This window comes from Glycine soja, chromosome 9 (genome assembly GCF_004193775.1).
Source record: "Glycine soja cultivar W05 chromosome 9, ASM419377v2, whole genome shotgun sequence".
NCBI classification, from domain to species: Eukaryota; Viridiplantae; Streptophyta; class Magnoliopsida; order Fabales; family Fabaceae; genus Glycine; species Glycine soja.
Window position 1 is genome coordinate 11,068,718 of NC_041010.1, and position 72,089 is coordinate 11,140,806.

Here is a 72,089-nt window from a genome sequence, read left to right on the forward strand (position 1 = left end):
CTTCGACGTCTGCCGTGAAGCGGACACGCAAAGCCTCACGCCTACGATCGTTGTCCACTAGACCACCTGGTGTTGAGAGACCAGTGGTGCATGTTGATCCTGCTACAGGGAAGGCCGACGGTCCCCACAAGAAGAAATTAAGAACATATTTGGGGATTGTGGCACGTGATAAGGTGGACATCACCTACGAGAACTGGAAGGAGGTCCCTACTGCTCAGAAGGACCTGATTTGGGAGGATATTCAGGTATTTCTCTTTTCTTATTTGATTGTGTGTAATTAATAGCCAAAAAATTTCATTATTGTAACAAATAAACTTTGTTTTATGTTGTCAGGCGAAATTTGATATCCCAGAGGCTTCTGACAGTAGGACGAAAAGGAAGTTACTACAGACCGTGTGGGAGAGATGGAGGCAGTTTAAATCAGACCTCACGAGGAAATGGGCCCTTGCAGCCGATCAGGACGGTGTCGAGGACACTGTCTGTGACAAATACGGCATCAGCAAGGAAAAGTGGGCCTAGTTTTGCCAGACTCGCAGAGACCCTTCTTGGGAGGTATGTTCCTTTGCCATTTAAGTTGTTTTTCATATTAAACATGATGTTGTTATACTTCATTCTACCCATTTCAAACATTATTGTTTAATTTTTTTAGGATGTGCGCATGAAGGCACAGGCCATCCAGAAGCAGAATACTGCCCCCACGTTTTGTCTCATGGGGGTTATGATTATTTGGAGCAGAAGCTCCTGGCTGAGAAGACCAAGAAGAAGATGCAGGAAGCTGCACAGTCAGGAAGCGTTGATGGCGTCATCGACCCTCCATCCCCGGTCAGACGCCACGTGAAGTGGAAGATGGCCCGCACGAAGAAGACAGGGGAGATGACGACTGAGGCCGCAAAGGAAATCGCTGAGAAGATTGTAAGTCATGTTCAACTAACCATTACAATTATGTTTGAATATTTTGAGAATGCCATGTACCACTGTGTGTTTTCTGTGCAGGATTCGTTTGAGGAGCAGGCCACACAGGGATCGTTCGTCCCCCATGGACGTCAGGATGTTCTGGCCGCTGCTATTGGACGTCCAGAGCACCCAGGACGTGTCCGTGCTGCTGGAGCCGGTGTCACCATCAAGCAATACTTTGGATCGGCTCCACGGACGTCCCGCAACGCTTCCTCCCTACCTCCTGACGAATTACACCAGCTGACCCAGCAGATCAGGAACCAACTAGAGGAGTCCATCACAGAGAAAGTGACGAGGTAGGTCATGGCATCCTTCAGCCACCTTCAGTCGTAGATGCAATCTCAGGGACATGCAGTGCCTCCTGAGCCTCTGGTTGGTCCTGGTCCCTTCGGTCCTCGAGTGAGCACAAAGGGGAGTTGTGTTGATCCCTCAGGAAACGATCCTGAGACCGGTGACTCTGACAGGTGCGGCTTGTACATAGAAGCAGATCCACTGTTGTTCATAACACTCCTTTGTTGCCTGGCCAAGTAAAGGTGAGTGTGGAGGAGGTTAGAGATGCAGATGCTCCAGTTCCTGTACCCACTGATGAGGTTTCCTTAGTGGGACAGACACTTCACACCTTCCTTGCTTGGCCGACACATCTGGTCAAGTCTTTATCACAGCAGGTACTTATTGTCCTTACTATATGTTTCTTCTTTTCAAATTAGGCTATTTAACTTTGTTTCATGAACAGGTAGCTGTGTCTCCGCCAAAACTACCTCCGAAGCCCGATCCGGAGGTCGATGATCCGCTTTATCTGATGACATTGACCATCCCAGAGCTTTTCTTGAGGTCTTATCAGGTTAGATGGAATGCCACCGTGTTCGGGGTCGTTAATCCAGATTTCCCCCTGTACATAAAGCACGAAGACCTCTCCGAAATCGCACATGGTGGTCAATGTCTCAGCATATCAGTGTTACAGTTGTGGATTCTGTAAGTCTTTATATAAAACGCTTTTATTTACCTAAGTTATGGCTTTCAATTCATAAATATTTAACTTAACATAAACAGGCATCTCACTGAAACATGTATGCGAGCGGGGAATTCTGATATCTATGGATTCCTCGAGCCTCAGTCCATTCAGAGGTCTGGGCAATCGCAGTTTGAATCTGAAAGTTACATAAAGAAGTGGATGCAGAGTTCACAACGCGATGTGTATCTTGGAGCCTACCTAAATGGGTAAGTCACAAAATAACAAAATTTAATTAATGTTTACTAATGTACTAACCCATTTTAGGTTCCACTGCAGCGGACACTGGCAGATGGTGGTCATCCTGCCCAAGGAACACTTAGTTGTCTGGTTTTGTTCATTGCATAACAGGCCAAACAACTACCTTAAGGGGATTATTAATAGGTTAGTGTTGTTTTCAATACATTTGCATTGTAATACCTCAACGTACAACACCAATTTTTAATTGTTACTCATATGGAACTGTGCTATCAAGGGTCTTGATGATGCTCCACAGCCTAAATCAAAGGCTCCTGCTAGGCGGATTGTCGTCAAGGTACGTCATTTACATAAAACTTCTACTTATATATATTTCTTTATGTGTCTGTACACTAGTTGTTTAATTAATATCCAAATTTCATTATGTATTTAGTGTAATAGACAAAAAGGAACTACTGAGTGCGGCTACTATGTCATGCACTGGATGTCCACCATTATTTTAGGAACTTTTACAAATAATTGCGAAGCGGTAAGTTTATTTCAAAGAAAATCGATTTATTTATAATTTGTATTACATTATTAACTTAATATGATTTATTTAATCATGCAGTATTTTAACGACCCTAGACCATTGGAGCCTGAGAGATTAAAAGCATTGCGGATCCAGTGAGCATAGTTTTATCTCCGAATTAGAGATCAGGCCTAGGATTTAGGGACATTTTTTAACATTTTTGACATTTTCTATGTAACATGAACATTCAATTCATTTGTTGATAGTTCTTTATAATATATAAATCAATTATTTGATGTTTATTATCATTAAAACTGCTTGAAACCAGAATAAAATGTTTATTTGTTGTGAATTGGGCCTTCTGAAATTGCATTTGACAGGTACAATTTTGGGTTTACTGTAAAAACAGAATGTATATATAAAAAAAAAATTTGAAAACAACATCGGTTATTAACAAAAACCGATGTTAATATCATAACCAACATCGGTTATAATAGAAAACCGATGTTAAGGTTTGTATATTAACATCGGTTTTTTGTGTATAACCGATGTCAGCGTTTGTAATTTAACATCGGTTATCTGTAGAAAACCGATGTTAACTAGTGTACATTAACATTGGTTAATTATCAATAACCGATGTGAATATTTGAATATTAACATCGGTTATTTATAATTAATCGATGTTATACACAAAGAACTACACCAAATAAGTGTATGCATCATCAACGTTGACATCGGTTTTCTAGCAAAACCGATGTTAAGGGCATATATTAACATCGGTTTTTCTAGAAAATCGATGTTAAACTAACATATTTACATCGGTTTTACTGGAAAACCGATGTCAACGTTCATCATGCCTACACTTTTTTTGCTGTTGTTCATTGTGTTTAACATCGGGTATTTGGAGAACCGATGTTGTCATATGTATGTTAACATCTTAACATTCATACATTCAACATCGTCACTTTCAACATCGGTTTTAGAACCGATGTAGAATGTCCTAAATAACCGATGTTGAAAGTGTATTTTCTAGTAGTGAATCATATTGGGTTTTAGTTCCTAATCTTCTCTTGCTAGTAATGTGACATATATTTTTTATTATGTCACCTTATCAATTCGTTTTGGAGCAAGCTGGTTATCGTCGTGACTTGCACTATTAGAAAATATACTTTCAACACCGGTTATTTAGAACATTCTACATCGGTTCTAAAATCGATGTTGAAAGTGTCGATGTTGAATGTATCAATGTTAACATCGGTTTTATAAAACCGATGTTAACATATATATGACAACATCGGTTTTCTAAATACCCGATGTTAAACACAATGAACAACAACAAAAAAAGTGTACGCATGATGAACGTTGACATCGGTTTTGCAGTAAAACCGATGTTAATATGTTATATTAACATCGGCTTTCTAGAAAAACCGATGTTAATGTAATATATTAACATCAGTTTCCTACGATAACCGATGTTAATATATTCCATTAACATCGGTTTTGCTAGAAAACTGATGTCAACGTTGATGATGCATATACTTATTTGGTGTAGTTCTTTGTGTATAATATCAGTTATGTTTAAATAACCGATGTTAATATTCAAATGTTCACATCGGTTATTTATAACTAACCGATGTTAATGTACAAGAGTTGACATCGGTTATCTACAGATGACTGATGTTAAAATACAAACGCTGACATCGGTTATACACAAATAACCGATGTTAATATACAAACGTTAACATCAGTTGTCTATTACAACTGATGTTAAGGTTCATGTCGACATCGGTTTTTGTAAATAACCGATGTTTTTTATCATATTAACATCGGTTTTTGTTAATAACCGATGTTGTTTTTAAGTATTTTTTTTATATATACTTTCTGTTTTTACAGTAAACCCAAAATTGTACCTGTCAAATGCAATTTCAAGCCCAATTCACAGCAAATAAACATTTTATTCTGCTTTCAAGCAGTTTTAATGATAATAAACATCAAATAATTGATTTATCATAAAGAACAATCATCAAATGAATTCAATGTTCATATTACATAGAAAATGTCAAAAATGTTAAACCAAAGTAAACTAAGGAAAAAACCATTGTCCCTAAATCCTAGGCCTGATCTCTAACTCGGAGATAAAACTGTGCAATAGATGCTTCTGGACGATATAGATTCTTTGTATACCCTTTTAAGATCTTCATGTATCGCTCAACCGGGTACATCCATCCTAGATAAACATGACCACATCATTTGATTTCTCTGACCAGATGCACAATCAAGTGAATCATGATGTCAAAGAAAGCAGGGGGAAAATACATCTTCAACTGGCACAATATAATTGCGGCCTCATTTTCCAACTCATCAAACTTGACTGGATCAATGACTTTGCTACATATAGCATGGAAGAAAAAGCACAGGCGAGTTATCGCTAACCTGACTTTGTTTGGCAAGATGTCTCGTATAGCCACGGCTAACAATTGTTGCATCAGCACGTGACAATCGTGAGACTTTAACCCTACAAGCTTAAGCTCCTTCAACTGCACAAGATTCTTAATATTTGAAGAGTATCCTTGTGGAACCTTCACCCGACAAAGACACTGACAAAAACTTATCTTCTCCTTCTTGGACAAAGTATGGCAGGTTGGGGGCAAGTAAATTTTCTTCCCATCAGACCTTGGATGCAACTGTGATCGTATACCCATATCAGCTAGATCTTGACGGGTATTTAAGTCATCCTTCGTCTTGCCTTGAATGTTAAGGAGCGTCCCAACCACACTGTCACAAACATTTTTCTCCAGATGCATAACATCAATACAATGTCTAACGTCAAGATCACACCAATACGAAAGATCAAAGAAAATGGACCTCTTTTTCCATATGCAACTCTGACTTTTATCCTTCTTTTGGGTCTTCCCAAATACAGTATTCAGGTGTTGAACCCACTGATATACCTGCTCACCAGTCAACGGTATCGGCGCAATATCATGCTCTTGACTTCCATTAAAAGCTTTTTTCAATCATCTGTAAGGATGATTGGGTGTTAGAAAGCGGCGATGCCTACTGTAGACTGTTTTTCTCCCATGTTTAAGTTGTATGTAACTTGTGTTTTCTTCACAGATTGGGCATGCATGATGACCCTTAACACTGTAACCACTGAGATTCCCATATGCTGAAAAGTCATTAATGGTACAAAAAAGCATTGCACGCATTTCGAACGTCTCCTTGCGAAACGCATCAAACACTACAACCCCCTCGTCCCACAACTTTCTCAGATCTTCAACCAACGGACTTAGATAAACGTCAATGTCATTTCCTGGCTGTCTTGGGCCCGATATCATCATAGACAACATCATGTATTTTCGCTTCATGCACAACCAAGGAGGCAAATTGTAAATTACTAGCAGAACTGGCCATGAACTGTGTTGAGTGCTTAAGGTGCCATATGGATTCATTCCATCACTGGCTAGTCCAAGTCGAAGATTTCTTGGGTCTTTCCCGAAATCCGGATACAAACCATCAATCTTCTTCCACTGCGAGCAATCAGCCAGATGACGGACCATTCCATCAGAAATCCTTCCATTTGCATGCCATGTAAGGTCTTTTGCGTCATCCTCATTAGAAAAAAGACGCTTAAACCTTGGAATGATTGGAAGATACCACAAAACCTTCGCTGGGGGGCCCTTGTTGGAGTTTTCATCAGAACTGCTTTCCTCTTCATCCTTCACTTTGTATCGTGAAGTCCCACTGATAGGGCATTTCGACATTTCTTAGAATCCATGCCTGTACAGTATGCAATCATTGGGGCAAGCATGAATCTTCTGATACTCCATACCCATCAGACACAATATCTTTTTCGCCTTATAGTAACTTTTAGGCAACGTGTTGTCCTCTGGAAGCAGATTGTGCACTTCCTCAAGCAGTGAGGTGAAACTTTTGTCACTCCACCCATACCTGGCCTTCACATTAACCAGACTTAACACAGCAGATAACAGGGTTAAGGAATTCTTGCACCCTGCATACAAAGGCTTCTTTGAATCACTCTGCAATCCTTTATACACAGGGGCGTGTGCTTGCTGGAAAGACTCTTGTCCAAGGTCACGAATCATGTCCTCCAACCAATCTCCCATTTCTACATCAAAAGGTTCAGATTGGGACCCACTCTGCATGTCTGTGACTTCACCATGCCATATCCACGTCGTGTAATTCTTCTTAATCCCATCACACAATAGATGGTCCCGTATGTCATCGAGTACTTGTCGTCTTCCATTCAAACAGTTGATGCAAGGACAATAATTTCCTTCTTCATTCGGTCGACCTCTTTCTGAAGCAAATTGCAAGAACTGTTCGACGCCATCCTCATATTCTGGGCTCATACGACTTTCATTCATCCAACTTCGATCCATCTAAGCAATTCCATGCATGAAAATCTCACTTTTTTATTTATAGGTATGGCCCTATCCCATTTAGGAAAACTGTCTTTTATGTTAGCTTCAAACGTCAAGGTTACCATTATTTACAAAAATTTGACTAAATTTCGGCAGCATTTCGCATTGGTCTCCAAGTACACGACATGACATTGGTGAAATGAATTTCCCGATAATCAAGTATGCACTCAGAGAACAATTTGAAATGCATTGAACCGAAATTTAATCAAATTAATGAAGATAATAATAACCTTCACGAATGAATCTAACATAAAAATACCAGTCTCCCCAAACTGTCCAAATGGACAATTCAAGACTAAATACAATGACTAATGCAAACTGTCCGCAAGAGTCATTGCATTCAGTCTCAAACGGGAATCTAAGGTTCACTCAGCATGAACAACAGTTGTTTATATAGCAAATTACACTGATCACATACAAGAACATAATAAAGGTAAAATTCAATTACAGGCAAATATAGACATCAACAGTTGTTTATGTATCTAATTTAAAATGCTGGGTTTGAAGGGTGCTTATGCTTTATTATTGTAGTTGGGTATATGTCTATGTGTGGGTGTGTCTGTGGTTCCTTCAGGTTTGACACTGCACAAACTCTTGTGTCAAGGTTCCTTCAGGTTTCTTCTTTTTTCGAGGATGAGGGTGAAAGCCCCGTCGAGTCTGATGACACAAAAGTCCAAAGTTGGAGCTGTGTGTGTGTGTGTGTGTGTGTGTGTGTGTGTGTGTGTGTGTGTGTGTGTGTGTGTGTGTGTGTGTGTGTGTGAATATTGGGAACGACGAACAAGATTGCTAATCCAAAATTGATTTTCTTCACTTTTCAATGTTTTTAGGTGAACAAACAAATTATGTCACATAGAAAGTGGGAATATAATTCAGGGTCGAACACGTACAAGAGAAAGCGACTTGGTACTGCTACAAGGAAAGGATTATTACTTATTAGCACCATGACTAAGATGCCAAGCCAACCATTTATTTCACCAAAAGACACTAGAGAGCTCCATGTTTTGAATTGTGATGGGTTTGGTTGTAGGCTTGTAGCTAGCTAGCAAAGCAAAGCTAAGGTACCTTTTTCACTCTAACCACTAGTGAGAAAGGCACGACCGACCCACGACCCTTTATTTTGCTTTGAATTGTAAACATTTTGTGTCCTCACTTAGAAGCATTTATGACCCTAATTAGCGACGAAATAATAGTTATATTTTTTTAAAAGGAAATAATAGTTAGATTATTCTCTCTCTTAAAAGGTTTTCTTATCGTGATCATTGGCTTATATGGGGACCAGTAGAGAGGTGGTGCTAGGTGAAGATTGATAACTGATAGAGGGGAATCAATCAAAAAGGCCATGCCCTGGGCTAGCATTCTTTGGAATGACTGTGGTGTGAATTGGCATTATACTGACTTTGGATGCAAACAAGAGACGCTGCTGTTGCCCTTCAAAGCTCAAGTACCAAACGAATATATATGTTGTCATTTCAACGATACATCCCTAAATTTAGCTTCTTCCGCACGAAAAGAGTTAAAGAGAATGGTCACTTTCCAAATTAAGTTATTTAACTTTTATTCTTAAATTTCATCGTCTAAGATCAAATTCAAGTCTTTCCTCGTGTTAAATAGGTTTGAAAACAATATAAGTATGTGTCAAACATTGATTTTCTTTAATTTAAAAATTTAATGTCTATGTATTTAATCTCAAATTTAATGTCTATCTTAAATTTCTATGTCTGTGTGTGTGTGTGTGTGTCTGTGGTTGTGTGTATGTATGTGGGTGTGTGTGTGTGGGTGTGTGGCTGTGTGTGTGTGTGTGTGTGTGTTTGTGTGTCTGTGGGTGTGTGTGTGTGTGTGTGGTTATGTATGTGTATGTGTGTGTGCGTGTGTGTGTGTGTGGGTCTGTGGGTGTGTGTGTGTGTGTGTGTGTGTGTGTGTGTGTGTGTGTGTGTGTGTGTGTGTGTGTGTGTGTGTGTGTGTGTGTGTGTGGCTGTGTGTGTCTGTCAACAGCACAACCTGTATTTCAAAGATAGCAAAATTGAATGCAGTATAGAGGTGTTGAAACCAAATAGAAATTCAGCTACAACATTGAGCTTATGTTTGGTTCTTCTTGTATTTTATTGCAATTGCTTTGCTTTCAGTCTATGAGTATGTTTCTATGTTGTCTAGATAAGCTGAAAAACTTAAAAGCTGCTATAAAACAGTGGAGTAAGGTAGAGGGGAATATTGATGTCAAGAAGATCTTCAGCATTCAGTAGAAACTAAATGAGGGGGAGGATCTAGCCTCTCATCGAATTCTGTCTGATCAAGAGCTCAAGGACAGAAATTCCCTACAGCAGGAATTATGGAATGCTTCAAATGCATTTGAATCTCTATTGAGACAAAAATCTAGGGCCAGATGGTTGAAGGAAGGGGACTGCAGCACTGGTTATTTCCACAAAATAATAAATTTCAGGAGAGCATTCGATGCTATTCCAGACATTTTTATTGATGGGGTGTGGCTCCAGCAACCCAATACAGTGAAAAATGCAGCTGCTAATTTTTTCCATAACAGATTTACTGAACATAACTACTCTAGACCTTCCTTGGATGGGGTTTTTTTCAATTCTATCTCATGGGCAAAGGGAGCAGCTGACTGCCCCTTTCTCTGACCAAGAGATCAAGGAAGTTGTGTGGAGCTGTGGAGGTGATAAATGCCCTGGGCCAGATGGCCTTAACTTCAATTTTATCAAAGAATTTTGGGATGTGCTGAATCCAGAGTTTAGAAGATTTGTGGATGAGTTCTATGCTCATGGAAGCTTTCCTAGAGGCAGCAATGCTTCCTTTGTGGCCTTAATTCCTAAAATGAATAACCCTCAGTCTCTAAATGATTATAGACCTATATCTTTGATATGATGTACGTAGAAAGTGATAGCCAAGCTGCTGTCTAACAGATTGAGGTCTGTCATGGATGGGTTAATTGATGAATGGCAGTCAGGCTTCACTAAAGGAAGGCATATTCTTCATGGTATCTTGATCCTCAATGAGGTGGTTGAGGAAGCAAGGAGAAGTAAAAAGCCACTGATTATTTTCAAGGTGGATTTCGAAAAGGCTTATGATTCGATGTCTTGGTCTTTCTTGGATTACATGCTGTTTAGGTTGGGTTTCTGCTTAAAAAAATTCCTTGGGTGAAATGGGCTGATATTTGCTTGTCTAAGACTGATGGGGGGGTTTGGGGATAAAGGACATTTCTAAATTCAATGTAGCTTTGATGGGAAGATGGATATGGGCCTTTGCATTTGATTAGCAACAGCTTTGGGTCAAAATTATAACTTCAAAATATGGTGGTTGGTCAGAATTCCAAAATGGTAGAGATAAAAGGGGTTATTCCCATTGGTGGAAGGACATTAGAAATCTGTATCATCAGTCGGATCACAGTATTTTTAAAAACAATTTGACTTGGAAGGTTGGGTGTGGGGAAAATATTAAATTCTGGACAGATAAGTGGCTAGGGGAAGATTACACTCTTCAACAGAAATATAATCAGTTTTTCCTGATAAGTAGACAGCAAAAAGCCCTCATTTCAAATATGGGTCATTTTACTCATGATAGTGGGAGGTGGGACATGAGGTGGAGGAGGAATTTCTTTGATCATGAAAGTCATTTAGCTGTGCAGTTTATGGAGGAAATCAGCTCTGTTCCTATTCAGAGACAGGTTAAAGACACTATGTTGTGGTTGGCTGAACCTAATGGACAATACACCACTAAGTCAGCTTATAGATTACGCATGAACACCAGCTCATCAAGTTCAGATGGGAAGATCTTTAAGACAATTTGGCAGCTGAAAATCCCCCCTTGGGCAGTGGTCTTCTGTTGGAGACTTCTTAAAAATAGACTCCCCACCAAGGATAATCTCTTAAGAAGAAATGCCATTACTCAGGAAGCTAACTGTCCTTTGTGTGGATGTGTGCAGGAGGATGTGGGTTATCTTTTCTTCAACTGTAAATTGGCAAAAGGCCTGTGGTGGGAATCCATGAGCTGGATCCGGGTAGTAGGTCCCCTTCCAATTACCCCTGTTTGCCATTTTTCTCAATTCTGTGATGGCTTTGAGGCAGTTGTGAATCATAGTACAAGGTGTGGGTGGTGGATTGCCTTAACTAGCTCTATATGGCAGCATAGGAATCAATTGATTTTCCAAGGAAAACCTTTTGATCCCTATAAAGTCATGGACCATGCTATCTTTTTAGCTTGGTCATGGTTAAAGGCTAATGACAAAGACTTTAGTACTTGCTTCAACCATTGGTCTTCCAATATAACGAATTTCGTTGCCTAGATTGGTTTGGGCTTGTATGTTTTTGTTGTATTAGTTTGGATTGTTATTTTGGAGGGCAGCACTTTGGTGCCTTGTAACTTCTATCTCTGGTACCACTGGTACTAGTTTATATATTAATAATATATATTTTCTGCCTTCCAAAAAAAAATGCAAACTGTGAACCTCAAACATAGGCTAAAAACCTGAAGCATAGATAATTGTGGAGACCTGGGCAAGAAGTTGAAGCAAACTCAAAAAAAGCTGAATGACCTGGAGAATTCTGTCATAGCTCACCCCTCTGATCAGCAAGTCCAACAGCTCAAGAAAATATAGTCTGACCTATGGGAGCAGTCTTTTCTTCATGAATCAATAGTGAGACAGAAATCTAGAAGCAAGTGGATCAAAGAGGGTGATGGTAACACCTCTTATTTTCACAAAATTATAAATTTTAGCAGAAGAAGGAATGCCTTGAGGGGGCTGCACATTGAGGGCAGTTGGGTAGACAAACCTGCTGTGGTTAAGGCTGCAATCCTCCAGCATTTCCAAGGCAGATTTGCTGAACCTTCCTTGAACAGACCCAATCTAGATGGGGTTTCCTTCAATGTTTTATCCAGTAACCAGAGAGATATGATGGGGTTTCATGAAAGGTGGATCAGATGGATAAAGGGCTGCCTTTCATCAGCATCCATATCTATTCTAGTGAATGGAACCCCAACTAAAGAATTTTTATCTTTTATTGTTTGCAGAAGTGGGGAATGGACAATTTCAACAGATAGCAATGCAGAAAGCAGGACTAGTAAGTTTTTTTTCTTTCCCACTTTTGCATACATGTCATTTTCTTAAGCTAACTTTTAAATTTACAATTCACAATTTATATTTTAGTTCACTTAGGATAGGAAGTATTAGAAAACTGTAGTCGAGAGAATTTTGAGAAACTCAAGCTAAGTGTTCAAGAGACTAAATGTGTATTCTCATCAATGATAAGCTAGTAGAGAGAGGTTTATATATGAAGAGAAAATGAGTGGGTCGTTATCGCATTGTTACAATAGCAAAGCCTGAGACAGATGCAACTGTTATGACTAATACTAACATACTAATAGCAACTGACCTGCACTAACAGATAAGGTTGCCCCATACAGACCAGTATACACTAATAATCCTCCCTCAAGCCCAGGGAGGATGAGATAATTTTGCTTATTAATTCCAGAAACTGAGCTTGGCTTTTAATTTCAGAAAGAGAGTAGGAGATAGGGTGGTAGAAACTTGAAGCTTAGGAAGTAGTGTTCGAATCCATAAGATTTCTGAGGTAGCTGAAGCAAGACTGCAATATTCAACTGCAGTAGGTGGCCACAACAGTTTGCTTTTTGTGGTACTAGGACTAGGAGACTAGATTAGGCCCAAGAAAAATGCACACACTAGAGGTTGACCTGCGATCATCAGAATTGGAAGCCCAGTCAGTGTCTCAGTAACATTGAATTTGGAGAGGAGAGTGAGTAGGTGCAGGCTGTAAATGGTACAGCTTGGAGGAGATGGAACCTTGGAGATATCTAAGGACCCTCTTAAATGCTTTCTAGTATGATTCTAGGGGTTTGTACAAAACTTGACAGACTTTGTTAACAGTGTAGTCAATTTCTAATCTTTCAATGGTTGAATATTCTAAGGTGCTGATAGCTGAACAATACAGAGTAGGATCAAAAACATATTATGCACCCTGTCTTGGGAGTTTTTTTTTGTCTCCAATCATGGGAGATGAGATGCCATTAGAATTAGTCGTATTGGATTTAGCAAGAAGATTGTAAATATATTGGCTCTAAGTGACAAGTAGAGAACCATCAGAAAGATGCTTTACTTCAATGCCTAAAAAGTAATCAAGATGGTCAAGCTGTTTTAGGGCCAAGACTGATTTCAATCGAGTGATCAATTGTTGAATTAAAATAGGAGAGTTCCCTGTAAAAATAATATCATCAAAGTAGACCAAAATACTGTGCAATAACAATGATTGCTATAATTATTAATAATGTTTCTAATATTGTCACTTGCAGTTTATTTTGAACTTGTCAACAAGGATCCAACTGCATGATTAAATTTAATAAAATAACAGGTATAGCAAAAACGTAGAAAGAAAACTAGAACTGGTATTGATTCATATTTCTTTTTGGATTTGAGAAATGGATTTAAAAACATATTTTAAGAAAATGGGTTAAACCAATGTTAGAACTGGTTTTGGATTTACAAGTGGTTTTTAACCCAAAATCAATTTTAAAACTAGTATTGAAAGTGGTTTTGGATTGGAAACCATTTTTAAAATTAGTTTGGGTTCTAAACCAAGTTAAAATCTGGTTTGCCAAAAAACCTATTTTGGTTATAGGATTTTACCTATGAGTATTATCATAGTTTTTTTAAATACTTTTATATACGGCATTTGTAAGTTGAGTTTACAAGTCGAGTTTATGGAAATTTCACAAGTTTGATAGCCTCTCTAGATTTTGGTAACCTTAATGTTAAGTAACATTAATAAAGATAGTGTCTTGAGTCGTCTGCTGCCTGTGCCTTATAAACCTCGAGCCAGTAACAGTGCTTCAATCTCCTCGATGTGGAAATGGTTTGAACTTGCTACCGATAAAGGTTACTATGGCATCATATTCATCTGGTAGGCCCTCAACAATGACATCTAATTACTTGAGTTGAGATAAGATCAACAACAAACGGGGAATCAATGATGGCTTTGATGCGAAGGAGAAATTTTGAGTGAGAGATTTCCAAGTTTAGTTCTTTTATCTCAGTGTAAAGTTGTTCAATTGTGAAAATGATTGTGGATTCACTCTCGCAGATGCAGCCCAGATTCATTTTCTCAAGATCATTTGGTCCATATTCTTGATACCATACGAAAACTATAGTTCGGACTTCAGAGAAATTTGAAAGTGTATTTTAATTTATGATAAACCAGTACAGAGAGGTATAGGAAGAGAAAATGAGTGGATCACAACCATACTGTTACAATATCAAAGCCTAAAAGCAGATGAAACTGTTCTAACTAATATTAACCATGCAGCTCTTTGAAAGTGGAAGGTGTGAAGTGGAGACATGATCAGATTTTGGGAGGACAAATGACTTGGAGAGAACATATCTTTAAAGGAAAAATTCCCTACGCTGTATCAAATCTCTAACCAACAACAGCAACCTATCAGCCTCTTGGGAAGTCATAAGGAGGAAGGGTGGGAATGGAACTTTAAATGGAGGAGAAACTTATTTGATAATGAAGCTACAATGGCTGCTGAATTCCTAGAGGAAACAGTAGGGCTAGCAGTACAACAACAAGGAGCAGACTCATGGGTTTGGAAGCAAGACTCGAGTGGAATCTATTCGACCAGAACTGCATATATGTTTTTGCTGGGGGAAATAAGGGGGGAATTAGAGGATGGGAGTTTCTCGCTTCTGTGGAAACTTAAAATACCACCTAAGGCAAAGGTATTTACATGGAGGCTCATCAAAGACCGTTTACCAACGAAGATGAATTTAAGAGGAAGACAAGTGGAGATAGTTGATCCATTGTGCCCGTTCTTTAACAATTTGGATGAAGATGCAGTGCACCTTTTCTTCAATTGCAGCAAGGTACTTCCCTTGTGGTGGGAGACAGTCTCATGGGTCAAATCAGTGGGTGCTTTCCCAAAAGAACCAAAAGACCACTTCATGCATCATAGCAGATCGAATGCTACACGAACAAGGCTTTTTGTATCACTAGAGGGTAGATTTTTATTGGGGCTTTAGCAGATGTATTAGCCATAATATGGTTCCTAATTAAACTGTATTAGTTTTTTTCTAAGCAACCATATCTGTGGGATCCTATCTATGTACAAAGTACCTCTAGTACTTCATCACTATTTACATAATGAAATATTTATATATTTTTGCCGATAAAAAAAACCATGCAGACTAATAGGAAAGAACAAAATACTAAACATTTATTTAATTAAATCTAATAAAAAATTTACTTCAATCACATTATTTAACAAAATACTTGCAAGGTCTGTAACTTCATGAACTAAAGAGCAAATACAAACGAACAAAATACAAATACATCCAGTAACATCAAATGACTCAAATCCATTACTTCAAAATACAAATACCCAAAGGAACTACAACACAACATATTTTAATTATTAGCAACAAGCATATTCTCTCATCTTGGTAAGAACCACAAATAGAGATGCATATACTCACCGATTGTCAATTGTCGTCAGTGTTGGAGATATTCCTAATCAGCACTGATCACTTAGCAGCACACAGAACACAAGCAACAACGAACCTTGACAGCGACTAAAGAAGACGAACAAATCACCTGAGCAGCAAAGTAGACATCATATATACAAAGTTAACCAATTGGTTTCAAAACATGACAACAAAGACATACCTTCGATGGCTTCCCTGGGAGTCTTAAAGCCAACCACAAGTGACTTCCAAAATCGATTCCCACCCTTTCCGGGACTCTTTCCTTTCCTAGTTTTCTTCGAGCTGCGAAAGTGAGCAAATGTTAAAACGAGGAACGCCTAATGTAAAAACAAAAGGACGTACCTCAATCGATAAGTGCCAGACACGAACTCCACAAAGACGAACTCCACAATGTCGTTGCAGTCACGGAAGCGCAGCCCAGTTTGCAACAAAGACGAACTCAGACAGAAGAAGAAAGAAGAAAAACGCCCTGGGAGTCTTAAGGCGAACCACAATGGACTTCCAAAATCGATTCCCACCCTTTCCGGGACTCTTTCCTTTCCTAGTTTTCTTCGACCTGCAAAAGTGAGCAAATGTTAAAACGACGAACGCCTAATGTTAAAATGAAAGGATGTACCTCAATCGATAAGTGGCAGAGACAAACTCCACAAACACGATCTCCACAATATGGTTGCAGTCACGGAAGCGCAAGCCAGTTTGCGACAAAGACGAACTCAGGCAGAAGGAGAAAGAAGAAGAACGATAGGGTTCGAGCGCGCGGATTGTGCAATTTTAGATTTTTAATATATAATGATAACAACATCGGTTTTTTAAAAATAACCGATGTTAACATCAACTAGGTAACGTCGGTTTTCTTAAAACTGATGTTAACATCAACTCGATAACATCGGTTTTTCCGAAACCGATGTTAACAACGACATACTAACATCGGTTTTTCCAAAACTGAAGTTAACTACTCCATAGTAACATCGATTATTTAAATAAATGATGTTAATATCGAGTAGTTAACATCGGTTTCGGAAAAACCGATGTTAACTAAGTCTACTTATTTACAAAAATGCCATCGCGCTTTTGTTAACATCGGTTTTGTGAATAACCGATATTAACCGTGCGATGTTAAATCTAAAAATTGTAGTAGTGTTGTATTTTTGGGAGGCCCTTGGGCATTCCGGAGGAATCTAGATTCTTACTTGTTTATCAGAGATATTACCTTTAATTTGGTGGACACATCTCCTCAGGCCATCACTTTCTCTCTCCAAAGACGAAATCTTCTCTGGTCATGCTCTGCAGTTTACGCTTCTCCCAATCCCGCAATAAGAACGATATTCTGGGATTATCTCGTTAACCTCAAGCAGTCTATTTCCGATCCCTGGATCCTTTTTGGTGATCTTAATGAGATTCTTTATTCAACAGAGGTAACAGGGGGCAGCTTCAATGCCTCACATGCTTCCATGTTTGCTCATTCTCTTCATTCCTACCAGCTTAATTATTGACATGAACACTGTTGGAGGAATATTTACCTGGCGTCGCAATGGGCCTAATGGCAGCCAGATTAACAAAAAGTTAGATCGTTGTTTGGCCAATTCTGATTGGCACTTAACTTTTCCTCATGCTTTGGTTGAGCTTTTGCCTCCTTATAACTCGGACCATATTCCGATATTTTCCTCAGTTGCAGTAAGTCATATAGCAAGACCACTCGTCTCTTTCATTTCCAGGCTGCGTGGCTCACTCATCCAAGGTACCCTATTGTGGTTGAATCGGCCTGGGACAAACCTAGCATGAGTGTTCTAGCTAAGATGAACCATGTCAAAAAGGATTCAATCAAGTTCAATACGGAAATATTTTAGCAATATTGATGTAGCTTCACGTGGAGCTTGTAAGCCTTGGATCTTCTTCATCAATGGATTCCTTTGCTTCTTGAGGTCTGATTGCAGCGGAATTGAGAAGGAGAAAGATGAATGGAGACACTACTTCAAGTAGAGGATGAGTCTAGAAGAAACTCATCACCACAGGAAGCCATGGATAAAAGCTTGAAGGTAGAAGAAGATGAATGAAGGGAGAGGAAGAGAAGAGCACAAAATTTAGTGCCTCTAAAGAAGTATGAACTTTGAAGTTTAATTCTCAAATGATCAAAGTTGAAAACATGCACACACATGACCTCTATTTATAGCCTAAGTGTCACACAAAATTGGAGGGAAATTTGAATTTCAATTCAAATTTCTCTTGAATTTGTGGAGTGAAATTTTGGAACCAAAATTTCACTAATTATGATTAGTGAATTTCAGTTATGGTTCAGCCCACTAATCCAAGATCAATTCCAAGATTCTCCACTAAGTGTGCTTAGGTGTCATGAGGCATGTAAAGCATGAAGGACATACACAAAGTGTGACTATATGATGTGACAATGGGGTGTAGTAAGCAAATGCTCACCTCCCCCTCTAAAATTTAATTGGATTGAGCTTCTACCAATTCAATTAAATTTATTTCCCAACACACACATCAAATATTCACTTAGTGCATGTAAAATTATAAAACTACCCCTAATACAAAAACTAGTCTAGGTGCCCTAAAATACAAGGGCTGAAAAATGCTATATTTCTAGGATATCCTACCTACATTGTGGAGCCCTAAATACAAAGGCAAAAAAAATAATGAAATCCTAATCTAATATGTACAGAGATAAGTGGACCCAACCTTGGCCCATAGACTCAAAAATCTACCCTGAGGTTCATGAGAACCCTCGGGCCTTCTTCAACAGCTCTAACCCAATCCTCTTGGAGCCTCTTGCTCATGGCTCTAGTAACTGATCCCTTCCTAGGGTGGATTGCATCAAATATCTTTAAAAGGAAGAGGCAAATTGAAGCCAGAATTAATGGGGTGCCCAACTAGCTTGAATCCCATTCTTGGTCTAACTTTATCTTTCAAAGGCAATATGATTAAGTGTTGGTCCAAGAAAAACTTCTTTTGGTTCCAAAAATCGCGAGAGAAGTGGATTAAATCTGGTAGCAAAAATACCAAATATTTTCACACTCAAGCAATCATTCGAAGAAGAAAGAACAAGATTGATAGTCTGATGATTGATGGAGTGTGGTGCTTAGATGAGGATTTTCTTAAGAGAGAAGCCTTAAAATTCTTTAAAGATTTGTTCGAGAGCCCTAAGTGTTTCCCCTCTAGTCTTGTTTTGAATACTATTCCAAATATTTGCCATGAGATGCACCAAGTTCCGTTGAAGCCTTTTACTAGGTTTAAAGTAAGAAAAATGTCATTTTTTATGGATTCCTATAAAGCTTTGGGCTTAGATGGGTTTCAACTAGTGTTTTTAAAGAATTTTTGGAGCTTAGTAGGCAGTAGGCACCGACGTATAGGAGTTGGTGGACTAGGCATTACTACAAAAAAAGTTTTCTATGTCGGTTATTTGTTACTTTCCACGATGGTTTTCAATCGATATCGAAATTGCCATTGTGAAAAGTCAACATTTTCCTTTGACAACGGTTTTTACATCAGTTTGCATAATTATGGTCATGTTACTTGTTATTGTTTCTCTTGCTAATTATGGTCATTTGATAATTGTTTATTTCTTTTATAATAAACTCATCCTTGCAATTTTGTACCGTGTGGTTGATACCTATGATGATCATGAACCTTCGTTCATGGGAACAAATGAACAACAATAGACAACTGGAGGGAGATTCTTTTTGTGGGAGTTGCCAAGCCAACGTGATAATGCTAGAATTATTTTAGGAAATAGTTGTGTTTTGTTATCAACTCCTCCGTAGTGGTTCCATGATTCTTTTTGGTTTAGGCATGTCAATCTTGAATTTAGATACATGTAAAAAAGAAAATTGTTTTTTGTCATGTGAATGGTGTATAATGGTTTAAGATATACATATATATGTTTTTATTTAAGTGTTTGTGCGTTGTTTGGTGAATGTATATCGTGAAAAATTTACTCTTGTTTTCATAATCAAATTAATGGAGATTTCATTTAAAAATTGAAATTACACGTTTAAAAGTTTGTAATATTGTAGCGACGAGGCAGATCGTTACATTTGTAATATTGTAGCGACAAGGCATTCACAGGGTTAAGCATGTAGAAGAAGCAGGCTTAGTTCCTAGGTTCAAAAAGGAGTTTTTGATCGTTGGTGAGAACTATGTGGATGATAGCTTGCTCTTGAGTTTAAGGGCTCTTCAGTTTGACTTTGCATGGGAACATTGTAGCAAAAGATGTTACAGTCAAGGGTAAGGTGTCCTACTATAAAGCTGTGCTGGATTCAGTTACTCCTATTACCACTCTGCAATAAGGTTAATTTGATCTAAAGATTATTGATTTATTTATTGTGTTAATAGATTGTGGGGGTGAACAAAGACAGAGTGATGGCTGAGTTGGAAGGGCTTAGAGGATTTGTTCCATTTGTCGCAAATATCAACGGTTAACTCTTGACTTGAGTTGTATTGACATTTATGGACTTAGCATCAGGTTTAAACTTTATGCATATCAAAAGTTTCAAATTATAGGGTGGGGAACTAATTCTGTGTTATACTAATCAATAGTAGCAAATTATTGGTGTGACATTTACCAACATACCATGTAACAATTAAAAAATATCTTATATTCTCATTGAAGTTGAAATTGAGTGATGCACTTTTCTTAACAGAACTTGTATGCTTCAACAAGTTATATAAATTGGATCATTTTATGAAATAAGTGTCTATTCAACCCAATAGGATTGGTCAATTAATATGGGTCAAGGTAATATGTATAAGATCTTATGTTTGAACCTCAATATGTCCTTGTACAAAAATAAATGTAACTTTAGCATTATAATTTCTTTTATGTTGTTGTCTTGTATGATTGAGGCAGTGTTCATGTTTAATGTATATACATATTTATCATAATTTTTTCATCATTAACAACTTTCATGCCAAATGTCACAAAAGAGTTCAACCAAGTACATAGCTTATTAGTCATATACTATGTTGCATTTATGACTCATTTTCATGTCATTTCAAGATAAAAACTTGGAGTCTGCTCAGGCAAATTCTCAGAATTATGACTCTACTGCATATATTTAAGGAGTTCCCGATTAGTAAACTTACATTAGAAAGTAGACTTTCTAAGTTGGTTCTTTAAAAAATCGTCTTAGAAGGTAGACTTTCTAAGACGATTCTTCGAAAAATTGTCTCAGCAAGTAGACTTTCTAAGACAGTTTTTTAGAAAACCGTCTTAGAATCTTCATTTTTTTTAATTTTTAAAACAAAAAATATTCTAAGATGGTTTTTACGCAAACCGATGTAAAAACGGAGCTTCATAGTAGGACACCTTACCCTTGACAGTAACATCTTTTGCTACAATGTTCCCATGCAAGGTCAAACTGAAGAGCCCTTAAACTCAAGAGCAAGCTATCATCCACTTAGTTCTCACCAACGATCAAAAACTCCTTTTTGAACCCAGGAACTAAGCCTGCTTCTTCTACATGCTTAACCCTGTGAATGGGCGCCTCTTGTAGTGGCAAATGTAACGACCCGCCTCGTCGCTATAATATCACTAACTCTTAAACATGTAATTTCAATTTTTTAAATGAAATCTCCATTAATTTGATTATGAAAACAAGAGTATATTTTTTACGATATACATTCATCAAACAACGCACAAACACTTAAATAAAAACATATATATGTATATCTTAAACCATTATACACCATTCACATGACAAAAAACAATTTGGTTTTTTACATGTATCTAAATTTGAGATTTAATGCCTAAACCAAAAACAATCATTGAACTACTACGGAGGAGTTGATAACAAAACACAATTCTTTTCTAAATAATTCTTGCGTCATCACGTTGGCATGATGACTCCCACAAAAAGAATCTCCCTCCAGTCATCTATTCTTGTTCATCTGTTCCCACGAACGAAGGTTCGCGATCATCATACGTATCAACCACACGATACAAAATTGCAAGGGTGAGTTTATTATAAAAGAAACCAACAATTATCAAATGACCATAATTAGCAAGAGAAACAATAACAAGTAACATGATCACACACAATTATCCATCAATTCAATATACACTTAACAACCATTCATCAACTTTTCCATAATTCCAATCAATCATGCTCAGTATGATACATGCACCTGACCTCAACTCTCAAATGCAATGTAGTACCACTCGTCAGGAAATAGCCTGAGCGTGTCCACACGACACTCATACTCAGGAAAACTAGGTAGCAAGTGTTGAGGTCACCCTGTCGTGCATAGGAAACTCCACCCATCCCCCCCCCTCCCCGCCCTTGGTGATCAGCCCGAGTCATAAGGGAGTTCCAAACCGAGTGACATGCTCCCAAGTACAAGTATTTTCCCTCATGAAAAACTACAAGTACTTACTGAAAAAGTTTATACTATCTCCATGTAGAATGAAGTATGACACATGGATACCATCAATGCACTGATCGTGGATAATTAAAAATTCTAAGTGACCCCTTCACTCTAGAGATGCTTAAAACTCTTTAACCACTCTATTTCCCCCACTAGGGATGTCCAACTTGGTCACTGCACCTCCATATACATACACAACATACATCATCATTATGACATTATCAACATCAACATTTCATCTCAATGTCATTATCAACATCAATATCATTCGATCTCAATGTTATTCTCAACATCATCTCATCTTAATGACATTATCAACAATAACATCATCTCATATCAATATTATCATTAATAACAACTTCATCTCATATCAATATTATCATAAACACCAACATCGTGTCATATCAATTATTATCATCAATAACAACATCATAAATAATCACATTCCACATGTACATACATATAAATTTCATGCCTGAGATTCACACTCCCTAGGTCTTCAGACAACATAAGTCTAATAAAATGATAATGTCATTTATCAATAATAGATATATCACATTCCATTAGTCGAAATCATTGCCTTTCTTGAAAACCAGCATGCATAGGGACAAACATGCATTCCCATAATTGGGTTCCCTGACCCCAATTATGGTATCAAAGCCATAAATTATAATAAACTCCCCTCACCTATTGTGAGCTCTCCGTCAGCTCCTCTTTGCGTCGCTCAGAGGCCTCTTATGTTCACATTTGTCAGTCTAAACGAAAAGTTCTATATACCAAGGTTAATATCAACAATCAGGGTCAAATACCCCTATCAAAATAAAAGGGACTAGGGTGTGTGTTGGGTTCTACTACAAAAAGAAATCATTTTGAAATTTCGATCACGCCAATGTGATCGGAGTTCAACGAAGGTCACGAAAAAAACATCAATTTTATAAAAAGGTAAATTTTACAACATCTCATTTTCAAGGGTTTTTCAAAGGACATGTAAAAACATCCTATTATGTACCCAAAACACAAGAGACACTGAGAGAAGCTCAAACTAACTAGGAAAAAGGCATAGAAGTCAAGGTTACCTCAGAGAAACTATGAAAGAAAGGATTGAGAGCTTGTTTCTCTATTGAATCCTTGAGGTAGATTCTAAGAATTCTGATCCAGTTAAAGCATTCCTCTCTGTGTAGTGGTCCGATGGCAAGCAAGGGCGGCTTGTGGTGACCACTAGTGGTCGTGGGTGGTGGAGAAGAAGGTGTTAGGGTTTGGGTGGGTGTTTGGAGAGAATAAGAGTGAAAATTGTATTTTTCATACTGAAGAACTTATTTATAATTTACAGATCTTGATTAGCAAGCTCATCTCACTAAGCAAAATTCAACTTTTGGTGCTAAGTGTGACATTTCGCGCTAAGCGCAATTTCTCTACTGGCTGGAATTGCGCTTAGTGCACTGATCTCACTGGGCAAATTTTCTCCTCGAGTTGGAATTGCACTTAGCAGTTAGTGCGCTTGTCTCGCTTGGTGAGATGTCCGAAAATGTTATTTTACAAATCCCTACGGTCAAAGCGTAAAGACGTGGGTTACGAACCTATAGTCCAAATTTAAGGCGATTCAATCGTTAACGAGTCCAGGATCGTGATTTTACCGGAACAGGTTTGGGTAAAACTTGAAATCTCACAATTCTAAAATAGGTCAATCAAACTCCACATAACATAACATCCACATCAAGCAATCACACCTAGCTAATTCACACAACACCCCAACTCATCCAAATCAATCAAATTATCAAATAGCACAAGAAATACATTAAATATCGATTTTCAGCTAGTGAAATTTCAAGGCGTTACATCAAATATGTCGAAGACTTTGCAGCGGTATCAACAACTGCTCCATTAGCATCTGTGTAGAACAAAATGCCTTTAATCTGAGTTAAAAATGAACCCATCATTAATTAGGCCCAGCTTAGATATACACCAATAAGACAAGAGAATAAGGTCCCGATTGAATAAACTTTTCAATAAGGAAGTATAGTAGAAGAAAATAAGAAGATATCATAATATAACGAATTGAAATTTTATAAACTAAAATCAATTATGCACCTTGACTTTTATAAACTATGGTAATTGAAACCAACTTTTGGGATTGTTGGGTCCAAAAGGAGGGTTTGGAGAAAAGATAAGAAGATAAGAGTGGGGAGCATTTGAGCCCGCTAAATTGCAGAGGCAAAGATGTGATGACAATGGCAATGGCTGTGATGATGCCATTGGCTCAGATAAGGTGTCACTCTTATTATCACCCATTCACCCCTTTCACTCTTATATTCATAACATGAAATTGGATCATGCAATTTTCATAACATGAATTGATAGATTCAATTGTCCAAGTTTAGAGGGTGCAATACTTGTTTCTCATGGAAGCCAACCACTGAGGTAATTGTTCTCAAATTCCAAAAGGGCCAACTCAGGCCAATAAAGAAAACCATTTGGAATTGATCTTATCAAGTAGCTCTGTCCCAAACGAACTCTTTTAAGTGTGTAGCATTGTCCAAGATCGACAGGCAAAGATCCAAAGAGAAGATTGTTGAGCAAGATCAAAATCCTAAGCCTCCTCCCAAGGCATAGAGATTTAGGCACCAATCCAGTGAGCTTGTTTGTTGAGAGGTCAAGCTTAGCTAATTTACCATTCTGGCCAAGCCTCGAGGGAATGGCACCTATGAAGTTGTTCTGCCAAAGCTTCAACACTTCCAAGTTAGGCAGCTTAACAATGAAAGGTGGAATTTCACCATGCAACCTATTGATGAACAAGTTCAAGAGTGTGAGCTCATGAAGGCATGCATGAGAACTCATTAGGGATGTCTCTTGTGAGCTCATTGTTTGATAAATTGGTGTTTGGACATTATAATTTAATGAAAAATTGGTCCCGTAAAACCTTAACAACAAGACTTAATTGTTACATTTTTTATATATTCATGGACTAAATAAAAAAATAACATTCAAGAACTAAATTATCATTGGTTTACTCTTAGAAACCAAAATAATTATTTATTCAAAATAATTTTTTAGCATAAATAGCAGCTGGTGATTGTAATGAATACTAAAGCAGATGAGAACTTCTCTTCAACAAGCAAATAGTCTATTCCTATGCAAGCTTGACCACTGCAAGGTCACCACTTGCCTCCTACAATTCTTTTCATTGCCAACTTGATGCCCACAAATGAAAAAAAAAAAAGAAAACTTAATTAGACCTTGAAATTGAATGTGGCAAGCATAATAGTAATATTAATAACTCATATGTGAACTACCAGTGAAGGAGACATGTTTTCTTTTAGAGAGAGATATAAAAGGATTAACAATCATTTACAGAAATACAAGCTTCCTCCTTCCTGCAAAAACCTTGTTTGGTTTTACATATAATCCAAAGTACGACAGTAAAGGAAATGGTATTTAAATTAAGATAAATCTCATCTACAAAATATAAAGAAACAAGATCAAATTCAAAGTGAGTAAATGGTGAGCAACATTAGCTAAGATCAAATATTTGATAATTTGCATGGTAAAATCTTTGTGACTATGAGTGACAAAAATCTAACAATCTTGGTACATATAAAACATCACAGAAAATGAAAAAAAAATACATATGCAAGACAAAAAAATCAGGGCAAATGATCATACTAGTCAAACTTTCTTGCAGGAGACATTATTGTGGAATACACAAATGAAAGTCCAAACTCCACAGATCCCTTCAAATAATTTGATATCATATATTCACAAAGAAGCATCTAATTATAGGTGATATTATTGCTTAGCAATGAGAAAGACAAACATGTAGTACTACTCTAAGGATTGGGATGGTACACACATTTAGACACCAACATCATGCTTTGGTTCCTTATCCATAGCCGAAAGACAGAAAGCCAATTTTTCCTCGAGAAGAGACACTAAACAGAAGGGAATTTGAGTCTTAGTCACACAATATCACATCACATGGTTATATATGATAGAGGCATAACATATGCTTATATAACCAGATAATCTTAAGTCCATATCTTATAGTAGTATAAAAGAAGCTACAACAAAAGAACCAACTCATCCTAAAATTTTCTATACATACCTTTTCTATGTACAGTTTAGAATCAAATACTCAACTCATTTTGGTAAATAGACAACCAGTAAACAAAGAAACAATAGTTCACAATTTTGGTCAATAGAAATATCAATGACAAATAGACTAGCACAAAATCCTCATTAAGTTTGAAGCAGTAGAATGTTGAGCACTAAGATGAAATGTTGAACTCACCAGCATAATGTCCTCGTGGATTTGAATCCGGATACAGTGACTAAAGACGCTTCACCGGACCCCATAATTTTCTATAAGAAGGAGTCTACATAAAAATAACAACAAAAAATTTTGAAATAAAAAAATTGCACACAAATGAAAACAAAGTCCAAAAGCTCATTAGCAAGAAGTTGCTTGGTATGAAAAATAATACCAATGAAGAATATTTTGTTACATTTTTGTCACAGTAATTATTCATAGACATCTATTCCACCCTCAATCACCATGATGGCATTAGAGTCCAAGTAGGGAGGAATGGTATTTGCAAGAAAATAAGAGCATGTTAGAGCTTGCTCTGAAGGTTTAATGACTACAACATTTCTAGCAAATATTGCCCCAATTATTGGATCCAATGTCAGTACTGCAAAATAGTGTAAATATATTAACATTTTTGTGATAAGTTTAAAACACCAAAATATGACAACAATTGAAACATTGCTAAACTTATATTCAGCCTGGTCTTGGGGTTACACGAAATTCTTATGAGGTAAATAGTACCTTAACCTTTGAGCACTTATAATTCCATAAATCAAACAAATCATTCAAACAAAAGAAAGTCCATAGTTCTAGAAATCCACAAATCACATCACAAAATGGAAGTAACCGCTGATAAAACACACACGCACGCAATAACGATTCAATAATTTCATATTTTCAATTTTAAACAAGAAATTTCAAAACCTCAACTTCCTTCACTTCAAAAAGCTGTTATTTTTAACCTAAATTTTGCAATGCAAAATCACATGTTTTGAACCATAGATGAAACACGCACACAAAAACAACTTAGCAATTCAATATTTTCAATTTTAAACAATTAATTTCAAAATTCCAACTTTCTTCCCTTAAAAAATTGTTATCATAAAGATTCCACTATCTCTAACCTAAAATTTGCAGAATCACATGTATTGAACCATAGATCAAACACGCACGCAAAAAAAATTCAATAGTTCAATATTTTCAATTTTAAACAAGTAATTTAAAAAATCAACTTCCTTCACTTCAAAAAAATTACTATTACCATAAAAATTCCACTATTCTAACCTAAAATCCACCAAATTGTGCATGTGTGAGATTCCCTCCCGTGCATGCAAACAATATACACATAATCAGTCAAATTGTAAATAGATCAACATTGCGAAAAAAATTAAACGAATTGAAAGAAAAAAGAAAAAGCAAACTTAAGCAGATTTGTAGGCAGAGAGCGTGCTCTTAGCGTCCTCCTTGCAGTCGGTGCTAGTCTTGAACTCAACGAGGTACCTATTGTAGTCTTCTTTCATCTTGAAGTAGAAGACCTTGGAGTCGTCGGAGGTAGCAGAGGGGACGAGGCGCGTGTTAAGGATTCCATCACAGATGTTGGAGAGTTTGGCCTCAATCTTGGAGTGGTAGTCACAGATGACGACGATGTGGTGCTCGTTGTTGTGGCTCTGCTGCTTTTGCTTGATCAAGGGAATGATGCGTCAGGAGGCGCTACGCGCCCTGATCACGTTCTTGTAGGCGAAAGAGATAGAAAGAAATTATGTGTGAGAGAGATAGACAGAGGGATTCGCTCACAACAAGCAACAAATAGTGGGTTAAATAATTTCAAAGTGTAATTGGTAATCAACATTAACCATCGTTGAACGTGACTTTCTAAGACAGTCTTTATAAAATCGTCATCGTCGAAGTTGTTCATATTACAAAATTGCTACCACAAAGACATTCTAAGATATGGTTTTTGGGAACCGTCGTCATTTCACCATCGTAGAATGCAGTTTTTTTTAGTAGTGAGACATTTTTCACTAGTAACATCAATCCTAGCCTTGCAGACACATTGATAGTCCCTACTTCTAAGGTTGATAGTCCTAAATGCGTCAAGGAATTTAGATCAATCAGTTTGTGCAATGTTCTTTTCAAGACTATCTCAAAAGTACTAGTTTAGAGAATTAGACCCTACCTAGATGATCTTATTGGCTCCCTTCAGGGCAGCTTCATCCCAGGCCGAGGTATAGGGGACAATGCTCTCATCACATAAGAGATTGTCCACCACATTCACAAAAAAGAAGGTTGAGATGGTTATATTCTTTTTAAGATTGAGTTCGTGAAGGTGTATGACAGGATTGGCTAGGGTTTCTTAGAGCTAACTCTAATCGAATTTGGCTTCCTGATACAATCATTTGTCTTATAATGAACAATATAAGAACAACTTCTCTATCCTTAAAATGGAATAATGAGATATCTGAATCTTTCTTCCCAACACGTGGACTTAGACAAGGTGACCCTCTTTCTCCCTATCTCTTTGTCCACTGCATGGATAAGTTGGCTCTTCTTATACAAGAGGAGGTTCAAGACAATTCATGGCAACCTATCCATGTTACACGTGGAGGTCCCAAGGTGTGTCACATTTTTTTTGTGGACAATTTCCTCTTATTTGTCAAAGCAAAATCCTCACAAGTCAAACTTGTCAAGCAAGTTTTGGAGATGTTTGGTTATGTGTCTAGCCTTAAGGTCAATCTTAAGAAATCCAAGTTTTATTGTTCTAAAAATGTCCCTGATGCTAAGGTGAATAAGTTTAAGGAAATCCAAGTTTTATCATTATGGGAAGAGTAAAAAAATCTGACTTTGCCTTCATTCTTGATAAAATGAATTTGCGGCTTGTTGGGTGGAAAACGAATCTCCTAGGAAGGGCTGATAGGGTGGTTCTCGATTCTGCTTAATTCTAGTCCTAACTATGTCATGCAAAATGCTTGGCTCCCCGAAGGAATATGTGATGAGATTGAAAAGAAGATTAGATCTTTCATTTGGGGTTGTTACCACAAGCATTGGGCCAATTGACAAACAGTCACTAAAGCCAACAAAGATGGTGGTCTTGGCATCCGCACTTCTAGGGAAGTCAGTATAGCTCTCTTGGATAAGCATTATTGGGATCTCATTTGCGAGAAATCCAAGTTGTGAACTCAAATTCTGGAGGCTAAGTACCTTAAGGGTAACTCGATACTGCAGTTTTAATTCTTCTCCTGCAGCGGAGCTTCAGGAAATCTACTATGGTATCAAATTAGCTTGGCAATCCGGCTATAGAAACATACATGATTTATGAGTCTGATTCTCTTAGTGCCATCAGTATGATCTCGAATGGAGTTTGTCTTTCTCATCCTCTATTTCCCATTATTCAAGCTATCAAGAATCTCATTGCTCTTGATTAGGTTGTGATGCTTCAACACACGCTTAGGGAAGCCAACGCTCGTGTTGACTGGTTGGCTAACAATTAAAGGTGCTTCTGCTGGCTTGGGCTTCACTGTTCTTCAAATTTGTCCTTCGTAGTTAGGTCCTCTCCTTTTGGCAGATGCTATTGGGACCTCCTTTGTTAGGGTAGCTTAATTTCTTTTTTTGCTCTTCCTTTTATGATTAGCTTAGTGGTAAAGGTAAGGTTTAGGCAGTTTACATAAAGTCTTAGATTCAAAATTTATTTTTTTCATTTTAGTTTCAGGAGATAGTTGTCATTATATTTAGATGCATGATATGTCCTTATTTTAGTATTGATAGGTTAGTTTAAAAATAAAATAAAATTCACAATGTTAAAAGAAATTTTAAAACTAAAATCACGTACAAGAACCAAAAAATATTTTTCCTAAAACACAATATAAAATAACAATCTTCATAATGAAATATTCTTTTAAAATATTGGAGTTCGTATAATCATGAAAATCTATTTTTAAAATTAGTAGTTTGCTTTGATCAGTTGAGAAGATCAAACATTAAAATGAACAGTATGTACGTGTCGATCTTCGATAAAAACGTGTATAGAAAAGAACAAAACAAATAAAATAAAAATGCACAGAATGATCGAACACAAATATAGAGGTTATTAATGACTATTTTGGCATTGTTTTGATAGTTTAATTAATTAACATGAATCTGACTTATTTTTCGTATGAAATTGAATATAGATTCTTCTGTTAAGTAAATTCATCATTATTCTCACATATAAATCCAATAAAATCTTACATTGGTGCATACATAAGCCTTTTGGCTTAACATTAATCTTACTTTGGTGGAACTCTAAATAATTTGTTACTTGTTGGAAACGAAAAGTCTGGGAAGTGGAATGGATGATAAATGAGGGAAAGCACACCCAGTACGTGATGGGGAACATGCTCAGAGCAAAATCAACCGCACAAGTGCCCACGACACCACGGTATCTGGGTTTTGATTGAATAACCACATGATGTTTTCGTTGAATAAAACAGTTTCACATGTTTTTTCACTTTTACAAACCAACAATTTATGTTTTCTGAGGCCCAATGATTACTTCTATTGGGTTTTGCCTCAATCGGTGCTGTTGGGGAAGTACATTGGATTAGGTCATTAACCAATATCTTTCCTTTTATTCTTGTGTTTCATGCTTCATACATCTTACTCATAAAAAATAAAATAAAAAATTCTTCATCCAGCTTCAGATTATTATAATTGGAAACTAAAAACAAAATCATTGTAACTGGGTAAATAAATGGAATGGGGTTGTTACGTGATATGGGAACATAACATTTATTCTAAATGTTAGTGTTAACAAAACATAAATGTTATTATGTTTTGGTTAAATCATGTGTATATTGGATAGGTATTCGACTAGAACAGTCAGAAACAGATTCAAACTGAAATGAGAAGGAGATTAATCATAGATTCAGACTCAAATGAGAGGGGCCGAGATTAATCTCAAAAAATAAAATTCATCTACCAATTATATTTCATCAATTTTTATACAAAATATTAATAATTTGAAGTTTTGATATGTTATATTTACATTAATAATCTATCAAACCATAAAGCTGACTTTCTTATGTCATGAAAATAAAAATTAATAATTGAGTTTATACTAATTTTTTTAACTATTTTCTTTTCCATGTATACTAACAAATAGTCAATAAATATTTCATCTTTCATCTTATTACAAAGTCTAGTATTTGTTACTAAAACATTAAATATCATATTTGAAAATTTCTTTCTTTTGTGTGATGTTGGTGTCTTTCAGTTTTTTCCTCTTGCAATGTCATAGGCTCGCAACTCATTATTAGTACAATGATTCCTATTGTGTTTTCATAATTTTAAAATTATAACAATCTCTAATTAATTCAATTACACTTGTTTATATGAAATATGGAAAATAAGAGCTCTTTCAATTGCAAGAAATAAAGTTAAAGAATTAGACATTTGTGAATTATGCAGGTTTTGGTGATGTCAAAAGTATTTACTTGATGAAAGCACAAAGATAGATAAAATGATGGTTGTCATCATCAAAAAGGGGGAGAATGTGAACGTATGCATACAAGTTTTTGATAATGCCAAAAGAGTTTACTTGATAATGGTTGTCATCATCAAAAAGGGGGAGAATGTTAATAAATATCATGCATGGTTTTATGATGTCAAAAAGGTTACTTGATGAGCATGGATTGAATCAAGTCAAAAGAACTAGATCAAGTAAATCTAAGATAAGAGCTTAGTAAATTTTTTTAAAGAATCTCAATTTGATTGCTTTAGTTTGGCCTCAACATCTTTAGTATCAAACATTCTTTTATCAAAGGTTAAATCAGTTAAAAAAGATATTTTTGATTTGGTAATCGATTACCAAACTGTGTAATCGATTACCAAAGAGTTTGTGAAGATATTTTTGACTAACGACACAAAACTGTTTGAATTTTGATCTGTGTAATTGATTATCAGAATCCTGTAACGGATTACCAGCGAAGAGATTTAAAAAAAAAACTTTGAAAAATCACGACTCTTCAAAAATTTAACTGTGTAATCGACTACCAGAATCCTGTAATCAATTACCAGTGAGAAAATTTCAGAAAACCTTTTTGAAAAGACACATCTCTTCAAACCATCTTGAAAAGGCACAATGGGCCTATATATGTGTGTGTGACTTCCAAAAGTAAGAGAGAGATTTTAAAAGAGAACTTAATTGTCAAATGTTCTCTAAATAACTATTGGCCAAACACTTGCAAATCAATTGAGTATTCTTCTAAGATCTTCAATTTGTATTATCATCTCTAAAAGAGAGAAATTCATTTGTATATTCCAAAAACATTGTTGTGATCAAGAGATTGTTCATCTCTTGACTTGTGAGAATCCTGAACACAAGGGAGAGGAATCCCAAGGTGTGTTCAGAAGTTATAAAGAGTTTACAAAGATAGTGGAAAATCTCAAGTGGGTTACTTGAGGACTGAACGTAGGCATGAGAAGTGGCTGAACCAAGATAAAACAAGTTTGCAATTCTCTCTTCCCTTATCTCAGTTATTTTATTATAGTTTACTTTGTCTTGCACATTTAAAAGAACATTATTAAATTGATAGTTTCTTCTTCTGCATTTTCGGAAAAATTTTAAAACTTAATTCACCCATGCGGCCCTGCCCCCCTCTTAAGTTATTGAGGCCACTTGTCAACAACATTAACAAAGAAAAAAAAACAAATTATATAATAACTAAAATTTGATGAAATATAATATTTAGATAAAACTTGTTTAAAAAGATAAAATCATTATTGATTTTATAATTTAAAAAAGTTAGGAGATAAAACTCATCATATAATAACTAAAGTTTGATAAAATATAATATTGAGATAAGAATTCTTGAAAAAAATAAGATTACTATTAATTTTATAATCTAAAAAGAAGTTGAGAGATAAAAACTAATTGTATTATAAAGATTTAATAAAAATATAATATTTAGTTTCAAATTAGATTTTTTTTACTAACAAAGGAGTCTAACTGAATTGGTTGAACAGGGTGTGTGAGCATTGTAAACTCTTTAATATCATCTTCAATTCCTATGGAAAAAAAAGTCAAATTTTTTACTAAATAAAAAATATAATTTTTTATAATAAATAAATAATAATCTATTTTTTTAATTGAAAAAAAACAAGGTAAAACAATCATGATCAAAGGTACACCCCTATAGCCCCCCTCCTCATAACATAGGTCTGCCTCTACAGCCCCAGATAAGGACAAAACAATTATGGTCAAAGGAAACCACGGGATAAGCACGTCTGATCCAATTTAAAGGATGGATTACCTAAATGGTAATTTGTGAATAAAGGCCTAAGGTCCAAGGCCCAAGAAGGTTCGCATAAATAGTGTTATTATCCTTGAGGTAAGGACCATTGTTCACTTGGCATTTATTATTATATTTATTGCTCAAGATTGAAAGCTTACTTGAGTGTTGAAATGTCTTTTGTAGGTATCCCCTTTGATAAAATAGCATCCAAAACAAAGAACAATAAGGAGCAAGGAACATCAAGACAAAAGGATTAGTGTCTGGCCACTATTCGGCATGAACATTTTGGCGCCAACTGTGGGATTGAGTAAAGTAGATTCCCAGCCCCAAGTGTTATGGCAATTACTCGAACATGGATGGATACAATAGCAATAACACATCCAAGGGAACAACAACAAAGAGAAAAAGAGGTGCAAGTAGAGGACTAGATTGACTTGTCCTTTATGGTCAGGCGACTACAAGCACAAGTAACTGACATGCATCGGCACCATGCCCAAGAAATCTCAACTCTTTGGCAGAAGAACGCACAATTGCAAAGTCTTAACTTATCATGACAACCCAAAGATGAAACACCAGTCGGAGCTAAGGAGGAGCCCATGACATATGAGATTCCCTGGGTCACTAACATTAGTGTCAAGCAGGATACATAATGCTTGTCCACAAACATGCTGGGAAAATAACTACAACAGTACACAAATCCTTTCATCCCTGACATCATGCAAACTACTTTTCCCTCTTACTGGAAGAGTTTGAATATCAAAAAGTATGATGGTAGCAGTGATCCGAACGAACACCTAGACGTCTATATTATACAAGTTAGTTTTTACACCATAGATGATGTTGTGTTATGTCGAGTGTTCCCCACTTCCTTGAAAGGGAAAACCCTTCATTGGTTTACCTGTCTAACTCTAAATATGATTAATTCATTTGAAACATTGGCAACTCCCTTCGGCATAGTTTTCCATAAGTTAGTTCTACCACCTAACTTCAGTAGCCTTGGTCAACATTCGAAAAGAAAAGAAGGAGCCCCTTTGAATGTTCAATGAGTGACTAAAAAATATAGCCTTAAATATTCAAAACTTGGATCTCACTGTCGCTATGCATCATTGGATAACAGTCCTCTGGCGGGAACCTTTTGTTCCCAACCTATGCAAAAAACATGCATCTAATATGGATGACCTTTGACAGAGAGAGAAAAAGTATATGCAAATGGAATAATTACTCCAATATGGAACTAAGTTCGAGCTGATGCAATGACAACATAGAAAGACTAGGATAAGCCTAGCTTTATCAAAGCAAGGGATGATAGGCACAGGGATTGACCACCTTGGGAACCACGTTATGCACACTATACCCCTCCTCAATGCAAATAGATCTCGGATTTTGGACCAAGCTCTGGCCACCGAAATCTTGGCCATACCAAAGAGAGCTAACACCCTACCCAAGGCAGATTTTTCTAAGCACTACTAATATCATAGAAACCAAGGCCACTCAATTGAGTCTTGAAAGATATGATTGAGAACCTCATCATGTTGGGCCACCTGAAAGACTTCATCCACAAGCCTCAGTCCCATCAACCATATCATTCTCGTCAGCAAGAACATGATAGGGATCAGAAGCTAAGACCATGATAACAAATCTCGAACCAAAAGGTGCAAAAGTCATTCAAAACAAATAACTAGAGTCAAGCCACAGATTCATATACAATAGAAATACAATAGACTTATTCCTCAAAGGTTTATTCTTAAATGATATGACCAACTTTGGTACTGATAACTGCTATGTATAGGTATATTTTTGGACAAAAATTATGCAGGAATTGTTAATTTTTCTCTAATATTTCTTCTTTTTCATGTGAATAATTGAAATTTTAACATCAATTAAGTTTTTGTGCATAAAATGTTTAAATTTTGTGAATTTACAAGTTCGTCGTGAATAATTAATGTAGAGAAACAAAGTAAAGCCCAAAGAAGACAAATTGAAGATCTGAAGCTACTCGCTCAGTGGGTCTCAGGCATCCAGTGCGATGTAGTCGCTTAGCGCCAAAAAGTATGGAGAAGTCTGGATCGTGAATGGGCACTTAGCGCGAGATTACCGCCACACACACTATGAGCAGCAATCGCGCTTAGCGCGAAGGTTGTGTGAAAACCAAGTTGAACTGCACCTATAAAAGAAGGAGAGAGAAGAAGGAAAAAACACACCGAGACATAGAGCTCTACACTGAATATCCACAAAATTAGAGTTTCCAAAATAGAGGAAACGAACCTTTAGGAGTCATTCCTTCCCTCCATCTCCATCCTTCTTTATCCTCTTCTCTCCCTATCAAACCCTTGCAATTGTAAAGCCTTTCATGAAAATAAGAGGCTAAACCCCTCATTGTTGGGAGCCTAGCAACCAAATGCTCATGACATAATTTCTTTCCTACCATTCGTTTATTGTTTTTTTTAATTATTATTGTCTTTTTTCTATGCTTAATTTCATTGATTGTGGTCTGATCACCCATATTCATGGTATATTTTAAGGGTTTAGGCATTGGGAAATGTTATTCTCTTAAGAACTGGGAAAGGGCATCTAAATGATTCATATCTAGGGATAGAATGATATTGTTTAGACTATTCTATGCATCTCTATTCATAATGCAATTTAACTAGTTTATTCTCTTAAGGGATTAGGAGATGGATTAGGTAAATTAGGCTCTTTCACTTGAGGAATCATGGTTAGAGTAAATGAGTAGATGTCGATGATAATTGGAATAATATTAAATAGACAAAAATCATTAACATTACATCAAGAGTAGTTTTGGGAAGCTAGACCCCCACATATTCGCATTCTCAATCAACCTTTGCATCACAACCCCTAAAGTGTTTGTTTTTCTTGCTCTTGCCTGTTTTAGATAATTAGTTTAATTTTATGTCAATTTACTTTTAATTTACCATCTCTTAAATCTTTAATTTAATTTATTAATTTCTTAAAAATTGGGAATACTCCAATCTAAGTACAAACAAAGTCTCTGTGAACTCGACACACGAACTTCTGTTTTACTTTAGTACTTGGGACAATTTGGTGCACTTGCCAATGAGTTAACAAGTTTTTGGCACCATTGCCGGGGAATTTGTTCTTTGTACTTGGTAATTTGGATATTTTAATTTTAAAGCAATTAGTTTTTATTAATTTCTTAATTTTTTATTTTAAAAAGAAAAAAATATTTTTTTTTCTTTTAATTTTTTTATATTTTAATTCTTTGATAACCTGCTTGGTAGTTGTTTTCTTTCTTGTATGTGAGGTATAATTTCAAGAAAAAAACCTTACTCTTTTGGATCTAGAGATTGAAGCAACTTGTAGAAGAAACAATGCCGCAAGAAGGAAAGAACAACAAGAGGTGTAGGCCAATCAAGGACCATCATCCTCTGTATCAACTTCCTCCTTCCCTATGATCAAACCACATCCAAATTTTGAACAACACATTATGATAGGGAACCGGCCACAGAGGATCACTCTAGAAGACTACTCAGTTCCTCTACACCTTAGTACTTTACAAGCATAGTCCAACCTGAAGTTCAAGTTACCAACATCACTTATCCACAATCCCTCATCCAGCTCATTCAAGGGAATATCTTTCATGGCTTACCAAATGAAGATCCATATGTTCACCTTGCCACATACATAGAGATCTGCAACATAGTGAAGATAGCAGGAGTTCCAAAAGATGCCATCCACCTCAACCTGTTTTCCTTTTCCGTAGCTGGCGAAGCAAAAAGATGGCTTTACTCGTTCAAGGGGAAAAACTTGTGGACATGGGAAAAGGTGGTAGAGAAGTTCCTGAAGAAGTATTTTCTAGAGTCCAAGACCACCGAGGGGAAGGTGGAGATCTCTTCATTCCACCAATTCCCTGAGGAATCATTGAGTGAAGCTCTAGACCATTTCTATGGTCTACTCTGGAAGACTCCTACCCACGAGTTCAATGAGCTAGTTCAGCTAAACATATTCATTGACGACTTGCGACCCCATTCCATGCAGCTTCTCGATGCCTCTATTGGTGGAAAGATCAAATTGAAGACACCTGATGAATCTATGGAGTTGATTGAAAATATGGCAACCAGTGACCATGCCATCCTTCGTGATCAAGCTTACACGCCTACAAAGAAGAGTCTTCTTGAGCTCACATCTCAAGATGCATTACTAGCTCAAAAGAGAAGGAGCGACCATGCCATCCTTCATGATCGAGCTTACACGCCTACAAAGAGGCATTACAAGCTCATTGCCAAGAAAATAGAGACCCTTACAGAGACATTGAACAAACTTCCTCAACAATTTTATGCAGTGCAATCGGCTCATTCTTCAGTCATACAAATTGGAGGATGCAACATTTGTGGTGGGGCCCATGAGTCAGGCATATGCATAGCTCAAGACGATGCATCCAAAGAAGACAACTACATGGCCATTCCCAACTGCCAAAGGTTTTATCAAGGAAGACCTCCAGAATACAATCAGGGGGGAAATTTCTCTCAAGTCCAGGGCTGGAGATCCCATCCTAGGAATAACTTCAACAAAGATCAAGGTTGTCCATCCATCTGGCCTTCCAATCAAGGGCCTAATCTTTATAAGAGGACCACTAAGCTAGAAGAGACTCTGACTCAAATTATGTAGGTTTCTCTGTCAAATCATTAGAGCACTGAGTCAGCCATCAAGAATCTGGAGGTACAAGTGGGCCAATTAGCTAAGCAATTGGCTGAAAAGTCCATGGGAAATTTTGTGGCCAACGCGGAGAAGAATCCAAAGGAGGAGTGTAAGACAATTTTCACCAAGAGTCTGAGAAGGGAGAGTGTTGAGAAGGAGAACAAACTTAAGGGAGTATTGGAGGATGTGAGTGATGAGGAAGGAGAGGAAAAACAGAGAGAAAAGGTTAAAAATAAAGAGAAAAAAATTGAAAAAAAATGAAAAAAGAAAAAAAGAAAAAAATGAAAGTAAAGAGAGTGGTGATAAGGACTTAATCACTAAGACCAAAAGTGACTTAGCTCGAGAGGCTAAAAAGGAGATACCATCAGTCCCAGTGAAGAATGTCCCATATCCCTTGGTGCATCAAAGAAAGAGAAAGAACGATATTTTGCTCATTTTCTTGACATCTTCAAGAAGTTGGAAATCACCATTCCTTTTGGAGAGGCCTTACAGTAGATGACGTCATATACCAAATTCCTGAAGGACCTTTTTACAAAGAAAAGGAAATACATCAATAATGAGAGCATCATGGTGGAAGGAAATTGTAGTGTTGTGGTCCAGAGGATTCTACCACAAAAATTCAAAGATCCAGGAAGTGTAACCATCCCATGCTCTATTGGGGATGTGTCAGTGCGGTAAAGCTCTCATTAATCTGGGGGCAAGCATCAATTTGATGTCTCTCTATGTGCCAAAGAATTGGGAACCTGAAGATTGCTCCTACTAGAATGACTCTTCAACTAGCGAACCATTCTATTACCAGACCATATGGTGTAGTTAAAGATGTCCTAGTTAAGGTTCACCAATTCACTTTTCCGGTGGACTTTGTGATGATGGACATAAAAGAGGATTCTGATATCCCCTTGATATTGGGCAGACCATTCATGCTTACTACAAAATGCGTTGTGGACATGGGGAATGACAACTTGGAGATGAGTGTGGAGGACCAGAAAGTCAACTTCAACTTGTTTGAGGCAATAAAGCATCCCAGTGATAGCAAGACTTGCTTCAAGGTGGAGGCAATTGAGCAAGAAAATGAAGCCAAGCCAGTCATGAATCCAGCAAACCCTTCCATTGTCTTCTCGAGGCCAAGGCGGGTCAGGGCCTGAGCCACTCTAGACGCTCCACCAACTCCACCTCCGATGATCCCTCCTCCAGCCACCTCTCCTACAGTCGGCAAACCTTCTCCCTCTTCCTCTCAACTGCAGCAGCTCCTCCCCATGTTGTAGACCCTTCACCACGGTTGGTACCTACTAATGCAGAGCCTCTACCATCTCTTCCTCCAGCAGCCGATGATGGCGCCAGAGGCATTCCTAGCCTAGGTTGTTTGGCCAAGAGTTCAACTTCCTTTTGTCGGGAGGGGGGGTGACACCTCTGGCACTGGTGGTGATGATGCCGCAGATGCAGAAGCTGATGATGATTATGTTGCAGACATCACTACTACTCAAGGAACTTGGGATCCAGGGCCGCCACATGATTAAGGCCCATTTTGATCAGGACTCTTTTCTTTATTTTTAGTTTTATTTTATTTTAGTTTATTTTACTTTCAATTTATTTTCTCACATTTATGACAATTTAATTTCGGTAGTTTAATTTTAATAGTTTAAATTCATTCATTTAATAATTTTAATTTAGTTTGATGCATGATAGAGAAGTAGGGTACTTATTGATTGGTTGCAAAACTTTTTGAGTGAATCAATTGCATAAGTGAGATAAATTGCATACTTTTGTGAAATTTCTGATTCTTGTGTAAGCAGGCATCAGTGTAAGTGTTGGAGTGTTAATTAATCATACAAGAGTGAAGAGGTTAGTATTTCTGACAGAAAAACATGGAATGTGAACCTGAATGCTTCATAAAAATCGATGAGTTGTGTGAACTTTAAACTGTGAGAGAACGATTGGTTTTAATTTTCCGATTTTGCGTGATTCTTAGATTGTTTGAATGCATGTATGATGTGGAGATGATCAAGGCCATGTTTATTTTATTTTAGCCACTTAGCCAAAAAGTCATCTTGTGAATGAATATATCCCTTAAACCCTTGTTGTGCCTAATGTAAATTATTTGTCATTAGAATCCAAGCCTAATGAAATTGATATTGACTAACTACCCTTTCTTAGGTTGTAGGAGATTGCTCATGAATCCAGACAAATTTGTCCCAAATTTGGGGGAGTGTTTTTGGGTGAATTTTTATTGCAGGAATATGAATAAACAACACAAGCTAATGTAAGTCAAAGTATATGGTATTACTCCAGCCAAGTACTAATGTCTATTACTTCTTCAAAATAAATAAATAAATATCTTGTTATTTTGAAGAATAAAAGCTCGGGTAAACCATGATCAAAGAAAGTGGATGTGCTGAAAAGAGTAGCAAAATAATAAGGTTGGTGTAGTGAAAAAAATTTGAGTTATGGTTTGTCATGAATTGGGAGAATGAATGTTCTCCTATATCCTAAGCTTTGAATCCAAGAAAAACCATGATTCCTTTGTTAGCCCAGCCACGTTACAAGCCTGATAAAGTCCTTAATGATCCACATTGTGCATGTATGATTGCATTGATTGAGATGATGTGCAAAGTTAGGAATTTTACAATTCAATTGTTGTAATTAAAACACTTATAACTGAAACACTTGCGAGATTAAGAGAAACACTAGCCTTGTGAGGAATAAAGATTGGTGACTCATTCGTGTGACTTGTCATTCTTGCTAAATGATTCATCTCGAAGTGCATCATTTTCGTACTCCTTTCATGAACTTATGACAACTGTGAACTTGAGAATAGGTCAATGAAGCTTTTGGAATGTATGTAGTTATCTCATGTATTGTGATTGGTAAACTCTAAACTTTATCTCAGTGTAATTAGTTACTTTTGCTTGAGGACAAACAAAGCTTTAAATTTGGGGGAGTTTGATAGTTTCTATGTATAGTTATATTTTGGGACTAAATTATGTAGGAATTGTTAATTTTTCTCTCATATTTCTTCCTTTTCATGTGAATAATTGGAATTTTAACATCAATTAAGTTTTTGTGCAAAACGTGTTTAAAGTTTGTGAACTTACAAAGTTCTTGGTGAATGATTGACGCAGAAAAACAAAGTAAAGCCCAAAGAAGCAAAATTGAAGATCTAAAGTTGCTCGTTCGGCGCATCTCAGGCGCCCAGCATGATGCAGTCGCTTAGCGGGCAATGCACGCTTAGTGTCAGGAAGTATGGAGAAGTCTAGATTAGGAAAGGGCACTTAGCGTGAGTTATGTGTTACCGCCATACTCGCTAAGCATGGCAATCGTGCTTAGCGCGAAGGTTGCGTGAAAACCAAGATGAACTGGACCTATAAAAGAAGGAGAGGGAAGAAGGAAAAAAACACACTGAGACACAGAGCTCTACACTGAATATCCATGAAATTAGAGTTTTCAAAATAGGAGAAACCAACCTTTAGGAGACATTTGTTCTCTTCATCTCCATCCTTCTTTATCTTCTTCTCTCCCCATTACCCCCTTGCAATTGTAAAACATCTCATGACAATAAGAGGTTAAACCCCTCATTGTTGGGAGCCTAGCAACCAAATGCTTGCTATGTAATTTCTTTCCTTCTATATGTTTAAGGTTATTTTAATTATTATTGTCTCTTTTGTGTGCTTAATTTCATTGATTGTGGTTTGATCACCCATATTCATGGTATGTTTTTAGGGTTTAGGCTGGGAAATGTTATTCTCTTAAGAACTGGGAAAGGGCATCTAAATGATTCATATCTAGGGATAGAATGATATTTTTTATACTATTCTATGCATCTCTATTCATAATGCAATTTAACTAGTTTATTCTCTCAAGGGATTAGGTAAACTAGGATTTTTCACTTGAGGGATCATGGTTAGAGTAAATGACTAGATGTGGGTGATAGTTGGAATAATATTAAATAGAGAAAAATCATTAACATTACATCAAGAGTAGTTTTTGGAAAGCTAGATCCCAACATATTCGCATTCTGAATCAACCTTTGCATCACAACCCCCAAAGTGTTTCTTTTTCTTGCTTTTGTCTGTTTTAGATAATTAGTTTAATTTTGCGTCAATTTACTTTTAATTTTCCATCTCTTAAATCTTTAATTCAATTTATTAATTGCTTAAAAATGTGGAATACTCCAATTTAAGTACAAACAAAGTCCCTGTGGACTCGACACTCGGACTTCCATTTTACTTTACTACTTAGGATAATTTGGTGCACTTGTCAATGAGTTAACATGTACCACAATTGTAATGGTCCACCTTCATTATATAACCAACAAAGCTAAAGATTTTATTTCCATTTAATTTAAAAACTCTTTACTTAGTTTGTTTATGAAAATATTGGTAAAATTTTCTCTAATTTCCAAGCTAACCAAAGATTCAAAACTTAAATTATAAGAACTTTATATACTAAGCTTAACTAAATAAAACCCAATACCAAATGGAACTTTCACATATCACAACCTACTATAATATCACACTCAAAATAACATAGTACGATGTATACATTCATCTTCTTTGCAAGGTAATTACATAATATCCCTAAGTTGGTCCATTCTATTCATAGGACTACATAAATGAAAACAAAGAATGTAACATCCTTGATTTTCAACTTCTCAACAGCTTTCAAATTACGACACTTCACACGGTGGTACTTCACTCTACATTTTTGTTGGTCAGAACCCTCCGTAGGTAGCCTATTTTGAGACCTCAAAAATCAACTTTACCTACTTCCAGGATCAATGACTGATCCCATAAACCAACACAAGACTTTTTAGAGTGTTTTGTTTTCATTCACACACTTTATGGAAAACTTCCCAGATGGTCACTCATCCTAAAACTACTCCAAGCCAAGCATGCTTGAGTGTAAAGTTCTTAAGTGATGAGCTACCAAAAAGTACATGCATCTTGTTGGTATAGGAAGAACCAATTAATTCCTTTAAGCCATCTTGAGTTGTACAATCTCATACTTGCACAGCCTCTAGATCCCTCTCATTTTGGTGTGATTCAATCGGGGAGTTACAAAGAAGACAACAGGTATTCAATCCAGTGCACACCCTATCCACAAAGTCTCCAAGAGGAAGATGCACCTAAAAACTATATGCTCTCTAAACATGTAGTTTGAGATCATCACAGTCACAATAATGTATGTTGCATGCACGGATAAGCTCACTAGAACAAACATATTTAAGCACAACTTGAAATTAAATAAGAATATGCATGTATATATAATTATCTTTATTATAAAACTTTGCATCTTAGGAGAAAGATAACAAAGGCATTTAACTCACCAAAAAGGGATTTCATAAACTTAACCGATCATTAACATCATATTTCAATCACCAATTTTCACCATAAGACATCCATTATTAATAATTATTATCTTATCTTAATTCAATACTCACAAATGTACACCAATAAACAACTACAAATAACAACTTTGTAATCTAACCATCTTAACTGTTACATACAATATCATCATAACATAAATCCAACTACATGTTGGATCAAGTGGCCTCGGAATAATTAAGAAGGGGGGGTTGAATTAATTATTCATGTACCTTGACAAATTAAAACTTATCCTTCTTAATGTTACTAGATTCAATTAGGCTTTACTACTAAGTTATGTAACTTAAAGAAAAGTAAAGCGTAAAAATAAAGTACACAGCAGAAATTAAAAAGTGTAGGGAAGAAGAAGTGATGTGTCATTATTTTCTCCTATTTCTTAACCCTTTTTGCACCATTTTAAGTACTGATTAATCTTAATTGTCAAATTAATTAGGCAGTTTTATTATTTGGGCCCATTCAGCTAATTTGATGTTTTTAATCTAATTTCAAGAATTATTGAAGCAGTGGGCTTGAATCCAGAATTGGGCTTGGACTTGAAGAGGGCAGACTATTTTATTCTACAAAATTTTATCTTATCTAGACTTTATCTTATCTAGATATTATTTAGATTTGATCTCATCTAGATATTATTTCATCTAGATCTTATCTAGATTTGATTTTATTTTATTTATGGGCTTGTATTTAAAACATATTTGTAAGCTTTGGGGCGGGAAAACTATATAACAGCACCAAGGTTCTAGTTTACGCTCTCTTCTCTTCTCTCATATTTTCGTTTTTAGTTTTAGGCTTTTAGACATTATTTTCGTTTTGCAATTCCAGCTTTTACTTTTCGTTTCAGCAATAAAATTTCATTCTTCAATCTATAATTTCGTTCTCTATTTGATTAATGGAAGGCTAAGTCCCCAACGTTGTTTTCTCTTGAGGATCAAGCACAATTCTCTTTAAGGTTCTATTATTACTGTTAAATTTTGTTCAGTTTTTCCTCTTCACTAATTACTCTGAATTTGTTGCTTTTAATTCATGCATGCTTAGTGCTTGATTAATTGTCTCTGTGCTTAATTTACGTTCATGCTTAATGATCGTTTATGAGTAATTGGTGTATGTGTTGCTTAATCACATAATGAATGCCTTATGTTGAATTTTGCTTAGTAATTTAATTTAGGGTTGGATTAAGTGGTTGAACTGATAAAGGATAAATTCTCGCAACCTAGGATAAGAGACTTGCTTGTGAATCAAGGGGAAACAACGTGTTTTAATTCTGATATTTTCTAATTCACATTTATTCGCTGTTTAATTTACAAAAGCAAACAAACCACCCCCCCCCCCCCGATTCATTACTATTTTCCTAATATCTGTCATGAACGTTTGGTTGACCATTGCACGTTGGGAGATGACCTAGGATCACTTCCTAGATACTACATTTTTAATGTTTATTTGATTCGGGTACAGCCTCGATCAAATTTGGCACCGTTGCCGAGGAGCAGTGTCCAAAGGTTCATAATAGCTAGTAATTCGTGTTTTATGTTTTATGCTTTCGTGTGTTGTGTTCGTGTTGCGTTAAGTGTGTTTAGAGTCTTGTTATTTTGTTTAGTGTGGTATTTTGTTTTAGTTTTTCTGTTTAGTACTTCCCCTGTTTTAGTTTTGTGTTTTGCTGTGAATAGTGATTTGCGACGGATTTAGCGACCACTTTTGTTGAACTGGAAAACAGGGTAGTAGTGGAAATCCCTTAGCGACAGATTTTAGAGACCACCCTTGCTGAATTAATTAGGATTTTTTGTTTTGGTAGCTATATTTGTTATTTTTGGCTGAATTTTTTGTGGTCACTTCTTTTGATCCATGTTTTGTGGGAAAAATAGCTGGAGCCCTTAGTTTGGTCAGATTTGAAAGTTCCAAAAAAGTAGCAAATTTGATTTTGGTCAAAACTTCAAACGGCCATAACTTTCGCTCCGGTTATCAGAATCGCTATTATTATATATGTATTTGGGGTAGAAAAAAATTTCCCATGTCATGGCAGCCTGCCGTAGGCCGGCTGAGGTCTCATTCTTCCAAAAATTGCGATTTTGTCAAATTTTTTTTATTTTCCAAGTATTATTCTCTTATTTTTCTCAACTTATCATTTTTAGCTTCTATAGTTAGACTTTGAATTTTTGTTTGAAATTTTTGTGTTATCTTCTCATCATTTTATAAGGTTGCTCACAAAATTTCAAGTCATTTGGATATCATTTAATGGTAGCTGTAGTTCAAACCTACACTGTGTTGGGTTACAAGTGTGAGGTGAAGTCCCACATCGAGTAAAAGTGGAGAGGTTGAGCACCATATAAGTGAGGAGAAGACCCATAAACCTGAGCCTTAAGGTTTTGGGTTAGAGTGTGGTGTCAGGTCTCCTTATGTGGTGGCTCGTGGTCCACAGGTGTACCCCTCGAATCTCCCCAACAATTGGTATCAGAGCCGATGGTTCAAGTTGGTGACCGGCTCAGACGAGTATGCAAGTACCGCAGGTGGCCCGAATGGCTAGCGGCACAGCGTGCCCCGCAGGTGGAGCGGGGTGGCCAAAATGGCTAGCGGGCAGGGCAAGTACCGCAGGTGGCCATGGCTATACTCGTGGATGATAAAAGACTTCCCCTAGAGGGGGAGGCTATCATGTGGAAGAGACTCACACTTGAGGGGGAGATGTGTTGGGTTACAAGTGTGAGGTGAAGTCCCACATCGAGTAGAAGTGGAAAGGTTGAGCGCCATATAAGTGAGGAGCAGACCCATAAACCTGAGCCTTAAGGTTTTGGGTTAGAGTGTGGTGTCAGGTCTCCTTATATGGTGGCTCGTGGTCCACAGGTGTGCCCCTCGAATCTCCCCAACACACTATTACTTGCATAAAAAGGCAACTAGTTGTGCATGCTGAATATAGTGTATGACTAGAGGCAATCCATCTGACTTACAACCCTTTGATCCTGAGATAGATAGGACATTTCATAGATTAGTTAGACATCAGTTAGTACCTTTTGAGCATCCTGAGCATTCTCTTATTGGTGATTTTGAGCATTATTGCTTTGAACATTCTGAGAACATGGCACAACCTCCACCCCGTGAGAGGACTCTAAGGGAAATGGTTGCACCTGATTTCACCTACGAAAGCTTGTGCATCCAATACCCTGATGAGGATGTCCCATATGTTCTTAAAACGGGACTAATCCATTTGCTTCCAAAGTTTCATGGCCTTGCAGGTGAAGACCCGCATAAACATCTAAAGAATTCCATATTGTCTGCTTCACCATGAAACCCCCAGATGTCCAGGAGGATCACATATTTCTGAAGGCCTTTCCTCATTCTTTAGAGTGAGTGGCAAAGGACTAGCTCTATTACCTAGCTCCATGGTCCATCACGAGCTGGGATGACCTCAAGAGAGTATTCTTAGAAAAAATTTTCCTTGCTTCCAGGACCACGACCATCAGAAAAGATATTTCAGGAATTAGGCAACTTAGTGGAGAGAGCTTATATGAATACTGGGAAAGATTTAAGAAACTATGTGCCAGTTGCCCTCACCACCAGATTTCTGAGCAGCTTCTCCTCCAATATTTTTATGAAGGACTCAGTAACATGGAGAGAAGTATGATAGATGTTGCCAGTGGTGGAGCCCTTGGAGACATGACCCCTGCTGAAGCCAGAAATTTAATTGAGAAGATGGCTTCAAACTCCCAGCAATTTAGTGCCAGAAGTGATGCTATTGTCATTAGAGTAGTGCATGAAGTAGCCACGAATTCATCTTCATCAGCCGAGACTAAGAAGCTTGAAGGTAAACTAGATGCCTTGGTTAACCTGGTAACCTAACTAGCCGTGAATCAAAAATCTGCACCTGTCGCCAGACTCTGTGGTTTATGCTCCTCTGCCGACCACCGCACAGACCTTTGCCCTTCTGTGCAACAATCTGAAGCAATTGAACAGCCTGAAGCTTATGCTGCAAACATCTACAATAGACCTCCTCAACCTCAACAGCAAAATCAGCCACAACAGAACAGTTATGACCTCTCCAGCAACAGGTACAGTCCCGGGTGGAGGAATCATCCCAACCTTAGATGGTCGGATCCTTCACAATAGCAGAAACAACAACAACAACCTTATTTTCAGAACGCTGCTGATCCAAGCAGACCATACGTTCCTCCACTAATCCAACAGCAATAATAGCAACAGCCCCAGAAACAACAAATAGTTGAGGCCCCTCCACAACCTTCCCTTGAAGAACTTGTGAGGCAAAAATGACTATGCAAAACATGCAGTTTCAACAAGAAACCAAAGCCTCCATTCAAAGCTTAACCAATCAGATGGGATAATTGGCTACACAGTTAAATCAACAACAGTCCCAGAATTCTGACATATTACCTTCTCAATCTATCCAGAATCCCAAAAATGTGAGTGTCATTGCATTGAGGTCGGGAAAGCAGTGTCTAGAACCTCAACCAGCAACATCTTCCTCATCCGCAAATGAACCTGCCCAACTTCACTCTACTCCAGAAAAAGATGATGACAAAAACTTAAAGAGTAAGTTACCTAACAATTTCTATGCAGGTGAATCTAAAGAGAAGCAGCATATCCCTCTTCCATTCCCTCCAAGAGCAATTTCCAACAAAAAAATGGAAGAGTCAGAGAAGGAGATCTTGGAAACATTTAGAAAAGTAGAAGTAAACATACCTCTGCTGGATGCAATAAAGCAAATTCCAAGATATGCTAAATTCTTGAAGGAGTTGTGCACTAATAAGCGGATGCTTAAAGGAAGTGAAAGAATTAGTATAGGCAGTAATGTCTCCTCATTGATTGGTAAATCTGTTTCCCAAATCCCTGAAAAATGTAAAGATCCAGGTACATTCAACATACCTTGTATTATAGGGAACAATAAGTTTGACAATGCCATGCTAGATTTAGGAGCTTCTGCTAGTGTGATGCCTTTGTCTATTTTTAATCCTCTATCTCTTGGTCCCTTGTAGTCAACTGATGTGGTAATTCATTTAGCTAATAGAAGTGTTGCCTATTCTGTTGGTTTCATAGAGGATGTCCTAGTTAGAGTTGGTGAACTAATTTTCCCTGTTGATTTTTATATTTTGAATATGGAGGAGGGATTTTCTAAAGGATCAGTTTCCCATCATTCTAGGTAGACCTTTTATGAAAACTGCTATAACTAAGATAGATGTATATGCAGGCACACTATCTATGGAGTTTGGTGATATAACTGTTCATTTTAATATTCTTGATGCTATGAAACACCCATCCGAAGATCTTTCTGTATTTCGTGTTCAAATAATTGACCATATTGTTGATGAATACATGATTGATCTTCATTCTAATCTGCATGCCTGCCACTCTTCATGCATTGAATCTGAACTTGTACTTGATCATATGACTGAATTTAATGTTGAGAGTGAATCTGAAATTGATATTAATTACATGTCTGGTGATGTTTTACCTCTTGAGATTGATTTTCTAGAGTCAGATAGAACTAACCATGTTTCAGGAAGTACACATACCTCTGACTTTCTTTATGAGGTACAGGCTGAGAAACCATCTCTTTCTACCATTATCTAGCCGCCCACACCAAAATTGAAGCCTCTGCCATCAAATTTAAAATATGCTTACTTAGATGATAACAAAAGTTTTCCAGTAATTATATCTGCCTCCCTTGCTGATGAGCAAGAGGAGAAGTTGTTATCAATTCTCAAGAAGCATAAGAAGGCTATAGGCTGGACTCTGGCGGACATTCCTGGTATTAGCCCATCCACATGTATGCATCAGATAAATTTAGAGGATGGGGCTAAACCAGTAAGACAGCCACAAAGAAGACTCAACCCAGTGAATCTTGATGTAGTGAAGAAGGAGGTAACCAAGCTTTTGTAAGTTGGCATCATTTATCCTATCTTCGACAGCCAATTGGTGAGTCCCGTCCAGGTAGTCCCGAAGAAAACTGGCCTCACCGTGATCAAAAATGAGAAGGAGGAGTTGATTCCTACTCGGGTGCAGAACAGTTGGAGAGTCTGCATCGACTATAGGAGGCTGAACCAGGTTACCAAAAAGGACCATTTTCCACTGTCATTCATTGACCAGATGCTTGAACGCCTGGCAGGTAAATCTCACTACTGCTTCCTTAATGGTTTTTCTGGTTATATGCAAATCACTATTGCTCCTAAGGATTAAGAAAAGACCATATTCACCTGCCCCTTCGGCACTTTTGTCTATAGGAGGATGCCTTTTGGCCTGTGCAATGCCCCTGGTACCTTCCAGCGGTGCATGATCAGTATTTTTAGTGATTTTTTAGAAAATTGCATAGAGGTGTTTATGGATGATTTCACTATATATGGATCCTCTTTTGATATTTGTTTGGATCGTCTAGAAAAGGTTTTGAATAGATGCATTGAAACTAACCTTGTTCTAAATTTTGGAAAATGTCATTTTATGGTTGAGCAAGGTATAGTTTTAGGCCACATTATTTCCAATAAGGGCATTGAAGTAGATCCTGTAAAAATTTTATGTTATTTCACAATTGTCTTACCCCTCTTGTGTGCGAGAAGTGCGATCTTTTCTTGGTCATGCAAGATTCTACAGGCGCTTTATAAGAGATTTTAGTAAGGTAGCCCTTCCACTATCCAACTTGTTGCAAAAGGAGGTGGAGTTTGACTTTAATGATAAATGCAAAGAGGCCTTTCATTGCCTCAAAAGAGCACTGACTACCACCCCTATCATTCAGGCACCTGATTGGACAGCCCCATTTGAGCTAATGTGCGATGCATCCAATTACACATTGGGGGTTGTCCTTGCTCAAAAGATCTCCTTACTTCAGCTTACTTCTTTTCCACCATGATTTAGGGAGTTTTTCTTTTCCTATCTCCTTCTTTACTTTTATTACATTTGTCCGATTCTATTTGATGGTTTAATTGCTTTTCATCTTTTAATTGTGCTACAATGAGGACAATGTGTTGTTTAAGTATGGGGGGAGTGTTCTTTGGTTTTGGTTTTGCTAGTTTTGTCTGTGTTAAATTTGTTAGTTTTGTTGGGTTTCTAGTTTAATATTTTAGGTCAATTTTGTTTGCATGTACAACTTTGCATATTTTTCTTTGAATTATAGGATATGTTCAAGAAATGGGTAATTGTTCTGAAAATAAAAGTCTCTTGACATTTTGTGATTTGAAATCCTTGTTTTTCCTCTACATGTCATGATACTTTTGAAAGCTCAATTTGAAAGTGATAAGTTTACCTTGGTGAGAATTTGAGCCATCCATCATCATAATCTTTTGGTGTGTTTTGCCCCATTGATTGCTTGCACAATAGCCTTGGCTTGATTCTTGTTGATGCTTCCTAATTCACATGCATATTTGGAAATGATTTAGGCAATTTTGTTCTTATAAACTTCTAGCCGAATGGACTTACCTTGAATTAATTTCTTTGATAGCCCCTTTGAGCCTATGTTCCCCTTTCTTTGTTTTGAAGCTCATTACAAGCCTTAAGTGAAAAACCATGATATCACCTTACCCTTAAGGAATTTTGGAGCTTTGGAATTATTTTGGGAATAAGTGTGGGGGGGTATGTTTCATTGGAAGATATGATTTTTGGCCATGCTTAATGTTTTATTTTGGTCATGCTTGATGTATATATATATTGCCTAGTTCTTGCTTTAATCTTCAAATTCGTACTGTTTAAAAAAAATTGGAAAAAAGAGAAATGAATGAAAAAAAAATTCAATTGCTGCAAATTCTGCAAATTCGTACTGTTCAAAAAAAAAGAAAAAAAAAGAGAAGAAGAAAAGAAGTGAAGTTGAATAAATGAGGTCTTGTTATGAGAACTTGATTTGGGAGCCTTGGTTGATTTTGTTGATATTAGAGGGTTTGGGTTTACTACTTGTGCTTAATTTCCACTTATTCCCCATTGCTCCTCTATTCCTTTGGGATTTAGCTACTTATTCCATATTTTTTCCCTACCTTGTCCTTGGCCTCATTACAACCTTTAAAGACCTTTTGATCCTCATGTGCATGTGTTTGTCAAGTTGTTTGTCAATTTTAGAATTTTGCCAAGTCTATGTGGTGTTTGTTTTCATGGGTGCTTCAAGAGTAAACAATAGCCTAGACACTTGAGAGATAGAGTGTATATCTTGTGAGGCTTAATCATTTTTCATTCTTGAGCCGATTAACTATTTTGCCATGATTGGGTTACTTGAATGATTTTCACGAATGTCTTGACTCTTTGGATCTCTTCATGTTAGATGTTACCCGTTCCTTTCATTCTTTGATGTTCATTGAGAAATATGTAAATGTTTTTGTTTGTCTCTCTTTGATATCCTTGGATTTTGTTCTTTATTTCATTTTGCCCAGGAGTGCAAAGGGCTAAGTATGGGGGGTTTTGATGTGTCATTATTTTCTCCTATTTCTTAACCCTTTTTGCACCATTTTAAGTACTGATTAATCTTAATTGTCGAATTAATTAGACATTTTTATTATTTGGGCCCATTCAACTAATTTGATGTTTTTAATCTAATTTCAGGAATTAATGAAGCATTGGGCTTGAATCCAGAATTGGGCTTGGACTTGAAGAGGGCAGACTATTTTATTCTACAAAATTTTATCTTATCTAGACTTTATCTTATCTAGATATTATTTAGATTTGATCTCATCTAGATATTATATCATCTAGATCTTATCTTATCTAGATTTGATTTTATTTTATTTATGGGCTTGGATTTAAAACAGATTTGTAAGCTTTGGGGCGGGAAAACTATATAACAACACCAAGGTTCTAGTTTAGGCTCTCTTCTCTTTTCTCATATTTTCGTTTTTAGTTTTAGGCTTTTAGACATTATTTTCGTTTTGCAATTCCAGCTTTTACTTTTTGTTTCAGCAATAAAATTTCGTTCTTCAATCTATAATTCCATTCTCTATTTGATTAATGGAAGGCTAAGTCCCCAGCGTTGTTTTCTCTTGAGGATCAAGCACAATTCTCTTTAAGGTTCTATTATTACTGTTAAATTTTGTTCAGTTTTTCCTCTTCACTAATTACTCTGAATTTGTTGCTTTTAATTCATGCATGCTTAGTGCTTGATTAATTGTCTCTGCGCTTAATTTACGTTCATGCTTAATGATCGTTTATGAGTAATTGGTGTATGTGTTGCTTAATCACATAATGAATGCCTTATGTTGAATTTCGCTTAGTAATTTAATTTAGGGTTGGATTAAGTGGTTGAACTGATAAAGGATAAATTCTCGCAACCTAGGATAAGAGACTTGCTTGTGAATCAAGGGGAAGCAACGTGTTTTAATTCTAATATTTTCTAATTCACATTTATTCACTGTTTAATTTACAAAAGCAAACAACCCCCCCCCCCCCCCTCATTCGTTACTATTTTCCTACTATCTGTCATGAACGTTTGGTTGACCATTGCTCGTTGGGAGACGACCTAGGATCACTTCCTAGATACTGCATTTTTAATGTTTATTTGATTCGGGTACGGCCTCGATCAAGAAGACAAACACAAGAATTTTATACTGGTTCGGCAATAATCCGTGCCTATATCCAGTCCCCAAGCAACCACTGGTTCTTGAGATTTCTTTCAACCTTGTAAAAACCTTTACAAGCAAAGATCCACAAGGTATGTACCCTCCCTTGTTCTCTTTGAACAACCAAGCGGATGTACCCTCCACTTGAATTGATCCATAAGAGATGTACCATCTCTTGTTCTCAGTTACAACAACCCAAGTAGATGTACCATCTACTTGTACCACAAAGGATGTACCATCCAATGTGTTAAGACAAAGAATTCTCAGGTGGTTAGTCCTTTGAAATCTTTTGTTTAAGGGAAAGGGAAGAATCAAAAGAATTCTCAGGCGGGGTCCTTTGAATTCTTTTGGAAAGGGAGAAGGGAGACACAAAAGAATTCAGGTGGTTAGTCCTTCGTTCTTTTGGAAAAGGGAGAAGAGAGACACAAAAAGAATTCAGGCGATTAGTCCTTGTTGAATTCTTTTTGGCAAAGGGAGAAGAGAATGAAAAGATATAGCACACTTTTGTTTTCTGTAGAATTTTCACTTGCAGAAGAACAAGGTTTGGAAAAGAAACTTAGAAAGCTTTTTGGCAAAGGAAGAAGAAGAAGAAGAAAGATGAGTAGGAAAGAATTGTAAAGGTTTAAAGGTTTCTCAAAAGTTGTTCAAGAAGTTGTTGTGAATGCAAGTCAAGGTCTTGTTTTTATAGACTCTTCATGTTTAGTCAAGAAAACCATTGGAAGAGTTATAACCTTGAGAAAATCATGTCAAGAGTTACGTCTCTTGACCTTTTATTCAAAACTTGTCATTAGTAATCGATTATCATAATCATGTAATCGATTACACAATGCATTTTATGAAAAGATGTGACTCTTCACAATTGAATTTGAATTTCAACGTTCAGATACACTGGTAATCGATTGCCAATATATTGTAATTGATTACACCATTTAAAAATCATTTGGAACATTGAAAATTTAGTTAAAACTTTTTGAAATCAAATTTTATCACTGGTAATCGATTACAGGAAACTGGTAGTCGATTACCAGAGAGTAAATACTCTGGTAACTTAGAAAAATTTGAGAAAACTCTTTTGTAAAACAAAACTGTGCTATGTTTGGTTTTTGAAAAATCCTTTTCAATACTTCCCTTGTGAAGTCTTCTTGATTTATTCTCTTGAATCTTGAATTCATCTTCTCTTGAATCTTGAAATTAATCTTGATTTTGAACTTGTTGACTCAATCTTGAAATCATTCTTTTGGGCTTTTTGTCATCATCAAAACTACTTGATTCATACTTGAATCATCATCATGAAGCTTGCTTTTACACTACCACCATCACATTTGACTCAAACAACATCATTAACAACAAACTCTAGTCCATGGAATTTTCTATACCATTTGGGCAATCCCCAGAGACCCATCCCGTAGCATGGTTGCACTCTCTGACCATTCAGGGAGTCCCTTGAGTTAGCCCTATGGAGGAAGTGTGGTTATATTTATAATAGACAAGTGTATGTGTTGCTTTACCTTTGTAAGTAAGGTTTGCAAGACCATACATCTCTAGGGATTTTCCTACTCATTTATTCTACAAGCTCTTTCTTGTTAGTCATAATGAAAACTCCCAACATTAGGTTGAGCAAGTCACCTATCAACACGACTGTGCACTAATAACACAAATTTATTTGGAATCTCATTCGATCTTAGATACAACACCTTCGTACTTGCCATCTCCAATGGCCTAACTTAAGGGTCCAAATAAATCTCACCTTATTTGGAATCTTCTATAATCTTAGATATGAGACCTTTGTATTTGCCATCAATAAATGACCTAACTTAATGGTCTAAGTCTCAACAACAACAATTCATCCCATACTAAAAAAATTCAACTGAGCCTTTTGGAAAGCAATTTTCATCACTCTAACACGTCATTCAAAGTTAAAACATAAGGGTGGATACTTATGAATATATCCAACTAAGCGAGAGCCCTAGGTTGCTTTAGTGGATCGAAATTTTGGCGTGAAACTTACCCTCCTAAAGTAGCCATTTTTCTATAAATGTCTTCCCAAAAGTGCATAACTAACTCATTTAAAATGTATAGAGGTGATTCCATTAACAATTCACACTCACAACACACATATCATCATGTCAGCAAAATATAGACATCTCAACAACAAAGTTAATACTTACTAAATTACACTACATTAAGATAAAACTTTGTTTTCAATTACTACCATAACCATTCCAATGATGTGGTTATCTTAATAACAATAGCATACATATCTCCTCAAAAGCATTTAAACATGACATTCATATGACAACAAAGTTCTGGCATCCATATGACAACATATACATACAATTCAAGCAATAGAAATCACTTAAGGAATAAATATGAAAGGCAATTACATCAAATGCCCATCCTCTAACTAACTAGAAAGTACTTATTGTCCAAAGGACCATGATTAGCACAGTTATTATAAGCTTAGCCCACAAAACCCTTGTGCTTAGCACTTGTAGCTTATGCCTAGCACGCTGGAACAAGGGTTGCAAACTTACTCCCTGGATATCCTTAGGCTTAGCACAACCATCAGGGAGTCCACACAAATGATCAAGCCTACAATTTTTTTTTAAAAAAAAAACTCAAGCAGGTTGATCACCTTGCGAAAGTTGCAATCCTCACTCTCAAGAGCCAACCCATGGATTTTAATCAAACCCAAGTATACCAAAACATTTCTAAACACTCATATTACATTTCTAACCAAATAATTTGCTCAATAAACCCTTCAATCAAGCTTAATTGTGAAATTCCTAAATCTAAAAAACTTAGGTTTCAAAAGGAGAATAGGTAATATAACACAATACTCCAACAAATCAATAATTCATTATGACAACACAATAAAGCATATGATAGAGCTTACTTTACCTATAGTTCTAAGCTTAGATTCTTTGGGAAAGAACAAAAGGGTAAACACATACGTCAAAAGAATAAGCTTTCTCTTTATCCACCAACAATACACACAAACACCAAAAGGAAAGGCCTTCTAAGCCAAAGGGAGGAGGATCAATTCCATCTTGAAAGGGAGGGATCCACAACTTAAATCTCTAGAGAGGAAATGAAACTTGGAGAAGGAGGGGAAAACAAGAAATGAAAGAAAGAGGAAGAGCTTAAGCTTTTAGACTTTGGGATGGTGTGTTTTAAAATAAAGTTTTGGCCTTTTCCCATAATACTACCCTATGCTACATGTTTAAAATCCACTTTCTTGGCCCGACCCTCCTAGTGTCACTAAAACACATAAAGCACACAGAGGTCATTCCATTTTATTAGTAAGCTCATTAACAACACAAATTTGAATTAAATTCTTATTTTGATGTTAATCAAACATTTAACATATATTATGAAAAATCATAGTGTTACATTTGGATATACTCCTCTCAATCATTAATATTTTTCTCTGGCTCTTCTCTTATTCTTACATCTATTACATTTAGTTTGTTCGCATTATTATTTTAGGACCTCACTCTCATTATCAATGCTTTTCTACCATAACTTTATCTAGTTAACTCAACAATCCTTTCTTAGACTCTACCCTCTATTCCTTAAATACTTAATGTCGTCCACTAAGGTTAAATCTAAGGCTAACAATGGTCAAAGATATATACTCCTAACATTAACCTTAAATTACACCATTTTATCCATCTTATTTAATAACATATGTCTTGTTCTAATAACATGTTCTTATAACCCCAACATTGATGCCTCATCAATTCACATTATAGGTCAAAACTACCATCTTCATATACATACAACATAATAACACAATTCAACATCTTAAAACAAAATGAACATATTATTCCATGTTCCTAAATCTTTATTCCATGCACATGTGGTACCAATCAAAACTCATGAAGTAGTCATGGAGCACATGCCTAGTCATAAGAAGCTCCATCAACACCTGATACCTAGAATTATGTCCTTTAGTGGCTAGTTAGGGTTTTTCCAGCTTTTGAAGTACTCTCGATGCATGGGATCAACATGATTTAATGGGGTTTACACACAAGACTCTATTAACCCAAGGTCCAGGTTGAACTCATTGCGAGCCCCCACTTTCCAAATTTATGTCTACCTTCCACCATGACAATTGTCTCAAATGTTATGATGCATGCCTTACATAATGGACACACATGTTCTTCTGAACTTCTCTTCACAAACATGGAAGTCTCATTCTCGCTTCTTACAGGCTAGGTCCATCACTGACAAAATGTCACCCAATCCCATTCTGGTTTTTCATTGAATAGGTCACCTATCTCAATGATATCAAGTCACGTGACACATATCATATAAAAATATCACATGTTAAACACACCATACATCTCATAGCACAAGTCATGTTCATAGCCAAGGGAACAACATTCTCACACATAATTCATTCACAAACATCTTATATGTGTTAACTCATTGGCAAGCACACCAATTTGTCTAAGTAGTATTCTAAAATGGTAAGACCGAGTATCATTTTCGTAGGGATTTTGTTTGTACTCAAGATAGTGTATACCCAATTTGTGTGCAATTAATGAATGAATTTAAGAAATGCAATTTAAGTCATTTTTTTTGTAAATTAGATATTTATGTGATTTTAGAGTAAGGCTGAGCAAAGAAAACAAACACTGGGAATGGTGAAGAAACGTGAATGCAAGAGTTGATTATGTTGGGGGCTTCCTACCAAAACTTCTCTTGACGTAAGATAATTAATTTTTCTGTATTTAATAGTACTCTAGTTATCACTTACATCTATTAAGTACTCTAACCGTGATTCCTCACGTGAGAGAGCCTAATTCCCCTAGTTCCTTTCTTAATCCCTCAAGAACTAAACTAGTTGAACTACATGACCAATAGATATGTATACACAGGATAAACCACCTCACATTATCCCTAGCAATGAAGCATTTTAGATGTTCTTTCCAATTCTAAGGATTAACCACATTTTCCAATACCTAAACCCTAACATAGCATATAAATGGGTGATCAAACCAAATACATAGAAATAAGCATGGAAAGAGACAATGAAACTAATAATAATATTAAATAGATAGTGAGAGTAATTACATCAAGAGAGTTTGGTGGAAAGCTCCTCAACAATGGATTGTTTAGCCCTTCATTGCCATGAAGGGCTTAACTATACAAAAAGGGTGTAAAATATGAAGGGAAAAGGAATGAGAATGAATAAGTGGAAGAGGAATGGCTCCCAATGGTTGTATTATTATTCTTCCTCAAGCTTTAGGGTTTAGTCTTGTCTCCATACGAACATCCCCTTTTTCTTCTCTTTTTTTCACTTAAAAACCATCCTGGGCTGAGATTTCGCGATTCTGTATTGAGCGAGTCTGCGCGCTAAGCACAAGTAAGTGGTTGGGCGCTTAGTGCACAACGTGCACTAAGCACCCTTTCGCATGACTTCAGATTCTCCAAGTTGCTTCTTCACACTAAGCGGAGGCCTTCCCGCTAAGCGACAATAGCTCGCTAAGCGAACCTAGCGCGCTAAGCATGAATCCTCAGGCTTCAACTTCTCTTCCTATCCCTTGCATGTGTTTCTACAAAATAAAAACCACCAAAACAGTATAAATTAGCATTTTAAGGCATCTAATGCACAAAAACTCAAAGGTTGTCGAAATTCCAATGATTCACACAGAAAGAAGCAATAAAATGGGAGAATATTAATAATTCTTATGTTTTAATTACATAATTTATTTATGCACATTAGTTATCAATACACATTCAACTAAGTTTTATACAAAGCAATCCATCGTAATTATATACCAATAATCCATGATAATAACTATCTACTTAGTATTGTAGTCGATATAACATTTATTAACTTTTTTGGTGTTATCTTTATCATTTCCTATTATGTGTCTATGACCTTTGTAAAGTGTAAACATGATATCTAGAGTTATACTAACCCTATCAAGTTGATATTTTTCTTGTTTTGAAGATAACACAATTATATACAACTTCTTTGTTGACTTGAAGGTCTAGTTTGATCATTTTACTATGCCTAAAAATAGGATGAACATGAAGTAATTGCTTAATCCTGATAGCTCAATCTTTGCTTACTAAAATAATTACATCTTGAGTTTTAGACCTTATTTTTTGGTGAGACCAAAGTCATTGGTTAACTAACATCTATGACTACATTTCTTATGAAGACACCTAAGGATAACTTCATCTCTAAAATTCTCTCAAGCAAGCCAAATTCGCTTAAGTGAATTCCCCTTGGGAACTACACCCAACTTACTGTCCAAATTTTGCTTATGCGAGCCAAATAATTTCTATGTGCAAATCATCACAAGTTTTGAAATGTATGCACAAATCCAAGACTCACTCTAAGCTTATACAATTAATTCGTAACATGTTCCAATCATTACTAACCAGTAGAGAACATGGATTCTAATACATCCAAACACCAATTCACAAAATCCAATGCAAAAACTCAATTGGGGAATTCATTCAGATAGTCCAACAAATCCATTAAACAACAAAATTGAACATAATAAACAAAATCAAGGTTGGGAAAAAATATTTTCCCTCACAAAAATCATCATACAACACACAATTTGGGGTCTAGGATCAACTTCATTACCCAAAACCAAACATCCAGTCTAACCCTCTCGAGACCCTAACCTTGACAAAATAGGTAGGATGGAAAGACAAACATAAAGTAGAATAAACCACAAAGGTAATGCTTGGAAAGGGTGGGGAAGGCACTCACCTAGTGAAAAGCACAAAGGTGAGCTCTAACTTGAGGTTTCCAATCTTTTCTCTTCCTCTCCTAGTTTCCAATTTTAATTTTGGTCCTCCTAATTTTTTAAATCTATGATTTTGGTCCCCTTGGTTTTTAATTCTAAAATTTGGTCCCTTAATTTTATAAATTTTACAAATAATTGTGATTAATAGAGTTATTAAGTTAATTATAGATTAATAAAAAAATGATTAATTATCAACTCTAATGAACCACATCACTATGTTCCTCCTCTCCTATGCAAACATCTCTTCCACCTTCACCGTCACATGCAACTCCCCCGAGAATATTACCACACAAGGGTTAATAATCTTTTATTAAAATTTTTAATGATTAATAATTTTTATTTAATTTATAATTAAATAAATAATTCTATTAACACAATTATTAGTTAATAATTTATCGAGAGACCCAAATTGTCAATTTATAAAATTAGGTGGACCAAAATTATAAGTTTTATTTAGTCCTTAAACTTTTGTTTGAGTGGTCAAATTCACTAAACTTTTAGAAATTTTTATTTTTATTCCCTTAACAAAAGTTTGAATCTAATATTTTTATTCGAGAATATAATCCTTAACTTTCAAATAAAATAATATTTTGATTAAAAAAATAAAAAAAAAATTATATATCATCACCCTAAAAATGTTAATTGTTAGTTGTAACAATAAAAAATGAAAAGTGTTAAAAAATAGAAAACGAAAAATCAATTCTTCATTGAAGTCAACTAATATATTTGGATTAACATTGAAAAAAAATAATTTTGAATCAATTTGATTTTATAAAATTAATTTTGGTTAAATTGATTTTGAAGTGATATAATTTATGTTTAAATATTTTTACTATAAAATCAACTCAGGAATAAAACTCAGAATAAAATTTTGGATCCACTGTAAAAATTATACAAAATTTCTTCAACTCAAAATTAATTTAAATTCATTTGGAATGTAAAATCAAACATATAAAAATTTATCTAAAATCAATTATAAATTCAACGAAATCTCAGACATAAAATCAAACACGCATTAAACCCAAGTACCCAACCATACCAGTAATTAATCCTAACTAAGACCTCTCTCTCTTTCAAGCCATTCCTTCTTGGACACTCATTTACCTCAAATATATATGTAACACGTGTACTTCATTCTTATGAAGGGGTCTTTCCACTCTTTCTGTCATTCCCTCTCCGACACACATTTATTGAGGAAAAATCGACCTCTACGTTCAAAAGAGAGAAAAATAATACTAATTAATAAAAAGGTAAAACCGACGCCCCCAGAAAGAAAGCTAAGGACGCGGAAAAAAAATTAAATAAATGAAGGAAAGGAAATATATCACTCTCATGAATTTTTAATTTTTAATTGCGTATTTAAATTTCCCTTTCTCATCGTTGGAAACAAAAGACTATAAATAAATAAATTTTCGAATCATAAAATAACATTGAATTTGAGTAGTATATGTTTCATATCAAAAGAGTACCCACGTTTGACATTATTGATCATGAACTCGGGAAAAGAGTGGGATATATCACAATTGATAATGACTACAACCATAAAGAAGAGGAAAAGCCTTGTTTCTTTCCTTGTTCAAAGGGGATCTAAAGTGAAAAGGGAGAAAGAGATACAAGAAGCATGAAATTTGGGGAAAAGATAATGGATGGAAGAAGAAAACGAAATAACGAGGGACGGTTGAGAGCAAAAAAGTAAAGATAAAATGAAAAATACTGGTCCCATTGACGGTGATAGTTTCGAGAGAGAATAATAAATACCCAAGAAAAGTAACTAATATGAGGAAATTTTTTTGGAAAAGAAGTTATGGTGAGTAGTTGTAGAAAAAGAGAAAAGTTCAAAGGAGTCAAACTAGAAGGAACCAAAAAAAGTTCACAATTCTTTGAATTGAAGCTACGTATTTTATAATCCTTGTTGCTCCTTGAGGTATCGGCTACAAAATCCAGATTCGGACGAAAATGAACCTATAAAAGTTCGAGATTCTGCTTCCATTTAATTTGGTGATAAGGATCATATGGATATTTCTATTTGTTCATGGAAAATGATAACTGCGAAATTTTTTTTGGTACATAAAGTTATCACGACTTATTAACAAAGATTTGGAATAAAATATATTTTTTTGCGGGAGAAAAATAAAATATAATAAAAATAATTTATTAAAGATTAACAAATTAAATTTATAGATATAAAGTATCATTTTAGAATTCTTACAAGTGATTTTTTCCATTCTTTATATATATGTAGTTATGAAATTGAGTGGATAAAAATAAATATCTACACATTTTTTTTTCTCTTAATATCATTTTTTAAAGAGATTCCATACGTATATAATCAGATTTAGCAGATCACTAGAGTTAAAAATGCACCCATCAATCACATTTTTGTTTTGTTACTTATAATTGAAACTTTATCAGATTATTATTATTATTATTATTATTATTATTATTATTATTATTATTATTATTATTATTATTATTATTATTATTATTATTATTATTATTATTATTATTATTATTATTATTATTATTATTATTACTGAAGCCCAAGGTTAGTTGCTTTGGTGCGAACATAATTGGGATTAGGGTTGCTAACTGGATGCTTAGTATGTTTGTTTTGGTTTTTAAAAAAATATTATACAAAATTTTTATTTTTGAGGGTGGGTTTAAAACTTATAAATATAAATACATGATCGAAGACATAGAAATAATATTTTTTTAGCAGCACAGAGAAATAAGATTTGTACTAATATCATAAACATCCGTGCCATGAATATTTTAAAAATTACTTTCAAGAATCGTATAGTGGTCCTAAAAGCCTCCAAAGAATTTTCTTCAATTTCCCTCGTTCTACAATCTTGGTCTTGCATGCCTCCACCAATTCTCATCTCCATCAATCATAAGATAAATAACATAGATCACTTTTTGTGTCTCAATATACCTCAACCTCAACAATTCTCTCCAACTCCCTAATCTATGCGTGAGCTCCATCGCAGGCTAGGATGGTACTCTCCTAGGAAATAGGAATTGGGAAGCATTTCTTTGTAGGAACCTGTCCAAACCTTGATATTCTATGTTATCTTTTATATAAAGAAATCCCTATAATCCTTTTATCTGTCTAACACATCACATATAGCCACATCATGAGTTCATATACATATAATTAACAAATGTAATCCGTTTTATGATGTTGGGCTACATTTCGTTTCCTACCCCATAAAATTCGATTTTCAAGGATGTAAATGTCTTTAGTCCTTTAATCTTAAGTAATTATTTTTTAATTCTTAAAGTTTTATGTTTTTATTAGTTTCTTAAACTTTTGAAAAGTTACTTTTAGTTCCTTTTATTCTATATTAATGGTGCCACAATTTGTGACAGTTTTACATTGTCAAAAATATATTTTTTTAATTTAATTTCTTTAAAATAATTTGTAACAATTTAAAATTATCATAATATGTAAAAAATCATAACAATTCCACATATATGTTTTAATTTTTTGTCTTTAAAATCACCATGATATGTAAAAAACCGTCACCAAACTGTACAAGTAAAATATTTTGGCGATTTAAAATGACCAGAAATCATTTTTTTAATAAATAAATTAAAAAATAAATTTTAATAGTTAAGAACCATCACAAAATGTAAAACTATGAACACAATGAATAAAAAAGAACTAAAAATAGCTTTTCAAAAATTTGAAGGAACAATAAAAACAAATTTTTTAAGGATTAAAAGAAATATCCAAATTAAATATAAAAACATACATATAACAAATAAGTTGAACATTAACCCTGATAAGTTAGCTCTAGTAACATAAAAATGTCCATTTAATTAGAGAAAAATCAAACTAACTGTCAAATTAATTTAGAACTTGAAAGATATGGGCTATATTCGGTAAATCATGGTTTGAAATTAAAATAGAGCTTGAAGTAACGTTTTTTAAAATGGTAGTTTGTAACTTCTAAATTTTTATCCTTAAATATTTATTAAATTTTTCTATTACCCTTTTTAAATAAGAATGGACTTATGATTATTTTTCACTCATTCCTCCTTTATATTTTTTATAATACACTATTTTTTTATTTTAACCAATGTACTATTTATAATATTTAATTTATTTTTCAACAATATACTTCATGAATTTGACAATGATAAATGTTAGATTTATTTATTTTAATTTTCTATTAATTTTTAATAATTTTATATTATATGATTTATTTTAATTATTACACTAATTAATATAACCATAAGTGTATTTTTTTTAATTTTTTTCAACTTCATTAAAAATATTTTAAAATATAACATAAGATTAAGATTAATAGTAGAATATATAATATGAAAAAAATGTAATAATTGAAACTAAAAAGTGTAATAAAAATAATTTATCTATAAATAAGAAATTACAATATTTTAAAATTAATTAAAATTATATTACCTAAAATATATTTTTAACCATGAAATAAAATTGAGTTTTATAAAAAAAATTATACAAATATGTTCATTTATGTCATTTAAATTTTTTTAGTTATTTTAACATATAATTTTATTGAACACTTATGATTTAATAAACAAATTTTTCAATTTTCTGCTACTAATTGATTTAATATCCATAGAAATAAATTACAAATTATGAAAGTAGATGACAAAGTACGTACAAATAGTTGTTTTCCCTGTAAAAAGTACAAATAGTAATTAAATTTAAAGTTTGATTATACAAATTATTATTAAAATCTGATTATTTAATTAATATATCTATAAATAAGACAAGATTCTAATTAGTTAAGACTTAAAGACATTTATTTTGTTTTAATTTAAGACAACTAAAACTACTTCAAAAAAATCTGATTATAATTAGATTCAACTTGAGTGAAGATTATTTTATTTTAATTAAGACTTAAATCAAATAGCAACCATTATTATAAGAAAGTAATTGTTAAATAGACGTACACAAATTTAAAGCAATATAAAAAAGTTTAATTATTAATTTAGTCTCTTATTTTTTTAACAAAAAAGAGGGATGAAGCTACGACCAAGCATTTGGGACAAACTAAAATAGGTAGACATCCTCCCAAACACCAAACAAAAGCCGCTCGATCATCCTGAATATCACAAATATATAACAAAGTAACCAACAAAACACTTGGGGGACATGAACTAAATCCAAGGAAGATGAGAAAAAAACCAAAAGCTACCTAAATTTGTAGTTTGGTAAAAGCTTCCCTATCATTTACAAAAGATCTAGTAATAAAGTGTGGAATAAATTCCCACCAACAAAAAGAACTAACAGATATACTGTTAGCGACTAATCTATTTACACAAGTATTCCTCCTCATGAAAAATGTGTCCAATAAAAAATTTAGTCCCTTAATTATTGTATAATATTCAATTAAGTCCCTTTATTTTTGAACGCTTCAATCATGTTCTTTAATTTAAAAAAATGTCCCAACCACATCTTTTCCATCCAATTGAAGCTCACGTCATTAGATTGCAATTTTTGACAAATTTTGTTTATGTATAATAGAAAGAAATTATTCACCGTGTTGTATATTTTGTGGAACCATACCAAATAGTGTAATCTATATTTACTAGGAATTATTTGAACCATTTTGCTCCAATACCTTGCATGCAAGGTGATGAATTCACATCCCTGATTTTAATTATGGCAAACCATTAGCAATGTAAATTGTAAGGATAATAGAATTTGTGTGATGACTAATATTTTTGCTTAAGTATTTCAGTGATAACAATCCTTGAAAAACATATATGGGCATGCATTCTAAGGTGCTCAAAACAAGCTTAGAATGGTTGTCTCATATCTGCTATCAAAAGAGAAAGTCTCAAAAGATTACTTGAAGCCCATCAACATGATGAAGATTTGTGCTTCTCTCTGAGAACTTGATCTTTGCTAAGTACAAGACAACTACAAGGACTTACATAAAAGATTTAACGAAGGCTACAAAGAGTATCCAACATTAGAATGAAGTTGCACTAGAGTCTACATCAAAATGATGAAGTATATAACTTTGAGAATTGAACTTCAGAATAACATTCATAATGGTTCATCTCTTCACTTCAAGGATAACATCCTGTCTTCCATATGCAGTCACTAAACGAAGCTGATTCATCAAAAGACAAAAATTTGAAGACATCTCATCTTCCATATGTAGCCATACAGATAGAGAGCGCTCATCAAAAGATGAATGCTTAAAGCATTTTAAGATGCAATCAATTTGAAATTTGAAGCTCTGTCCATGTGAAGATCTGGTGAACAACATTAGAATGAAAATTGAAGGCATTGTGTAGTCTAAGTATTGGACATACCACTAACACACCAGAAATTGTATCTTCACCTTTGATCATTGAAGCATGCTACTTCATAATGCTTTGTGCTATAAAGATGTGTTGAGATTGATGAAGTTGTGATCTTTCAAGAGTCATACCAACTTTGCTTCATCAGAAGAATCTACCTTAACACAAATCATTCCTTAGCAAACATTAGAATCACCATTCTGATGTGTCTTTAGAATGTTCATTAGAATGGGAACCTCAGAGCAATTTTGCATAACTGTCAAGTCTGGACAGCTACCACCTTTTTTAAAACTTTCTCTGGAAGTATGTCAGTGGTGTGGGCTCCACTTCAACAACTATATTTGAAGGTTTAAGAGGACTTGAAGGAGCAAAGTGAAGACTATTGAAGCTATCTAGAGAGAGATTAAAAAAACTTGAGTTGCATCTCTGTGTGAGAATCCTCTGTTGTTGCTTCAATACCTCTCAAGTGAAAGTGACTCACTTCTACAATAGATCTTGAACTGTAATATTTCATAGATAAAAATGAGATTTGTAAATTTCTAGAGTGGGAATTCCTATTGTTAGGAGAAATCTATCTCTGTTCAGTCAAACACAGAACCTTGTTGTGAAGTCTAGCAAGTGATTGGCAAAGTGAAATCCAGTGGGGTTGCTGGTCTAGCAGTTGGCTAATTGTGAAGTCAAGGTTGAACACTCTTTGATAAAAGGAACCATAAATAAACCTTTCATTTAAATTCTTGTAACTGGACAACCTTTTTGAAACAAACCTCTAAGCTATAAAAATCATTTTCCAGAAAACTGGCTGAACTTTTGTACTTTTTTTTTCTGAGCTCAGAATAGTTCTTCATTCTGAACTGTCACTTTTCGAACTAATATTAGGATAACAAATTATTTTCAAAAAGTGTTATAATTTTGTGAAAACAATTCAAGCCACCTTTCTTTTGGTATTTGTATCACTTCACAAAGTTGGTTTGCCTACCAAAAAAGAATAAAAAAACTCATAAGCGAAGAAAGACTACTTCCCCTTCCTTGCAATTTAGTTTCACATGTTCAAAGCATCATATGGACTCTGAAATATTTACGAATTGGACTATATTTGATATTTGATTTCCCTTTGTGATAGTAAATGGGGTAGTACAATAGTGTTGTCACTGACAAACCTAAAGCAATGACGACATATGCACGCAAAAAAAAAGGTAGGTAGATGACATCGCTTTAGGTATAAACTCGGGCATCAGTATTGGGAATGGATAGCGGATGATATCATGGTTGCCCATGACGTCAGGGTTGTTGAATCCACATCCCAAGGTTTTAATCATGACAAACCATTAGCAATGCAACATTGTAAGGACAATGGAAAATGTTCTGATGAAAAACATAAATGCTAAGTGTTTTAGTGAAATATGTTAAAAGCATATCAAAGCAAGTATTTTGATGACTTCAAAACAAGCTTAAAATGAATGTTTTAAATATGCACTCAAGTGAGTAGCTTCAAAAGAATTGAATGAAGCACATTTATTTGATGAAGTTAGTGTTTCCCTCCAAAGAACTCAATCTTAAAAAGTTTCAAGACATCAAGAAGGCTTACTTATTAGATATATCAAAGGCTACAATGAGAAGACAACATTAGAATGAAGTTGTATTAGATTGTCAATATCAAATTAGTGAACTAAATTGGACTCTAAGAATGAAAACCTCATAATGATGTTTTGAAGATGAAACCATAATCAAGACAGGGAGAGATTATGAGAACCCCACATCAGAATGATGTGCTAAGTTCAAAGTGTTAAATCCACATCCCTGGTTTTAATTATGACAATCCATTAGCAATGCAAATTGAAATAATTATGGGGTTAAGTGATGACTAAAATTCTGCTTAAGTATTTCAGTGTTTATTAATTTAAGAAGTAAATATGTTTTTTCATTTTGAGGTACTTAGAATAATGCTTACAGCAACTATAAGAGTTGAAAACTCAAAAGAATTCTTGAAGCCGATCAGAATGATGAAGTTTGCTTCCCCTTTGAGTACTTATTAATTTGCAAGAGACTAAACAACAAGGCCTTATATAGAAGATTCATCAAAGGCTACATGAAAAACTTCCTAAACCAGAATGAAGTTATGTAGTGTCTACATCAAAATGATGAAGACCTTGACTCTAAATATTTGAAAAATCAAAATGATTTAGAAAGACTCAAAATGAATCACTTGGACAATATTAGAAGAATGAAGTCTGAACATTCTTCACTTTCCATATGTTGCTACAATCACTAAAGACACATTAGAAAGTAGGAACTAATTGCATAAGAAGATACAAGATTGTTGAATGAGGAAGTTATCCATGAGAAGCATCAATGAGAAGATTCGAAACAAAAGACTGAAGAACACTACTTAGTCTAACATGGAAAGTACACTAACACACCAACAACTAAATTTTCACTAGTCATTCTAATGTAATAAACCTCAGAAGGCTTGAGATTTGTGAAAAAGTGTTAAAAGTGATGAAGTTATGCTACTTCAGAATAGAATATCAATCTGAACTTCATCAAAGGAATTCACCAAGCATGTATTCATTCTTAGTAAATATCATAATGACTATTTTTATGGCTATTTAGAATGCCCATCAGAAAGGTTCTTCAAAATGGTCGTGCATGTTGTCACTTCAATGACAATTGTAAAGTGTACCTGCTTGCTCTAGAAGCTTGTCAGTTGTGTGGAGTCTGCTACAACGGTCTTCTTGGGAGCTTTATGAGGCCTTTTTGAAGGCTAGGAAGAACAAGTTGAAGCATTCAAAAATTAGTAACAAGAGAAAATTTGTGAGAAATATGCATTTTAGCTTCAACCCTCTCTTTGAGAATGGCTACTTCTGATTTGTGCTTACAAACTTTGTAATATTTTTAAGATAGAAGTGTGAGATTTAATTCCTGAGTGGAATCCATCTTGTAATGTGAAAATCTAAATTATGTCCAGTCAAACACAAATCTATTTTTTTGTAAGGTATTGTCATTATTCCTTGTGTGGTGGTCATTATAATGGGAAAAGATCTACTACAAAAGTCCATCATTTTCGGATTCTTTTGGCTTCACTTTTTAAAGTTGCAAACAACCATGTGAAAAGATGTGACAAGTGCTAAATATCTAAGGGAATTACTAAAAGACATGAAATGACTTTACAAAACATCCTGGAGGTGGAAATTTTTTATTATTAGGGTATGGATTTTATTGGACCCACTAACATTGTCTTTCATAAATTAGTACATTTTGATGGCGGAGGATTATGTGTCAAAATGGTTCAAAGTAATTGCCACGCCAAAGAGTGATGGAAAAATAGTGATACAATTTCCTAAGAAGAACAAAGTCTTTGTTATCATCAAATCATTTAAGGGTTAGATAGTCTTTGGTTCCAACAGATAGTACCATAAGGAATTGTAGAACAAACTCTAAAGGCTTATTGAAGAAAGTAATAGTGCGGATAAGTACTTCAAAGAGATGAAGCTGACCATGATAAAGGCCAATATTGTTAAATAAAGGGATATTATAATGTCACATTTTCTTTAAGGTCTATATTGTGAGAAAAAAAGACACTGTTGAGTTGTAAAACTAGGAAGAATTTGATGGCATAATGCATACCATAAATGTAGAGCAACATCTCAAAAAGGAAAGGTGCATGAATGAAGTCTTCTTCCAATCCTAAGCCTTTCACTTGGAAGGACAATCAACCAAAGGAAGCCTCCTTTACACATCTTAAGGAAGGTATGTTTTTATCAACATCGACTAGAGCTATTCGTAGTTGACATCGGCTAAGGTTTTTCGGCTGAAAAATCCTAAATGATGTTAGCCAAAAAAATATTAACTAGCGTTGACCGAAAACACTAGCCGACATTGGCTATAAATAGTCACGGCAAATGTAAAAAAAAAAAAACTAGCTAACGTCAGCCAAAAACCCTAGCTGATGTCGACCAAAAAAAACCTTAGCTAATGTCAGCTAAAAAATAGAATTGACCCATCTTGGCAAAAAAAAACCCTAGTCAATGTCCGCAAAAAATAGTAGCCAATGTCGGCTAAAAAATAGCTTCATTCGATGTGAGCCAAAAAAACCCTAGTTGACATCAACTAAAAAATAGCCATGGTTGATGTCATTCATAAAAACCCTAGTCAATTTTAGCAAAAGGAGATCCTAGCCAACGTCAGCCAAGAACCCATAACTGATGCGGCTAAAAATCCCTAGCCGACGTTGGCTAAAAAATAGCTCTAGCAAAAAAAAAAAAACCTTACCAAATTTGGCCTAAAAATAGCCCTAGCTGACGTTGCCCAAACAAATCCTAACCGATGTAGACTGAAAAATAGCTCTAGCCAATGTCGGCTAAAAACTAGCTATGGTCGATGTCGTTCAAAAAAACCTTAGCCGACGTCAGCTAAAAAACCTAGCAAGTGTTAAGCCTAAAAAAACCTAGTCGACACTAACTAAAAATAGCTCTAGCCGAAGTCTTCAAAAAAAAAATAAGCCGACTTGGTTGAAAAAACCCTAGTCGATGTCGGCTAAAAAATAGATCTTGCCGATGTCGATTAAAAAAAGTTAGTCAGTGTTAGCCAAAAAAAAAACCCTATTTGAAATCAACCAAAAAATCCGTAGTGGACGTTTACCAAAAAAGTCCTAGTCGAAGTCGGCTAAAAAATATCTTTGGCCAATGTCAGCCAAAAAGGTCCTAATCTATGTCAGCTAAAAAATAACCCTGGATGACATTGGCTAAAAAAATCCTAGTTAATGTCGACTAAAAAATAGTTTTGGCTGATGTATGTAAAAAAGTCATAGTTGATTTGACTTCAAAAAAACCATGGCTGACGTCTGCCAAAAAATCCTACCTGGCATCAGCCAAAAAAAATACTAGCGAATGTCGATCAAAAAACAACCTTGACTGACTTCATACAAAAAAATCATGACTGAAAAAACCTTGGCTAATGTTAATGAAAAACAACTTGTGTCGATGACGGTCGTCAAATCTTTGGCCACCCCTAGTTTAAGGAGTTGAGCGAACGAGAACATGAGTGAGAGTGAGCGTCCCCAAAAAAGGAATTTCAAATTCTTTATTTTTTGAGAGAATTGAAAATCCCATTGTTTTAGTTAATCAAAATGATTCATAAAATATCAAAATTTCAATTCCCTTTCAAATATTGTATCTAGACAAGTTATTTTACCAAGAATCATTTGAAATTCCCTAAAAAAATGAATTCTCGTATTGAATTGCTTCATCCAAACACATGATAATAGTTTTCGTTCCATTGTTGATTATTCTTCTTCTAAAAGTAGCAACATTAAGTGTTTCAAGTGCTCGGGAAGTGGACACATAGTTTCTCAATGCCTAAACAAAAGAGAAATGATAATAAGAGAAACCAAATACCTCTTAAGTGACCTATGTCCAAATTCTCCACCCACAAGTGAAAATCAGGAAAAATGTGAAGCCTATGCTCACAATGGGGTTTGTTCACAATAAGGAGACTTTCTAGGAGTCAAGCCGTAACAAAGGACAAAGCAAAAAAGAAAATATCTTCCATACTAAATGTATCATTTAAGGGAAGGTATGTTCTCTTATCATTGATAGTGGGAGTTGTACTAATGAGGGAAGTAAGAGGATGGTCATCAAAGACAACCTGAAAACTACTACATATCCCAAGCCATACAAAACTTCAATGGCTAAGTGAAGAAGGAGATTCGCTTGTGGACTAACAAGTTTTGATTCAATTTTTCATAAGTCTCTATAGATGAAATATTATGCAATGTTGTTCCCTTGAAAACTTGTCACATCCCACCTGGAAGACCATCACAACTTGATAAGCATATTATTTATGATGGTCGTTTTAATAAGTTTTCATTTGTACAAAATAATTGTAAATTCACTTGTGTATATTTAACTCCAAGAAAGGTGTGTGAGAACCAAAAGAAAATAGAATGAAAAGAAAGGAAGAGAAAAGAAAATGGAAAGGAAACTAAGGAAAAAGATAAGAGACTTGGCATGAAACTAGGAAAATAGACTGAGCATGAGGGAAAGAAAAAGTAGAAAGAGAAAGGGAAAGATGGTCTCTTTTAAA

At 35.4% G+C, this 72,089-nt stretch overlaps 1 protein-coding gene, 1 non-coding gene and 1 pseudogene across 2 annotated transcripts; 1 reads left to right on the forward strand and 2 right to left on the reverse strand.

Moving 5' to 3' along the window:
- The first annotated feature begins 10,667 nt into the window (after positions 1 to 10,667).
- LOC114368168 lies at positions 10,668 to 11,411 on the forward strand. The gene has a single exon (XM_028325508.1). It carries the CDS (start codon positions 10,668 to 10,670, stop codon positions 11,409 to 11,411), a length of 744 nt encoding a protein of 247 aa, XP_028181309.1.
- Positions 11,412 to 27,500: 16,089 nt separating this feature from the next.
- LOC114368169 lies at positions 27,501 to 27,821 on the reverse strand (annotated as a pseudogene).
- Positions 27,822 to 46,843: 19,022 nt separating this feature from the next.
- LOC114369070 lies at positions 46,844 to 46,950 on the reverse strand. Its single transcript, XR_003657530.1, has one exon. It is a non-coding gene; the product is annotated as a small nucleolar RNA R71 (small nucleolar RNA).
- Positions 46,951 to 72,089: the final 25,139 nt, after the last annotated feature.

What these genes read in the sequence shown, in the direction of transcription:
- LOC114368168 (XM_028325508.1), top strand. Translation starts at nt 10,668, where the DNA reads ATGGGTCATTTTACTCATGATAGTGGGAGGTGGGACATGAGGTGGAGG.